This window comes from Crassostrea angulata, chromosome 10 (assembly GCF_025612915.1).
Source record: "Crassostrea angulata isolate pt1a10 chromosome 10, ASM2561291v2, whole genome shotgun sequence".
Classification (NCBI taxonomy): domain Eukaryota; kingdom Metazoa; phylum Mollusca; class Bivalvia; order Ostreida; family Ostreidae; genus Magallana; species Magallana angulata.
In genome coordinates, this window is record NC_069120.1 from 12,971,737 (window position 1) to 13,035,182 (window position 63,446).

Genomic DNA, 63,446 nt, shown 5'->3' on the forward strand with positions numbered 1-63,446 from the left:
GAATGCAACAGGTCGTTAAATGTATTTAATATGTTTTCTTTATCAATAAATGTCTATTATTATTGAATTTTACGATCATAAAATTATGATAATTTCCCTAGCTATAAGGTGAAAGTATTGAATTTTTCATGTTAAATCTGATTATTAAAATAGTACATGTCATTATGTTCATTCTGCCAGTCATTCGAAAATACCCCCCCCCCCCCTCCCCCACCAGCAAGGTTACATAATCATTTCTTATTGATGATATATGACAAGCCCTCGATTAAATGATCGGGTTGTTAATTCTCTGTGTCCCATAAGCTGTGTTTAAGCCACTAAAAACAGTCAATTAAACACAGAATCCACAAAATATATCCATGCTTGTTTTTTTTGTACACATGTCCAAATATCAAGACTGCCCGCTTGACTACACAGGTACATTTTGAAGATAGCGTGGGAGTTTCTAGCTCATTTGTTAATTGATTTCTTTTGATTAAAATATTTAAATATACATTGCAAATGTCGGGTTTTAATTTTACAAAATAACACCTACTGCAGAATACATTATAAATGTTAAACATCAGTGACATATTAAGCGGTAATTAACTGTATCATTATAATTTCAGCAAGAAATAAAAGGAAGGATTTAAATCAAGGAAGGTTGTAACATCTTGTAATATGCGTAGCTGAGTGTATAGTTTTCGTAATATATGATTTACTTTTAAATGTTTAAGAAATGAGATATATAAAATGCCCTACGCTACACACTTTTTTGTATAATGAGAGAGAGAGAGAGAGAGAGAGAGAGAGAGAGAGAGAGAGAGAGAGAGAGAGAGAGATTACAGGTATATCACTTTCTGACAATATTGTATTGGTGTCATTTGCAAGCGTAGAAAAGTTCACAATAAAATCTATGTTGGAAGTGGCGGTTGTGATGCCGTAAGGGGATTTTAACGTGCTTATACCTTTCTGACTCGGGCCTCAAGTTTTAGCACTAGAAAATTCATGAGAGAGAGAGAGAGAGAGAGAGAGAGAGAGAGAGAGATCCATTTATCAGAAATTGATTAGAATAATAAGAAATTGATTGTCTATTAATCTGCTTCTTTTACATATCGATTATTTTTCTTTATGTTTTACGTTTATTGTTGCCAACCAACTCCGTGGTTTTAGAAAAATATCTGCAAACTTTAAGTCGAAAAATGAAATGATATTATATCGATAATATCACCCCCCCCCCCCCCCCTTTTTCTTCCCGAATCCACTTGATACCCCTTGCAGTACTGTGTTATGTCGAAACGATTCATGTTAAGCAATCGGTTATAAAAATTAATGCATTTTTTAAAATTTTGACCTCGATGTGTGATCACTATAAAATAGAAATAATAAATCCCACTTGTGTGCAAACATTACATGAAACTAGTCCTACATGTAAGTAAATTATAATAATCTTTTAAGACAGATTTTAAATGATTATGATCCCAATGCACCCGGCAACCATAATGATTTGTTTTAATCAAAAGTGAAAATTCAGATTTTTTTGTTTTTAACAGTGTATTTCCCCGACGTTTACATCCATATTCCTAGGCCCCAACACATATACACAGGTGGTCAGTTTTCACACCTTGACACAGTCACCCGGCCGTGTGTATAGTCTGAGCCTTTCTGTTAGTTCCGGGTTTTTCGTTGTTCCCAGACAGACAAAAGATTTTTTTCTGTAGACATACACAAAGAAGGAGACAGTACTCTGTCGATATAAAATATTACTTTTTAGCGTTGACTTTCAATCATTAATAATTTTTAAGACAATCATTGAATAACGAACTTCAAACCATTTGAATCCATGGACATTATCCCGAAAGTAAAGATAAATACAAACTTTAATTTTTTTAATGCCAATATGTAGATTTAGCCGCTGTCAACATTACTACATGATACCGGTAGTACTTTATTTAAATACTAAAATATTCGTACGTTAGCAGAGAGAGAGAGAGAGAGAGAGAGAGAGAGAGAGAGAGAGAGAGATTATGATTATATAGAAAATTTGAAATGTTTGCTATGATACAATATACTGGTTTCAGTAAATGAAGAAAAAAACAGAAGAAAAAAAGAAATATCGTTTTAAAGGCCGAATTGTTTAGGGGGTAAATCTCCGGTGAGGGCGGGGCTTAATTTCTAGAGGTGTGAAAGCCTCCGGGGCTGGAAGTCTACCTGCGATCGTGAACGCTGCTAATCACTATACACAGGAAGCAAATATTACACAAGATATAAATAATTAGTCAGAATTCGTCATAGTTTGAATATCTTTTTGTTTTAATGACCATACGAAGCGATTTTATAAGGAAATGTCGTCCGAGCACGTGTGTACAGCACAATCTAAAAAATTCAGTAAACTAATTCTGCTTTAAAGATTTAACTCAATTCATTGTGTTTAGCACTTGACATTGTTTAAGACGTTAATTTTAACAAATATAATTGTATAAGAAAACCATACGATCAGTAAAAATATTCACTTGAATGTAAAGGCAGCCATTATACGATGACAACTAATGGAGTTCGTTTTCCATGGAGTGACGTTTTCGTGCAACAAGTTCCAATTGAGTGTATAATCAGTAAATGCAGCTTTAATAGCTCATAAGTTTGTTTTAAAAAAGAAAATTGTGTATGCATGTTTTTGGCTGCATGCTCATTCATCGTCGTGAAATTTATTAGGTCATATACACTCAACATGATTCAAAAATAAATTGCGTATTTTCAATTACTGAATAATAAAACTGTTTTTCTCATTTATCCGACCGTTACACAATTCACTTATTACGGAAAGAGAAAATAAACATGTTTGCCTATTAATTAAGGTGTCGCTTATAATTAAAGAGATGCTAAAATTAAATTGTGATGCAGCAAAAATATTGCGCGGGGGGGGGGGGGGGGGGGGGGGGGCTTATGTATGCCTTCCTGACTTTGGAGGAGAATAGTTACAACATGAGAGAGAGAGAGAGAGAGAGAGAGAGAGAGAGAGAGAGAGAGAGAGGAGGGAAGGAGGGGATATTTTTTTTTTATTAAAACTGTTACTACATGTATATCATGGCAACATTCTTAGCTGTGCAAGAGAAGATACATGTATATGTATTACATGTGTTGATAATGAACAGTGTTCAAATTCAAAAGTATATAATTAAAAGTACCGTAATAGGGTGAAATATTATTTGAACACTGTTCGCTATCACCATATTCCATTTTTAATTTAACACAATACTTATTTTGATATCAGCGACTGGTGCGGGGGGGGGGGGGGTTGAGGATTTATAAATGTTTAACAAATTTAATATCCGACTTGATTTAAATAATAAAAAAACGCATCTAAAATGATTAATATAAAGAGTATTTCGTTTATTCATACATGGTATGTTTTTAAAAAAAATATATTTCAAATGGATTTAATAATCTAAAGACCACAAATACCCTTATAAGGGAATTACATAATATCTTGAACAAGGTGTCAGACTGACAATTTACAAGGTTGAATATTGGGACATTCACACCTTTTGATCTACTGAAAGTATGTATACTATACACAGATACTGACTCGCTGATCTTCCTGTGAAGTAAAACTTCAAAGACATTTTAAAGTCCATACCAGTTATCTTCCCTCTTTTGAAAAAAAACTCAGTATGTTGAGCAATATGGTGGAATTTTTTTTATCGTTTAAAAAGTTGTCCCTCCTCCACATATATGTTACATTAACGTTTTATGATTCAGATAATTTAAAACTATCTATAAATTGTAATTCATAGTTTTAAATTCTCTTAATTTTAAAACTTTAATGTAACATATATACTAATATTTATTTGACAATATTGATTAAATGAAATTCATCGAAAAAAAAATCAAATAGATATTTAGTTACTAAAACATTGATTTTGAAATATATAAAAATATTTTCCCCTTTTTATTGAATAAGTTGCTTTATTTTGTATGATAATTGGATTCCGAGTTTTTAGATAAATACATGCGTGGATCGGAGGATGAGGGGGGGGGGGGGTTTCAGAAGATAATTTAATTTTTTTAAACTTACATAGTACAACTATCCAAAATATGTCTAAGCTCCCCCAGAAAACAAGTATCCCTGCCCTTTCCCTGGAAAGAACTCTGACCGCGCATGTAATTATATATGAACTTAAAGAAATAGAAGCCCATTTTCTCTCTTGTAAGCAATAGGAAAGAATCAAAACAAATCCAGATTTTGGTCTCAAATAAAGTAAATATTCAATTCATTGTTTAAACATAATAACTTATAAAAAAAAACTAGGTACAGTGGGTTACAGTGGTGTACAGTATTTGTCAGTACCCTGTACAGTGGTGTACAGTGGGGTACAGTGCTGGTCAGTGCCCCGTACAGTGGTGTACAGTGGGGTACAGTGCTGGTCAGTGCCCCGTACAGTGGTGTACAGTGAGGTACAGTGCTGGTCAGTGGGTAGGTACTGTGCTGTCCAGTGAAGTACAGTGGAGTACAGTGGCTCTGTACAGAGGGGTACAGTGGGATACAGTGTGGTACAGTAGCTCTGTACAGTGGGTGTACAGTGGATTTACAGTAGGGTACAGTGGTTATACAGTAGATGTCAGACAATATCAGTCAATTTTTGGGAATATCAGTGGATTTTGAATTCAGTAGTGTATCTAGCCAAGATTAATAAGTGACAAAAAAATTATCTTGTTCAAGCATGCGCTGTATGTTTCCCATTCGTAAAAAGATAAGAAAAATGTCAATTTTTGCCTGATTTTGATTGAATTCTAAAAATAGCGTCACTTCTGACGTCATATACTGCCAGTGAGAGCAAAAAAATCAAATAAATATATGAAAAATATATTTTATATCAACTCTTCTAAAAAAGAAGTAAAATATCAACTCTTCTAAAAAAGAAGTTAACTTTTTATTGTACCCGAAACACTTAAAAAATGGCGAATTATGGGGGCCAAATTTAACTCATATCATATATAGTTCTTTATTGAATTAAGATCCGTAAAATTTGTTGGTTTTAAGGTTGCATCTTACTGGAATTGCTTTCTTTAAAGCGGTTCTGAAATCAACAACATATAAAAACGCGTATCAATGTTAACAGATTATATATGATGAACAGATGTAATTTAATAAAAATGTACTGTATAATACATATATCTTTAGACAAGTGTACCTAAAACATTGTCAATCTTGTCCATTTGATTAATTGAGTAACAGAATGGTATACACCAGCGTTTAATCCAGAGCAATGTGTACATTGTGTATGTAAACCAAAATAGATGGTGTGACGGTAAAATTTGTATTAATTTATTTGGTTTTCAATACAAAAGAGTTCTACATGTTTACATCATGTCAGCCCTAATTTCAGAGGTGCTTTAAAGTTTCCTTATTTAGTTATCTTTAAAACAGTATGATCAACTATTATTATTTAAAACACTTACCTTCCCCTATAACGCTTATACAAAAATAAGTCCCGATTGGGATTATTAAGCTTGGTACAACGTTTATGATATCTTGTACCATTGACAGTTTTCAGCCGATTTACCGGTATTAAAGCACAAAACATTGAGTCAATAAAGTAGAAGTATAGTCCATACAGTAGAAGTATAGTCATAGTATTATATAATAGGGGAGAATAATTAAGTAATTCTTGTATAACATGAAGCAAGAAGAAGACTTCTAAACGGTTTTTGTTTCATGATGATTATTTTCACCGTACTAAATATTTGCAAAGAAATCACGAAGAAACTAAAAATAATGTGTTATCGTCTGAGTGTGACAGACCTTTAATTAGACTATCGTAACAAGCTTCTTATCAGATTCTTTCTTTGAACGCGTGGGCTAGACAAAATAATCGGTATTGCTATTCTGTGATAAAAGACGGACCCTAGCGTCTGGAATGATTCGATTACAACTTACTACTTTTGGGTTAATAGGATTTAAGGGGTGATTTCTTCAAACTCACATAATGAATGATTTTCTTTTGCGTGTACGTTTTATCAGTAAATTAAGACATTATCCATTGTTGATAGTTCAAAGGATTATTTCATCGGCCTCGATAAAGTACATAAGACTGCTTTTAAAATTTATACTAAATTTGATTACCAGCATCTTTACTTCGCGATTTACGAGTGGTGAATATATTGAAAAATGCTTTCGCGGTAAAAAAAAAATACCTAATTATTGTTCAGGCAAAAGATTGTTTGCAATATTAAGATATTAAGAGAATAATTTTTTTTTCACCAAAGTCTTTACTTTATAAAATAAATAAGCATTCCGAGAGTAAGACGCAAGAAAGCTAAAGTCCTCTCCGGTGAAACCGTTAAGGAACTAATAAAAACTCCATCAGGCCGAGACCGACCCAAATTAATGTGATCAATAATTCGTGTAAGAATTTTTCATAGTAACATGTATCAAAAAATTCCAACTATGATGTTTACCTTTGTAGTGCATAATTATCTTAACATTGAACTACAAAAAGAGTTAATTGGACAAATAATGAACCTGTGTTTAAAATCTGGTATATTTTTATCTTGAAGACTGTAGGCGGAGTCATACAGAAAAATGAGGAACTCTATTTTTTCATGTTTTATCAATAATTATAATAGATGTAATATATATATATATATATATATATATATATATATATATATATATATATATATATATATATATATATATATATATAAATTAATCTGCAAAATAAAAATTATCTTTAAATTGTAATGGAAGTTATCCGTGACAAAGGGGACGTAACCTATCAGCAACTTATGCCCAAAAAATTTTGCGCAGCAATTATCTAAATACTATAGGAGTAATTCAGTTAAAAGCGGTACTCATTTGGCAGGTCATTTTTACCAAATCAATTACCGGGATTTTTCATACGGAAAATCCGGTTTAAAATGGCGTTGTTCAACAGCTTGTATTTTTTATCTAAATTTAAAAAAAACACGTACTAGTATCTGCAAAAAAAACCCCAAAAAATGTCTAGTATCTTCAAAACTGTAAACATATTTATCTTGACCATAGGGGTACCATATATATGCAATTTATGCCCCCCCCCCCCCCCCTCTATAAAAAGACCAAGTTCAACAAATAGTGATATTTTGCATGATTTATCATGCACATCCCTGGTGTCATGCAATTGATCTGCCAAACAAAAACTTTTCATCTTGAATACTGTAGGAGGAGTCATCAGGAGAAAAGGGATGCTATTTAGGCAGCCGTCCGCCGCCATTTTCACCATGAAGTATGTTTAAAATATGCGTATAGTTAAAAGTCATAATGAAAGAACTACATTCGGGGCATTTGTGTTCATGCAACACACCATGTTAAAATTCAAACCGAACCTTAAAAATAAAACTGATAACAATAAATCATTCAAAACTCTATACTGACTCTCCTTGCCAGGTATAATAATTTTAGTATGAGTTAATAAAGAACCTTATCAAGTTATTGTTCGACACTAACACAAGAGATTTCAAGAAAACTCTATATCAATCGAAGAATTGTGTATCTATATTTTGCGTTTAATTTGAATCAGATCTAAATATCTATCTTAAATACGCATGTCAACTGAAAAATACAAATTTCATGTAAACTATATTTCAATCAAAGAACTTAATTGCTGACTGTCTCATATGTAACACGCTCCATGTATTTAAATGTTCAACGTTTGTTTTTTTCGATTTGAAGCATCTTTTCGTGTTGACATCAATTGTCCATATTTTACTGCATGTAATAGTCCCTTAGAGATTATTTTGCAAAGTGCTTGAAGCAGTAAACATTAGCTAAAGAGTTTACGAATCAATAAAAATTAGGTATTCCGTGAAAATCACTAGTGGTGTTCTTCACAGTAGAAAGAGAGGAGATAAATGGATTTAAAAGTTAGACAATTGAATAACGTAACAAGAAAATAGTTTATAATACAACACATGCACGCTACATATATGTCCACACCACGTTTCTCCCACGATTACTAAGAATATATATTCTGGCATGCCTAAACAAATACTGTTTTGAAATATCAAGCATCTGTGATAAAGGTTTGTATATATAGTCAAGATTTTAAATTCTAAAAACTGTAACCCCGGACAAAAAGTGGGGCCCCGGGCGGGGTAACATATAACTATAGAAAATATTTAACAATTTTTTTCTCAAGAACTACAATGCAACAGTTTGGGATAATACTATGCATATATCATTAAATAATGTAGATTCTAATTTGTTATAATCCTGACTCCTGGACTAATACCGAGGCACCAAGAGGGGTTCAAATTTTAAAAATCATTTTTAAATGTATAGGAAACGTTTTAAAAATGTTCTTCTCGAGAACCGCAATGTTACAGTTTCTGGAATCACTATGCAAGCATCTGTGGCTTATGAAGATCCTATTTGGTAAAACAGTGACCCCCGGACTAATACTGGGGCCTAATTGCAAGAGGGGTCAAAGTTTAATATAGAAAAATATATGTACTATAGGTATAACATGTTTAAAAAAAAACCTTCTCAAGAACTACAATGCTACAATTTGTGAGATTACTATGCATTCAACCGTGGATAATGTAGATTCGACAGTTTTAAAATAATGACTCCTGGACTAATATTGGGACCCAAGATCGGTTAAAAGTTTAATGTAGAAAATGTTTTAAAATCTTCTTCTCGAGAACTGCAATTATTCAATTTGTCAGATAACTACGTAAGCATCCTCAAATATTATAGATTCCAAATTATTAAAGTCGTGACCCTCGATCTAATACTGGGGCCCCAAGAGGGGTTCAAATTCAACAAAGAAATATAAAGGGAAAATTTTTAAAAACATCCTCAAATAGTGTAAATTCTAAATTGTTAAAGCCAACCATAAACCTTGGACCAATACTGGGGCCCCAGAAAGGGGATCAAAGTTTAAATTATAAATAGTATATGCTACGAAATACAATGTTACAAGTAACTGCTGTTCAGGTGAACGATGTGGCCCATTGGCCTTTTCTTGGCCATGTTTTGAAAATTGTAGTGTACAAACTGTCTTTTGTAAAATTTAATGCAAGTGTTTATGACATATTTTGTAGACGTGTATATAACCAGGAAAATCTGATTCCATTTTTTCTGCAATTTTGCAAATTGCCCCTTTAAAACAGAAGTTTGATCTTCACGACAAAAGCATGTTTGAATGACGTTTTAATGTAATAATTTTTGGAAGAATGGTGTCCTCTATTGAATTAGGGTATTTTATGCACATTCTGCCATTCATTATGTGTAGCATTGTCAAGTAATGATGGAGCGTGGGATGAGCATGTTCGCTCTCTCTCTCTCTCTTTCATCTTATTCATGCTTTCAGAGTTTAGCACGAAACACGAGTTCTTAATTAGCATGTATTTTAAATCATGTAAAGTCATTTCTAAAGAGAAAAAAAATGATTAAGTAATTTGATTTTATATCTTTTTCGCCAGGATACCATTCATAAGTACATATCTTATATCAGAATGTTGGGTTGTCTCCAATGCGCTTTTAATGCCCACGTAATAAGCGGATAAAAAGAACATATATAGCTATTAGACATAATGCGAAGTATACTTAACGTAGCATCTCTTTTAGGATTTAATTTGATACGCTCAGACGACAATCGTTACGACACTCCAAGCATGATTAAACCTCGTTTATGATTTCCGGTAAATTGTTGCATCATTCATTCTATCGTCGTTTAGGAGCAAGTTTATAGACTGACTTGCACATTTTTTATTAATTAAAAAAGTGAAATGAATATGGATTATTATGTTGTACCGTAAAAAAAATAGCAATACCACGGCTTACTATTAACAGATTTATTAATCCTAGTCATTAGCTTGAAAAGCAACTGGCGATACTATATAAATGCACTGTTTTCATAGATCCTTCAGAACCTTCTCAAGCATCAGAAACGTATGGCTCTAATTCAGCGTCCACACTTTTGGAATGCATCCGAATCACAAGATGCATCACTTATTCAAATTTGATAAAGATTGAACCAATAATAACTAAGCAATTGTCTAGCAAATGACACATTATCTAAAAACGTTAACCAGCTCAAAAACTTTAACATCATTTAGCATCCAAAACCTATAGCTCAGATTCAGCATTCAAGCTTGTCACGTGCATAAGTGTTATAAGACGCATTATCCATGCAAGTTTGATAAAGTTTGGCCAAGTAACAACTAGAATATAATCTTCAGAGGGCACCTGACCCAAACACTTCAAACGGTTCCAAAATCATTAACCTTCTCAAGCATCCGAAACCTATGGCTGTGAATTAGAATTCAAGCCTGTCAGCTTTAAGTATTACAACACGCATCATCCATGCAAGTTTGGGGAAATTAGGACCAGTAGCGAGATAGAAATGGCCATCAAAGTGCACTTGCTCCTTAAACTTCAACCTGCTTCAAAAACCGAAACTTCCTACAGTATCTAAAACTCATGGCCCAGCATCCAAGTCTTTCAAGTCCATAAGTAGGTCCAAATGCATCATCCATGCAAGTTTGGTGAAGACAGGACAAGTAATAACTTAGATACAGGACCTGCACCGAAAACTTTAACCAGGTCCGGACGCCGACGACGTTGTATCTGTGAGCTAAAAAATGAAGTGAAGAACAATTAATACATGTTTAAATATTCATGCATATACATCTAACTGAAATAAGACTAGTATAATAACGAAACGACAGACAGCCAAAGACATATTATGTGCATCTACGCTGCACTTAAATGCTTATAAAGGGGTGAATCTACATTGTATCTACCAGGACATTTTGTTTCTATATCCTTCTCATGTTAGTTTCACTTGTCCGTGCATTATTTAGTTACTTGACATTTGTTCCTGTATACCTAAGTATGTTCATGTATTGAAGCAAAAAAGATAATTCACTATTGAATTTGAGGCCTGATGATGAAAACTTCTGCCTCACTTCTTTCAGAGTTGGTGTTGCATTATATCTACACCCAACCCAAAAATAGGTGTATGTTAATTTGACTTTTCAATTATCATAACCTTGTAATGGTCTTGTAACCTACACATTACAACTTTAAAAGATGACACGACACCAAAAAGCTATATATTGTTAATATTTAAAATCTTGATTATTCGACTGCTCATACCAATCTTCATTTAAGTTCTCCCACGCACTATATTGAATCTTAATTTACTAAATTAGCAGGCTTTCTTGTCCTCTCATCTCTTGTCTCTCCCTCCCACCTCCCTGTCTCTGTATAGCCTAATGCTTTTCAGTCTCATTGACTATTTATAAAACATGATCTTACTAAAGATGCGATGTAAAATAGAATTGCTGACGTCAGATCTCAATGCAAATGAGATTAAATTCATACTGTTTATTGATGAATAAAGCTCGGCTTCAGCTTTATTGTTGAGACGTTAACGTTGTTATTTATTTGCAATGAAATGATGCCTCATGGATCTGTCACCAAAATGCAGCTAAGCAACTCCTCGTCTATTGGCAGATGAAGCTCATATCTTGCTTAGTCGCCCCATCCTCGCCGGAACTAATTGCATGTTGAGTAATGCGAGCTTATCGTTATATTTCTCTCCCAGCAAACACATCAATCATAATGTTTTGAATGAAATTAAATAGAGATTTGACACCTACCCTTAATTGGAGTTAATAAAACTGGTGGATAAGGACTATAAGAATGAGATATTGAGACACATTTTGTCATCGATCTAGTTTGAAATAAAGTTTGGTCTATTTTTTTTTAATAAAAGTCAATTATAATGAAATTCTACAATACTGCGCTGCCCCATTTGGTTTTCTGCAAAATCATGTTAAATCATAATATCCTTTTGTTTTCGTTAATTCACTTGAAGCATGTGCTTAATCATTTTTGAAAGTTTTTATTTTAGTGTTTACAATCGCTTAACGTGTGTCACTAAATTAAGGATTCCAATTGAAAACGGACATGTTCAATATTATCGAGTATACTAGGATATACATGTATATGATTGGCCTGGACAGTGATATGCTTACGTCTTTTTAAGGAATATTCATTGAGACATAACCAGTTCTAGTCAAAACGTTAAAAATTATTAAAAATTGGCACTTTGCGTTAAAGATTAATGAAAAATGGAATAACATATGAACGGCATACAAAACAATCTTTAAACATAGGAACAAGTTCAGCCAATTTGTTAATTTCTTGAAACGTATTACAGTGTAGGCGAATTGATTGAAATCAGCTTTACTTTCATGGTGAATGTGTTTGCTATAAACGTTTGTGTTTAAAAAAAATATTACGGCAGTGCAAACGACTTCGGGCTTTGATTTTTATGATTTGAGTGCGTAGAAAAAGTTGATTTAAAACTTCGTTTGGTAGTAATCTGTATTTTAGAAAATACTCTGTATATACGAACTGCTTATCAGGCTTTCAAACTTGGATCCTATTGCTCCCTCGACGAAGTGATTCTACAGGAAACGTTAACACTACACAATCGATAAAAGCGAGAGAAGCTTGTATGGTGATTGGAAGACAAATATTCTGTGATATTTTGAATTGACCCACCTGATGATACGGTTAAAACGAAATCTCAGGTCAAAATTAATGATGACATTATATATATCATTTGCCCGGGGTATATCTTTTCTTTCTTTGCCCAATCTGGCTCACATCACCCATTAACCTACAGTGACATTAAAACAAGTTTTTAGATCTAAGGTTGAAGGGACTTGGACACGATTTTAGATTTTTTTTAAGTATAAAATGGTTTATTTGCTCATTTTGAATGATTGACCGAAATTTGAATGTTAAAAGTCAAGTTATAAGAGAGATACAGAGGAAAGAAATCATTGTTATGTAAACAAAGCTCGAAACAGTGCGACATTTAACTCCGGGCGGACATGACAAAGTCCGGGCTTTTAGCTACCATTTCTGTTGGACATAGCTTACTTTTGTTTATTTATCTTGGTGGGACATTTTACTTTGATCCTATCATGTCAGCATGAATGTACACATTGCTCTAGTTTTCTTGTAATTGTCTCTCAAATATCAAAATCCCATGGGATTTTGGTGGGATTTTTCATCCCATCTCAAACCCCACCAAAATCCCATGGGAGAAAAAGTATTGTGGGATAAATTGTCCCATGTGGGAGAAAAAATCCCATCATTCATAAAAGATGGGATTAATTCTCCCATATAGGACAAAAAATCCCACATAATAAAGAAAATAGGATATATCCCATGATTTTTCACATAGGATAAATTTTCCCATATATCACAGATATCTTTCTCATGATTTCTCATAATAAATTATTTTCTTTTGTTATTTCACCTTAATTTGCACATAACATTAAACTCTGTCTCATGGCAATTGATTGGATTGATCAACAACTGTACAGACATTTCATATTTTCATCTGATATTAATCTTTTAAAGACATGTGAGATTGTATTGTGTTGATTTTTCAAAATACTGTAGTTGCATGTTTGCTATAAAATGCAGATTCTAATCCTAAATAAATAGTTATTTGGTTCTTCATTTTTAATCCATCTAATTAGACTTTCTTGTTATCTATTTCTTAGGAACTAATAATTTCTTTACATATTATATAGCTCTTTCTGGTACGTAATTACCATAGGCGCTTCCCACCTAAAATCAGTGTATTAAAAATCCATCCGAAAAGAGATGAAGATTTCGCACAATGATGTATAGATAGTGAGCGTCTAACAGGTGCAGTTCTTTACCTGTTTACCTCAGCAGATAAAAATGACCATTGTAAATGTTGCTGTGCAGTACTAATGCAACGCTAAAAAAATACCTTATGCAGATTGTAAACAACGAAATGTTTACCCAATGATGACGTTTTTTTCATATCTAATGCTCATAAACTTCTCATATTTCTCATGTACTCATTTCTCAAGTCAATGTTCCCAGTTTCCATCTTGGAGTGTAATAATTATGTTGAATTGCGAACCCGATTGTTAAATACACCCCCCCCCCCCCCTTTTAAAAGAATTCGGAATACTAGGACAATCTCATATCATGTTTCATGGATTCAGGTGCACAGAACAAGAACCACATCGTCAATAACGGCGATTGTCTACGCCGCATTGTTACCCATTGTACGGATTTTTTTTTAATAAAAGAGAGTAAAATATAACCTTTGAAAAAAAATGTTTTATATTGAGTTCAAAATCATGCTTAAATAACTGTATCAAGTTTTGTAGTTTGATTAAGTCATTATAGTGAGACTGTTTGGGGTTTTTTTCAATGTGATTGTTGTTGTTTTGATACATGTAAGAAGGTAACAAGACTTCAAATTGTCGCTAAGTTTAATAAATTTCATAAACGCTATTTCTATTGGTTGGTTGCACCGAGCTCAGCTTGAGCGAGTTTCTGTACTTGTGTACATTACCTGCATACGTGTAAGTAACAGTATATCAAATAAGTGTATTTTAAAAATACATGCACATACATAGTACAGAAGATCAAAGGTGGCAATGTTGCATACATCAACCCGTTAATTGCCAGACTGTCACCTTGATTAAAATTCTTATCCCTCGGTGGTTCGTTTTATATATACATGTAATTATATCCCCGACCGTTTAAGACTTGTTACCTGTAATTAAATCCGAGATGTACGGTTCTAGGATAACACAAAAGTGAAATTTTTGTTTAAAATTCAATTAACGGGTTACAATATTATTTCCCTATAAAAGAAATTATATATGAATTAACCATTAACCATTTACCAAATGTTTCATTTTATTTTTTGAAATCTCTCTCTCTCTCTCTCTCTCTCTCTCTCTCTCTCTCTCTCTCTCTCTCTCTCTCTCTCTCTCTCTCTCTCTCTCCTCATTATTTGCTTGCTTAAGTACTGCTTTAAAGTACACCAGGGACAAACGGTATCTAGACTACCTACATGTAAAGTGCGGTCAATTTTTGATATGATGGAGATCTATATGTGAAATCCTGAAAATTTAACTGCGGTCGCATGAGTACTTTTCGAGATATTTGGGGGAAACCCGATTTCACACCTTCAGAACGATTTTTAATCAAGCCGATTTGGCGCGGGATGAACTGTGGCGTCACTGGGTCAACTACTATAATATGAGAAACAAGAATATCGTATGAAAACTGTTTGTTTTCTTTTTAAACCCATATTTTATTGAACAAAAATGCCGAATTTGGAAACTTGTTAACTTTTGCTTCATGAATTTAGTCAAATGTGTGACACATTTTGCATCACATGTGTATCCTATGTAGCAAATTGACAATCAATCAAGGCACTGTTGTTATAAGAAATATTTTTTGAAATATTTTTTTGTAAAAGGTAACGTGGGGGGTCTATTCCTCGTATGAGACATAAAATTCAGGCACGTAGCATCGGGGGGGGGGGGGGGAGGAGCTTGCATTTACCATGTTTACATATAAAAAATTGAATTATCATGGAGCCTCCCCCCCCCCCCCACTTTTTGGGGGAGTATGTAAGTATTAATTAAGGAAATTAAGAGTGAAATCGAAGTTACAGAAATATATCACGCCAGCTCCCGCCCCCCGCCCCCCCCCCCCCCCCCTCACGAATAAGGATATTTAAGATTTCAATTTCCCCTTTATTTTTTATTTTTTTGCTTGCTTGTCAAGATTTTTTGGATGAGTCTGATATGTAATTTCAGGCAGGTAGCATCCTTTTTGAATTGTGGGGGGGGGGGGGGGGGGGCAATCAAAAACGATGCTACCTGCCCGATATTACATCAATATTGCCCGATTATTCATTTTAATATTGATTTCGGACTATTAACAATCAAAATAGCATGCACATTTTAACAAACAATCGAGGGATTATTAATGAATCAAGGCGAAATTTAAGTCCAAGATGGCCGCATGATGAAGTTTGTCTCGTAACTTCTTTGAAAATACGATAATGGAATTTTATTTTACACTTATTTACATTCTTTGTCAAGATATTTTAAAGTTTCTTTCAGTTTTAATAATGATTCGGTGTTAGTATAACAATTTAATTTAAGCTATTTGGAGTTAAATTGCTGACTATAGCGCTCGAAAGAAAGGTGTTCTTTATTGGACAAGAAATTAAGACCAGGGACGTAATTACTTCCGAAATTATTACTTCATTATTACTTGATTGCATTTTTTAAACAAGGTTTAAATTGCGGAATTGTGAGTTTTCTCATTTTTTAATTGATAAGATAAGTAACAATTAAGGCATATTTTGAACATTAGTTTCTGTTTGATAGTCTCATGCATGATTCTTTAACCACTGATTGACGGACTATACCTGTGTATTAGCTAATGAATGCTTATTTTACACAGTCTAATTTAATTTATGTTTTAGCTGATAATAATTGAGTAGCTAATTATACACAAATCAATTTACCAGTCTAGAGGTGTGAAACCTCCTCTTTGTTCTCCAGACTCGTGTACCATGTGTATACATACCCCAGACACACACGTGTCTGGAGCAGTAGCTTCGTTAGTTTACCGGTGACATCGTCTCGGGTCATTCGTGTGTGAAGGGAGATTATGTAATCAGCAACTGAATAATGAACATCGATATCGTAATCATCGGTAAAAAAGGCGACGAGAATAGCCAAAATCCCTAAAAAGAAACTTGATTGTGCCAAAATAATTACGGATACAAATTTCTAAATCTACAATACTTAAAATAACTAGATACGTCAAAACATCAGAGCTCTATCAATTTTTTGTAATTTTTTTATGGTATTTATTTTGTAAAGCTTTTTAAGGGTATTCCCTTTCTGTTGATCTCGTAACTTCTTTTCCACATGTTGAATAAGCAAATTAATCAAATAATGTTAAATATGTCGCCTTAACTATAATTATATTATGTAAGTAGAACAAATAATTTTCAATAATATCAAACTGATAGCATTCATGCCGTAAATACTCCATTTCATAGATCTTTTTATTTGTGATGCTTAATTATTAAATATATTATTCACAAATTCCTATATATTTTCTTTGTATATCTGTTTGTATTTTTTGTATTCATGTCGTTTTGTATGTACATGTATATCGAGAAGGTCATTGTGTACACATCACAGGTCAATCACAAGTCAGTGGATTTTGTCTAGATTTTTGTTTTCTCTCAACTTGAAAGCAAAACCAGGCACGTTGGTGTCTCAATGGCAAAACAACTACCATTTACTTAAAATGATATATGTCGCATTGATCCACGTAAATATCTTATGCCAAAAGCTATCTGATTAATTAATTAAATAATTCATTAATATTGCTAGTAACGATTAAAGTTAACAAAATTGGTTAATAATGTTTACATTCACGTAATAAAAACTGTGTTTGTTTCGTGGAGACGGAAGACCTTAATGATAAGACAGTGTTCGGTGAAAACTTTCTCGCTTCTGAACTTCCAGTAAAAAAAAAAAATAAGAACCTTAAAAATGGATGAAAAATACTCCAAAATTAATCTAAAGATTCACAATTCACTCCTTGTATGTGTCAAATTTCCATTTTATCATGCAACTTGATAAACTGGTTCACAGTTTCCAAAACTCGGAAGTGGAGTGAAGAAAAACGAGGGGAATAATTTTGTTATCATGAGCAGTAAGTACATGTTTGTTCTTATTTATTTTCTTCACCCAATTTTAGCCCCAAGCGAGTTCACCTGTGTCACGTGTTTATGTTCAATCTGGTTTCTGCTCGCACGTGTCTTACACGTGTATATCTCCATTCTTTGTAGAACAATAGGGTGCTAATTAATATACACAGACTGACACCTGTAGATACTGCCATGTAAATTGGTAGATGCTTTAGGACAATAGGATAGTTATTAGGTATACACAGAATGTGTCTCCTTGGTCAGTTGACTTATCTATAAGGAATTCATAATGAACACAACAAAGACTTTTGATGCTACATGTAAAGCTTATTTGTAATTGACATCAACACAATATTTAAAAGTTATTAAAAAGATATTATAAATGAAATGAATGCGCAAGTAATAAAATGTTGAAAAAGTATATTATCATATATAGTCAATGTAATACAAATCATTGCATTCCTAAAACTATATGCATTGATCTAAATTGATAACGTTTAAATACAGTTTTGTTACTTTACTTGTATTGTTTTTATTTTAAGGAAATATTTATAAGTAATATGAACAGAACCATATTTTAATTTTGTCATTAGTACAATTGGCAACATTTTAAAAAACATTATATAGTCTGGCATCATGTCTATTATAGCTATTATAGACTGTGCACTGTTGTATTCTCTCATGGGGGGGGGGGGGGGGGGGGGAGTGAAGACTTTTGTTAGGAACCGTTTCTATTGTTATAGTCAAATTATTTTACTACTCCTATTACAAAGTAAACTCATATATCAACTTAGGAGTGAAGACTTTTGTCAGGAACCGTTTCTATTGTTATAGTCAAATTATTTTACTACTCCTATTACAAAGTAAACTCATATATCAACTTATATTCTTCGAATAATATTAATTATACATGTGTATAAAATTATCGATTATTAATGTCTTTATGCAAAGCATATTTTTACCAAAAATTATTAATTTGATGTAATATATCATATACCATATGATGATTGTAAAACCTTGAATAACTTAATTGAATGAGCTGGACATCTAAGATAGTCTTACCAAACTAATTCAAATTTATATAAGTCCGTTGAATAATTTAAGTTATATGTAAGTAAGTAAATAATTTATTATTGTGACATGTGTATCTTTTACAACTGAGTAGTAAACAATTACATAAATCAAACACCTGCCCATTGGACTTATGATAAGTCACTGTTAACACTAAGTTATGATTTTATGCATGGGCAAGAACTTAATTAATATGTCTTAATTAAAATGCAGAATGAATAAAATTTGCAGCTAATGTCTTGGAAAATAACAAATGAGAGTTTGGATTTAGAAACTAGAGAAATTAGAGAGATTATTTGGAAAAATAACACTTTGATAAAGTTTTCTTCTGAGACTGTAATCTAAGTTCATTTCAGAAGAAATTGGAATGTGTCCTCTACATGTATTTCATCTACAGAGTTTTCATGTGCACTCAGTCTAGACAAGTTCACCCTGAAATGGTGCAGTCTCTATTTTCAGGGGTAGTACCCCACATCGAAACTGTGCTATTGTTGATCTAGCTAACAATATGTTTAGGAATGTTCATTGAGATGTATAATTTTCTAGGCAAGAATTTTCCTTTGATAGTTTTTATGTTCTTAATTTAGGAGTATTTAATGTGGATATCCATTTGCCATCTTAGTTCATGTTCTAACTGCTGTTTACTGATATGAGTTAATATATACATGAAGTACATGGGGGCATATTTCCATAGGCTGCCAGTATATCTACATCATCTAGAATAGACATTGTGGTTTTATGAATAGTCCTTGTTACACTACTACATGTACATTTTAATAAGTGTATTGTCAAACAACAATATTCATGTACATGATATACCATATGACTGCCCAGAAAGACAACAACTTCAGTAAATAATGAGTAACATAAATACAAGGCTTTTAGTTACTAAAACATCTTGTCAATGAATAGAAGAAGTCGATCAGAAATAATTAAGTACTACATGTAGGTAACTGCAAGTTAAAAATCAGAATTAATCCTTTAAAACCTATGGCCAAAAATTTTCAGAGAATCAAGAGAAAGAAAACAAACCCGGTATATATAATCATGTTCATATTAATAAACTTTGAAACAAACCGAAATCATTCATTAGGGGAGAGAGAGAGAGTTGTTGAACATTAGGGTTCACTGGTTAAAAATACATGTATGTATTCAGAGCTTTATTTATTTATGAGTATTAGGACCAATATTCTATGTCTGTCTGTCGGTATGAATGAATGAGGTGATGGGTTTATAAATGTAGGAATGAATGTGTTCATGTATAAGCTAAACAACAAGTTAATTTATCATCATATGACAAAAGTCAAGCTTATTATTTATTATCCAATTATCCTTTGTTTTGTATACAAATATATCAATAACATATCAATCTGTAAACTGGTAAATTATACTACATCATACTATATACTACATTCTATGATTATTTTATAACACCACTTCTTGACTTTGTATTTTGGAGAGGGTTTATATAGGCTTTGCCTGTTGCCTAATCCATTTGATTACTCAATAAAATATGCTTAAATTAGAGTATTAGGAAAAATTTAATATGAAACATAACTATTGAATAAACATTTAAGTGTTTATAGTATAACCTCACAATATCCATAAAAGTACCACTGAGACCAACATAATACAACTGCATAATAAATAAATGTTATTCAAGAAATTAATGGGTTCCAGCTTCTGATCCGCCATTCAGTAGATATTTTAAAACAATCTTGACTAATAAATGTCAGTCATATAATAATGATTCCAATATAAGTCGATCAGATGAGCAAATCTAATGTTTTGAGGCTGTATGATCGAGCTATAATTTTTGAGAACCTTAAATTTATCACTATTATGGGACCCAGTTCATTTAACAGGCATGGGACAATTACTTTTTCATAAAGGAAAAGCATGGTACAAAAACTTCCTTAGGTACCCGTGGGATGAACACTTCTTTAAAAATGAGTTACAATTCTCAACTCAAGAGGAACAATTAATATCTTTAAACATATTTTATTTTTAAAAAAATAATCATTTAGGAGGGAGTTACTCTCATTATTATCCAAAACTGTGTGACTTGCTCTCTTTAACTTACACTAAAATTCTATGAAAAGATGAAATTAGAAAGCTTATGCAATTCTGAGAAAAAATATGCATCATATTGCCAATTCCATTGAGGTCTAAGAAAAATATAGCCATTTAAGTGAACCTACCATTTCCCCACTCCTCTATTTAACACAGATTCATGGGGCTCTCCTTTAGTAAAACATATTAACTTAATCTTTTAGACATCAATTGTTGTTCAACCTCCTTGAATAAGAAACCTTATTCAGTACTACATACATCTACATAATATTACCATGATAAAAGCATCAAATCACTTAGAAATACTCTTACATGTATTACACTCCCCCTATTTTGATTGTCATAAAAAGCATTTATAGTTTGAAATATTTACCTAATATTATGAAATTTGTGGCAATTTTCTAGGGTCATATTTCTTACACATATTTTGAAATAATCATCACTGATGCTCAGAAATTGCTCTTTTTTTGGTAAATTGGATGATTTGTAGCATTTTTATTCGAAACTAGACATGCCATCCTGCATGTGTTTTTTTTTCATGAAAATAGAAGTTTAACAATCATATTTAGTGAATATCTTATCTATTCGGGTTTCTAGTCTCCTTTTGATAAACCATATGCATGCTAAAACAGTAGGACCTGCAAGTATGATATGCCTACCTTTAATTTAAATAAAATTCAAACACACCAGGGTAGCTGGAGATGGATAAGAATTTCATGAAAAATGTTCAATTTTTACATGTATTTCTACATTTTTGACGCATATATACAATAAAAGGGTAAACATATGTTGATTCTTGTTCGATTCATTAGAAGTACCATAAATATAGTAGCTAGATGTTATTTGAAGGTCAAGTGTACCTTTACATATCATACATGTATATGCGTAATAAAAGAAGAGAGATGATTTTTTAACTAATGTAAAAACATCTTAAATATCACTTTTGCACAGGATACATACACTTGGGTTTTTAAGGTTGATACTATGATAACTACATTTGTTTACATGTAATTACTACATTTGAAAGAGACATATTCTTATAAAAAAAAAATGGGTATTTATAATTAGTCAGGTTTCTTAATGTTATTTCATAAAACCAGGGAGCAACTTCACTGCAGATTTATAAATTTAATGATTAAATTGATAAAAACTGTTTTTATCGCTTATCTCAGTAATTAACTTAAGCCTATAAATTGTCATCAGGATAGGAAATTCCAACTTTCTGGGTAGGCCAAATTTTACTCAAGTGGTGGCCATTCTACACATGTAACCGAAGAGGGAGTATAATTTATAAACTCTCCTTCTGTATGCATATAAAAATAATTGTTTACATTGTACCTTTTGTAATTAAGTCTCCCAAAAGAAGTTTGGAGACATTGTTTTTGAAAGCGGTTTCTTCTTTTTCTTCTTTCTTGCCTTTGAACTTGTCCATCGGGTTTCTCAGAGATGGTTGAACAGAGTTGTACACAACTCAAGGATATGATAGGCCTGCATACCCTGTTTTAAATTTTGAATTTATTGTTTTTAAATTGGGGTTGGGCAACCATAGTTTTGGGGGGTCAAATAGGGGTGGGGTCTAACATTGAATCCTTAGGGAAAAATTATACACTATATTGTAAATGGTTATAACTTGAAAACCGTTAAAGATATTGACATGGATTTTTCAAATGCTAAATATATTGAGTGTTAATTATGGTCAATACATGGTACATTATAGATATGATCTCTGGGGACTATATATATTCCCCAACCCCCAGGTTAATGGGAAATTACTTAATATTTGAAAAACCGTGACTCCTCACCCTTAAACCATAAATATTCTTGTTCCTTTTGTAATGGGGCATCATATGGTATATAGGTTATGGCCATATGGGGGTGGTTCCGTCTACCCCTGACACAGGAAGTGCCCTAATTTAAATATCTCATTAAATTCCTATGAGATCCCCAACCCCAGACTACTTACATTCTTGTCATTTGTGTTAAGGGGCATCAAATGGTATGTAGGTTATGGGCCCTGGGGGTTTTCCTGACCCCCATTGAACAGGAAGTGCCCAAATATCTCAAAAATGGTTGAGATCCCCACCACTAAACTAAATATATTCTTGTTCCTTGTGTCAAGGAGCATCAAATAGTATATAGGTCATGGGCCCCAAGGGTGGTCATGACCCCCCTCCCCCCCCCCCCCCCCCCCCCCCTTTGAACAGGAAGTGCCCAAATATCTTGAAAATAGTCGAGATCCCCGCCCATTAATCATATATTTTCTTGTTCCTTGGGTCATGCCGGTTCACCTGATGTACAGTATCAAATCAAATCATATCAATCAATCAATCAAAATTTTAAACAAAAATGAGTCTCCTTGCAGCAGTGAAAAGTAAGAGTTTATGGGTTTACATAAACAGAAATATTTTAATTCATTAATATTCAATAGAATTGGTAATTCTTGGTATTTATTTTCTCAGATTTTGTGAAATCTTATTGTTATAAGCTCTATTAAGTCATTTCAAGAAGAATATGTTATTGATAGTACATATAATTTAGCACTTGTAATTCATTAGATGGATATAATGACATTATCTAATAAATTAATACATTGGTTTTTTGAATACTAGTATTGCTTTTACTAGACTATATGATCAGACAATTGAATCATAAGAGTTTGTGGGTTTACATAAACAGAAATACTTTTATTAATATTCAATAGAATTGGTAATTCTTGGTATTTATTTTCTCAGAATTTGTTAGATCTTATTGTTATAAGCTCTATTAAGTCATTTCAAGAAGAATATGTTATGATGGTATATATAATTTAGCACGTGTAATTCATTAGATGGATATAATGACATTATCTAATAAATTAATACATTGGTTGTTTGAATATTGCTTTTACTAGACTATATGATCAGACAATTGAATCATAAGAGTTTGTGGGTTTACATAAACAGAAATACTTTTATTAATATTCAATAGAATTGGTAATTCTTGGTATTTATTTTCTCAGAATTTGTTAGATCTTATTGTTATAAGCTCTATTAAGTCATTTCAAGAAGAATATGTTATGATGGTATATATAATTTAGCACGTGTAATTCATTAGATGGATATAATGACATTATCTAATAAATTAATACATTGGTTGTTTGAATATTGCTTTTACTAGACTATATGATCAGACAATTGAATCATAAGTGTTTAGTTAACCCCAACATACAATCAATCAAGATGATATATTTAGAGGACTTTTTATCCTCTGGGATAAAATATCCCAACATGGTGATTCATAGGATTTTAAATCCTATAAAAGCCTTTTAGAGGATTATTTATCCTATAAACACCAATGATGGGAGAAAAAATCCCACGGGAGTTTATATCCCACAAAGATTTTTTTCTCCCATGGGATTTTAGTGGGGTTTGAGATGGGATGAAGAATCCCACCAAAATCCCATGGGATTTTGATATTTGAGAGACAATTACAAGAAAGCTAGAGCAATGTGTACATTCATGCTGACATGATAGGATCAAAGGAAAATGTCCCACCAAGATATATAAACAAAAGTAAGCTATGTCCAATGGAAATGGTAGCTAAAAGCCCGGACTTTGTCATGTCCGGACTTAAATGTCGCACTGTTTCGAGTGTATTTGTTAACAAATAATGTAAAGTATGGAATTACCATTTGTTTAGCGAATGACTCGTGGCAAGCAAGGTAAACTGATTCAACGTGTTCATAGATAATATGATAAACAGAAAACCATTACAAAGCTCGGGCTATGTTTAGAAAACAAAAATTTTCAAGCGCTGTATCTTGCTTATAACTCAATGTTTGACTTTCAAATTTTGACAAAGCATTAAAACTACCCATATTAACAATTCAAAACATTAAAATTGGAAAAATAAAGTTAAATATGTACTGCTAAAAAACAATGAAAGTGAAATGAACCAAATCCACATGACTGACAACATTTAAGAAGCCGGTCACTTTGCACCTTAAATTTTTTAAAAAAATTATCTCTTCTTTTTGAAAAAAAGAAAATTTTAATTTCGTCAGAATATCTGCGGTGAATGATTCATTTTAATTCATATTTTAATAAAGAGAAAGTTTATGCATGTATTAACCAAGAGGGGTTTACAAATTTTAAGTTACTTTTTACAATATCGCATTAAAACATACGTTGCCCATAGACTTCAATACAAAATTCAAGGTGTAATTAGTTAGATTCAAGGTGTAATTAGTTAGACCATAAATAATATTTTGAAAATTCCTTTGGTGGAGTATTTTCATTTGATAACACCTTCAAAATGATACCATGATTAGGAATATCGGACCATTCATTTCTTAGGTACAAAATGTGGTTTAAGGTTATAGCAAATTATTTTTAAATAAAAAAATCTTGTCCGGAATACATACATTTATTATCTCCCCATTGTCAAATCTGGCTCAAACTTCACCAAAACAGTGCCTCTGGTCAAAGGGTGTGCGTTGACCTTTCTAAGTCAAGGTTCAAGGTCATAGACCACGCAAAACAAATTTCAGAGCATATTGTATATCCCTTAACCCTCTCAGTCTCATACTTCACATATAAAGAGCTTTTTGTGTAAAGGGTGTGAAGCTACCCTAAGCCAAGTGGGTATATTCTACAATACATTCTCTATAGACGATAATGTTAACATTATGTCTCACAGCATTCTTCCTTATTTTCATTTAGCTACGAGTGACCCTTCAAACTGAAGCAGTACAAGTTGTCATTCTTCGGTCCGAGTTTCGAGGTTTCATTTCAGATTCGTTTTCCCGCAAAATCCGTCTTTTACATCAAACCATGAAAAAGAAAGTGAAAGTAAACTCCTGGCTATCAGTTAGGCATAAGATATCACAAATTCAGGTAAAATCACATTTTGCTTGATATACTTCCAGGAAAAATGCTCCTCACTGGAGCGTTCTATTGACATTTTTCAGTGTCTTCGCCTGTGATAACACTACGTATCGATTTTGTACTATACAGTCCAATAACTTCAAATAACGTATAATTAGGGTGCCAGCGGGGTCTGCATATTTATATTTTAATATATAAATATAAGTAATAAGGAATCATTCTTTTAATATTATGAGGTGATAACTTCGGTCGGGGCGTGATTAAATCTATCATAAAGCCCTTCAGGCTTTATTGGATTTGATCACGCCCCGACCGATATTATCACCTCATAATACTCAAAGAATGATTCCTTATTCCTTAAATAATTAAAACAAGACTTATTGAACTCGTTACAACGAAATAATCAACTCGTTCGTTTTAACAACTGATTCTTTTGCAACATACATTCCTATCTCACAGCAAACTAAAATTAATCATTGATACCGCACAACACAACGTTGTCACCCTCGGATCTTGAGGCTCTGAGCAAAGCAACACTTCTAACTATAACGAATTTAATACCATTAATATTTCATATCAGATTCTTTTTAAACAAATATATTGGACTGATTATTACTCATAATTTGAATAAAATTTTAATGTGCTTTTGAAACAACTGTTTTAACATGTTTTCATATGTTTATGTATCCTGATGATATCTAAGTTTCTGAGCCTAGAAACACCTCCATATACTAATTACAAAGATGAAAGGTCCATTATTACGTGAGAAATAATGAGGCATTGCATGAAGTGGAATCATTAGAATTGATGGTGGCTCAATTTTTCATGGATTCCGTACGTACCCTTCACCCACAAATAGACGTCCCTGACAAATTTAAAAATAAATAATTCATTAATTAAGAGATCATTAAAGTTTCCAAAAAGTACTTCCCGCGAACTGTACAAGAATGAGAATTAACAAAACTTGGCTACGTTTTGTTCAGTTCAAAACTTGGCTAAGTCACTTCAAAGTAGCTGTAAAGTAGAATTACTAGGTTGAATCGCAATTATAGTGAAGATGGTGATATATTAATATTTTGATTAGCTAATTTGCATGTTTCTTATCTTACAGAATCACTAAATAATGTGTTTGCGAAAAGTGGCAATCAAAAAAAGATGTCAAGATATGGATTCTGTTGATCCATTTGGTGCTAAATCTAGGTTAGGAAAACAGCCGACCTTTTATTAAATAAGTAATGAGAGTTCCTTTCGATAGAAGTTCGATTTTTTCCTTTCCTATACTTTGTACTCTAAGACTTGATGTCATGTAACGCCTTCTTACGAATGAAAAATGGCCAATGCCCGTTAAACTGAGCCCACCCATCATATGTTATTCTATACTTAGTCGACTTGAATATCGAGCTCTACGACATCAATGTTAGGTACCAAATCAAGTAGTCAAATACTATTATAATCCAGAAAACAAGTTGCAAGGCAGGGTCGTAGCTAGTACGCCATAGAAAGTCTGTGTAAAAACCTGCACTGAAGACCCCCTGATAGGTCCAGAATCTAAGCACTGTGATGACGCATGGGGCATGGCATTCATGCGATTTCTGAAGAAAAATCTACGCTTAAATTACGTGCAATTTTGTGAATTTGTAAACTGTAAAATTTATGCTATTTCTTGGAGATTGGACAAAGGCATTTAACATAAAACAACATTATCAAATTCACATAAAATGTTTAAAATTTTCTAAATTCCACTCTTTGATATTTATAATACTGTTATGTTTCTATCAATTGAATTGAACATATTGTATTGACTATAAATATGTCCAAAAAAATTGCACACACGTTCTAATACATGCAACGTAGAACGCCTCTCCTTAAAACACACATTATATATTAGACTGCTATGCAATTAACTGGCAATGTATAAGAAGTATCAATTTTAAAAGAACTAGAAAATAACCAAACAAAACAGTAAGCATAAAAATTTGGAAAAAAAGAATGCCATCAACACATGCAGTTTTCATGTTGTATTGTTAAAAAAGCGTCGAAACTGGGCATTAGATTTGTTTGAAACATGGCTAATTTTTTCTTTTATAGTTATACAACTTTTTTTCAAGCAAACGATGTTCAAGCCAATAAGCAGCAACGCCCCTGCAAGCAATACAATGTTAAGAAAATATCAAAGCCTTATTAGTAAATGTTCAAACATCTGACTGTCATCTGTGAATCTGAAATAACACATATTAAAATAATTTCTCCTGATGCAAAGTTTATGATTGCATCAATTATGCATTACGAAGGACAGGGCTGTACTCTGGATAGAAGTTTTATATATGCTTGTGGGTGTGATTTTGAGAGGTGAGTCAATTGGAAATTAACGTTTATCTTTCAAAGATATGTAAGCTTAATAAGAATGAAAATTTCAAATTATGGCTTAAGGTCAACTCAGTCCTGCTCTTTATCCAAATATTATTTATATAAGGTGTATTCTTTGAGATGGTCATCATCTCAATGATATCTAGCTGTACAGGTTGTTTACTAGTTTCGCTTGTTTTGATAAAAATGATATCTAGAATATATAAGCAAGCTTACTTGAATGCTTATCTTACCAAAATGACTGACCCCTTTTTATTCAAAACGTATATATTTTAAACGAATGAACACGCACTGTCTAAATGCATGAATTCTATATTAATTTCTTTTTAATTGTTTTTAATTAAACATAAAACATTTAAACAAAAACGTAACAGAGAACAACTATATACTTTAAAAATCACAGTTTCTCTCCACATCTGTTCCAACTTGTGAATTTTTCATCCAACATACCGTATGTGTACACCATTTAGTATTAATACCAAAGTCATTTTACATCTATTGTTTGTCAGTGATTTTTGTTAGCCAATTAATATTTTCTATTAATAAGTCTATTTATTTATATCAATAAATAAAAATACTTGCGTAGTTTTTTTTACCATACAACTTTTTAACTACTCTAAATTTAATTATTCATTACTCCATTATGAAGAAGCAAGGGAAGATAAATCCATTACGAAGAATCAAGGGAAGATAACTCAATTAACTTTCTCAATATCTTAACTTTGATACAGAGTTTCATTCTTTCTCTTTTCTAAATACCAGGTATGTGAATAACCAGGGTATCGCATTTCTTTCATTGAAGTTCCTGAGCAGAATAAAATAACAAGACAAATATACCCCCCATTTTCCCAGCCATAACACTTGTCTAACATGTAGGTGGCATGAAATATTATAAAAGATGACGTCTTAATGGGTTTTTTTTCTAAATATGCAGTCAGTTTTTATTCCGTGTCAGTAGACCTTTTTTAAACATTCTCTATACATTAACACTAAATGACCATGCTTTTAGCCACACCTTGCATTTAGAATCCCAACCCTATACAAGTGTTTTGGCCCCGCCCTAGATTCAGAACCCCTAGCTTGGGGGACTTGAAATTTAAAAAAAATTGGTAGAGGACTTCCTGGTCTACAAAATAATGTTTTCCCTAAAGGTGTGTGGAAGTAGAAAAATAATTTTCAAACATGGCAGTAGATTATTTTAAATATGATGTGCATTAACACTTTACATCCATTTTTATCCCGCCCTAGAGTCAACACCCATTGCCTTGGGGACATAAAATTTACAATTTTAATAGAGAACTTCCTGGTTAACATAATTAAGAAGTCAATCTTCCTTACAGATGTATGAGAGAAGAGAATATTTTTAAACATTATATGCATTAACACTTTATGGGCATATTGCCCCCCCCCCCCCCCAACAGCCTGAACCCCTGACCTAGGGGCCATGAATTTCACAATTTGGGTAGAGGAGTTTGTGGCCATCATAACCAGGCATTCAGTTTTATTTCCACATGTGTGGGAGTAAAGAAGATTTTCTAAGATTTAATACATTTTCACCGTATGGCTGCACTGACCCTGCCCTAGGGCCTAGACTCCTGTCCCAGGGGTAATGAATTTTACAATTTAGGTAGAAGACTTCATCGACACCATAACCATGCATTTAGTTTTTAACAAATATATATAGGAGTAGAGAAGAAGATTTTCTAGGATCTATTACAATTTTACTATATGGCCATATTGGCCCCACCCTTGACTCTGAACCACTGACCCATGGGGCCATGAATTTCACAATTTTGGTAGAGAACTTCATGGACATCATAACCATGCATTCAGTTTTGTCCTCACACGTGTGGGAAAATTTGGCTGTTTTTAACATTTGGCCCGCCCTTTGCCCCCTGGGAGTGGTAGAGCCCTGGGAGTGGTAGAGCCATGAATTTCACAATTTAGATTCTTCTTACTATAGAAATGTTTCACACAAAATATGGTAACAATTGGCCTTGTAGTTTTCAAGAAAAAGTTAAAAATGTAAAATTGTTAACGCACAACGCACGACGACGGACGAAGACCAATTGCATTAGGTCACCTAAGTCACTCAGGTGACCTAAAAAAAACCGCCAAATATACCTTTAATGTAGATAAAGTTTCGTTTCTCAAACTAATGTGAAAAACGTAACAATAAACTAGATTTTTAGCTCACCAGAGTCACTCAGGTGAACCATTGCAATTGGTCTTTGCCCATCGTCGTTCGTTAACAATTTTACATTTTAACCTTCTTGAAATTTACATGGCCAGTAACTACAATTTTTGATGTGAAGCATCTCTATGGTAAGAGAAATCTAAATAGTGAAATTCATGGCTCTACAACCTCGAGGGTGCCATAGGTGGGGTTCTAAATTTTAAAAGTTGTGACCTCCGGACTTATAATGCAGTCCCAATTAGGTTTAACGTTTAACATTATTCAAAACTCTTCTACTCAAAAACTACAATGCTACAAATTGTGAGATTACTGTGCGAGCATTATCAAATAATGTAGATTCAATATTTTTAAACGCGTTACTCCCAAACCAATGTTGGGGCCTAAAGAGGTGTTCAAGGTTTAACAGAGATAAATAAAGGGAAAATGTTTTTGAAACCTTGTATAAAGCGATACGGGGAAATGTTGCTCAGGTGAGCAATGTGGCCAATGGGAGGTAAAGTTGTTCAAACTAAGGGATATGGAACTTAGGTGGCCGTCAAGGCTTGAGGGAGACTGTTTAAACTATTTTATTTCATCTTTTCACTTTGTGGTTATAACGTATACGTACTACAGTAGTAACGATAGTCAGGTTTTTGGAATTTCAACAGACCTTTTAAAGCATAAATCGAAGACTGGTACTCGTGTGTTAAATGAATGTCACTCCGACATGAGTGTTCCGCAGGGATTTTCTGCGAGTTTGTATGTTTCCTGGAAAATGTCAAAACCATGTGGTGTGATTTCCTCTTGCCGTACCAATGGCGAGATCCGGTGTGTGCAAAGCACTCGGAATAAGAACTCCATATTTGATAACGTCATGACCTCGTTCCTCTGTTCACGAGTTTCTTCTGGAAAATCAAGAGAGTTTGTCCCTACAGGGGCTACATATCCGTTTGTTGTGTTCACCAAGAACCAGCAAAGCCTAATAAATAAATCTCACCATGAAACATGGGCGTGAAATTGGTTTACTAGATTGCACAATTTCCGCTTTGTTTATTGCGATTGTTTGATATGCAAGAATATTAAAAACCACTTAAACCTATTGTATTTTATAATGTAAAAATGGAATGGTAAGAATGGTGAATATCAAAAAAAATGATTTGATGTTTCATGGGGTTTTTTTATATTGAATTACATGCTGATATAATAATAGGAATTAGTTTCTGGATCTAAAAGCTTGAACAATAAAATTAACGACAGAGAAAATCACAGCGGAGAGAATTGCGTTAGCTTCATTGAGTTATCCACCCCTGCTCGCACTGGTCACGGAAACCACGCAGAAGTTTTTCATAATTCAATAACAATCCTTTATTATTTAGCCGAAAAAAATTTAAAATAGCTGATCGTCTTTCATATTGGGATCAATTAATGTTTAATGCAAAGAAAATTGTTCAAGATGACATTTGATTATATGTTTTCATGTATTAACAATCATATTCATATACACATATTTACATCCACTAAATATGATTTCTTTTGTTTCCTACGGAAACTGATTCTAATTCACAGCTCCATAAAAAAAATCTACACGATGCAGTTTTAACGTGATTATCGGTCGGTCGAAACCTTCAGCAGCTTAAGAAAAATCACTGACTGCACGAATAATCATGATGATATCAGACTCAAATTCCCATACCAGACGATATATGGCTATTTCTTTTATCTAACGTACTGATATACATTGACAATAATTTAGTTACTTTTAGTACGATCAAATCATAAATTTGTTAAAAGAAAGATGTAATCATAAACATAAAATGTTTTCTTGTATAATTCATGCGGGATATGAAGGCAGCGATCTATACATATTTTCTACAATGTCGCTATCTTCATATCCCACATGTATCACCAAAGAAAGATTTTTATTGTTTAAAACATGGATTGGTTTTTCAAAAAGACACGTTCAGTTTGCATCATTGGATTTTCAAAAAAGCTAAACAAAAGAAAAACTGCCGTAACGGTAATCGGCTTATGTCTTTCTGTTTGGGTTAGATTATCACATTCAACTTTTAGATCAAATAATTGATTTTTTTGAAAACTCTAATTAAATTTATGAGAGTTTTAATCATCTCAACAACATTCTATTTTGAATTCATTCATTGAAACTAACAAGAAAACTTGAGACAAGTCAAAAGAGCTAAAACAATGTAGTGGATGCATAATACATTAATATTCCATGACATATACTCGGTTTTGGGGTTCTTAATACACCTTGAAATAGATACCCCTCTTATCGGTAATAATGATAATTAGTACAAAGCAATTTACGAAGATCTAGAGCCACTTTACAAGTATTTTCCTTTCTATTTGTTGAAATACAGTTTTTATTAAATGATAAGCGAGCACAGAATCCGGCGTAATTACAAATGATAAGAGTTTTGAAAAAATCACATAGGAATAGAAAACACAACACATTATTTCTTTGCAAATGATATAAATAAAATGAACAGAGTGCATTATAAGCGAGTCTACCAAAATGATTGGTAGATGGGTTTCTGTGGGAGCGATCCTGAAGCTCTTATAGCTGTATAATTATTGCATTAAATTGTTTTCCGATAAGTTATCGGTGCATATCCAGGAGAGGGCCCCGGCAAGAAACAAGATGACTACGTCGGTCGATGTAGGCGACAACCCTGGCTACCTGTTCCAGCAAATCGTCATCCAGCATCCAACCTCATCGACGAATGTTGTTCCCAATCTCGTGCTGACGTAGATGACATTTAATTAAAGAGGTACTCAAGAACGAAAACACGCTGTATATGTTTCTCATTTCTACTAAGTGTACACACTTCCGTCTGTTGGTATGTCAAACTTTTTGGGCTCTCTAGCGTCAGAGTTTGGTGAATTTAATTTCACGGAATATAACATCACAAATGAAATTGAGGGGAATGCCTCGGAACAGAACACCTCTTATTTCCTTAACCACAATTCGGACTATGATGGATCCTTTTTCTATTTTGATTATGATCTTGCGCAAATTCCTTACCCCAAAGAAAAGAAAGCGGTGCCTTTTGTGGAGGCTTTGATAAAAATTGTAGCATGCACGGTCACTAGTGTTGTATCGCTGGTGGGGAATTTTCTGGTGATTTTGGTGGTGGCCTATAACAAGAGGCTGCGGACCACCACCAATTTTTACATCGTCAATCTGGCGGTGGCCGATTTATTAGTGACGCTCTCTTGTTACTGGGTGGGTACAGTGGCAGACCTGACCGACGGGTGGATACTCGGAGCATTTTTCTGTAAATTCAATGCTTTTGCGCAAGGTGAGTTCAATTTAATGCTTTAATTATCTGTTTAGAATTTATTGTAGTATAATATATAGTAAACTATATGCTTTATGTATATCGTTTATGCTAAAACATACATTTTGTTTGAAATCTAAACATTTCATTTGGTTGTAATACTTTTGGTTTAGATTTAAACATAAAACTACAAATTTGCCAATCTAGAATCTTTTCTCGAATATATTACATATTATATATATGTGCCCTATTTTTCTTTCCTTCATCAATACATCAAAGCATCAACGAGTAGCTAATATATACCCAAATGTTATACAAACTAGGCATATAATGTATTATTCAGGTGTACAATGGTTGATTCATGGATTTTACTCATTAGACAGGTGATAATATCATAATGGGCACTAACAATGCCCATTAACGGCAGGTTTCAGTCTGCATATTATCACGGTCTAACGTGATAAAGGACCAGCTTGTTAACGATGTAAATAATCCAGTATTGATTCTACATATACAATATGTGGGAAATAACAATTTACAATCTTTTTCATGCCACAGATATTCGAGATATCGTGTATAGATGACATTGGCTATCAAACCAGTATGCTAAGAAACACTTACTATTAATTAGATATTCTTTTTACTAATTTGAAATCATCTGGGCTATATAGCATAGAAAATATTTTTCTAAACACTTTTACGGTATTTATTTCAATTTACATTTACGGTAATCCGAAAACTGGGTAGTTCGTGAAAAATTCATTTTTTCTGCAACACATGTATACGTCCGGATAGAGTCGGGTAATTGCTATTGCCAATTGTACAATGTATACTAATCCACTTTTTGAACACTCCTGCAAGTGAAAAGGCGTATGTTGTAAACCTAGCGATAAGCTCTGCACTTGCTTACTGTGAAGGGAATCTCGGTCGTAATTTGTGGCGATCCCGGTGGAGGTACCATCCCGTGATACACAAGGGACCAGGTGCTTGTTATTTTCTTACAACATTCTGAGTGGGATATCTTTTGATAAACTATTAGTTTGCATATTGAAACTATGTACGTGAATTGTCTCATTAATAATAATGGAAAACCGTTACATATATATACGTGCAACACCAGGAGTAAAAAACCTAACATAATAAAACAACAATTGAAAATGTGTTTGCTATTGCATTAGATCTGAGAAGGTTTCATAGAAGACAGATTATTTTTCTTAACCTCTGGCTGCTACCATAGTAAAAAAAATAATTTACAGTTTAACTTTTACCTATGCCGTTGTGCTCTCCGCTACATACACCATGTTACGTTGTGAAATCTGTTCATGTTTAATCGCACGTATTTCATTCACCCAATCGAACATGTTTTTATTAAAACTGTTTGTTTTTTTAGAAACGCGTTTTCAAGAAAAATTGACAACCATTACACATGTATGGAAAGTACATAAAAGGTTTAAACTCTCAAGAAAACCAACTTTTATACATACAAATTTCAATGAATAAAATATAATATTATCAGAATGTAAGCTTTTGTGTTGTACTGTCATGTTCAAAACATTTCGTAGTAAATTAAACAGCGACCGCATGAACTTTAGAAAACGGCGTATATCTAGTAGAATTTGGAGAAAATTGATGATAAGAATGACAATCATCCGTTGTTCTTAGGGTCTATTATCGCCTATTTGCAATAAAGTGCCATGATCTACAATATAGACACCGGTAACATCACGTGTTCGATGGGCACGTGCGGTAGGAGAATTCAAACACAATTGTCAATTGTAAAAACAAAAAGTTAATAAAATCTTTTTCTTTTAATTTTTATTGATTTTTTTTTGGGAAGGTTTTTAATTTCTTTATCGAGTAAAATTACACCCAAATAACATTAAAAGAAACGATCGAAAATAATATGTCGACCGAATTCTTTTGTGAATTAATGTCAGCTTTCAAATAGGGGAACTGAAAGATCAATGGTGATGGAAGTACTACATAAAACATGATTAAATAATAACGTCGTTTTAATGTTTCCAAAAGGATGGAAGAACTGATTTCGAACGCATCATCTAAAGACCATCACTTTACACTCAGACTGATTGAACAACTAAACAATTAAGATTTTGGACGTAAAAAAGCTTTCATAAAATATATCGATATAATTTATGTCACAAATTTAAGAGGTTTCGTACCTCCTATTAGTGTCAGAAATGTACTCTATTTATTTCAGTATCAATGTGTTATGTAAATAGAGACAGTATGTGTTTTGCTTTTTAGTAATTTTTTTTGGGGGGGGGGGGGGTGTTTTGGTTTGTTTGGTTGGTTTTTTGTTTTTGTTTGGGGGTTGGGGGGGGGGGGGTCCGCTATTCTCGCGAATTGCGTGGTAGAAAAACAGTAAACATCGGATATGCAGGATGAAATTATCGATTCTAACTGCATCTTTTTATATTAAAACATTCAAAATTCAGAATACACCATTTAGGTATCTTTTCTCGGTTCATTATAGAGTTGTCCACTACATTTTTATCAATCATTTTTAATAATTTTTTTGCCAAAAGATATACACTAGAAACCCTTGTCTAGCAAACAAACCATATGCATGACACTTTTTAAAAATACTTGTACATGTAGACGCTTATCATATTTACTGTATTTTCAACGACAATCGTCGAATTCCCACGTCTTTCATGATATGGTTTATTGGTATCCTTTCTTTATCCCCTTCAGTCGTTCACTTATTATTCTTCTCATGTTTAACACTCAAGGTTTAAATAAAATCAAACTATATTCTGAAATATGCATTTCTTTTTACTTTTGGAAACGGTTTTGAAGTATTCATTCTTTGAAGTAAATTCTCTTTTACTACTTCATAGCTATGTTAGCAAAGTTATATTCATTATTCTTGGTATGAAAATTATCACTGTTTCATGTTGTGATCATGACAAAGATATCCTGTGAGAACAGTGAAAATTTATCAAAACATTCAAAAGCAATTTGAAAAGCATGTTGCTTACTTTAAAACTAAAATATTCTTAATATTTCTTTTCTATCACTAAACAGAAAGACTGTAACAGTTGTTTGCCTTCATTTATCTGTAATCATGTGATTTATCTGAAAGTCTCTTAAATGTTCTCACAAAAGACACGAAACTCTTATCAATCAGCCAAGTGAGAAAAACGCACTTCCTGTTTCAGATATTTTATTCATTAGAAAAAATCGTTTTTTGAAATTGAAATGCTGTGTACAGTACCGATGATGGAGTTCGTATTTGTTAGCTAATGCTTCTTCCTTAACGTACACCCAAAAAAAATGAAATAATAGGTCCATTTTCTGGTTTTGTATTCTACTGAAATCTAATCGCTTAATTAACTTTATCGACAACCCTTTATAGGCATTTGATAATCAACATTACAATCCATTTATCAATTACAAACAAAGCATGATGAACTAATACGTGGGATGAGAACAATCAAATCGAACGAAGCCTTCTGTCTTGACATTCACACTATTAGCCCAATCAAAGGATTCATCAGGGCCAGATGGCATGTTTACTTGTTCGCCATGTATCCGAGATACTTATCAATTTATAGGGGAAATCGATATAAAAGAATCAGAGAACCTTAATAGTAATTGGAAAGGGTAAGGATATTCAGCTGCTACCGATAGCCTTAATTCTTTTTTACAACCACCCACTTAGAACTCAATATTGTTATCAGTTGTCTTTTGTTGCGGAGCCGTTGAAATTCGTAGTGGCCCTTCTTAATAGACTTAGTGGATATCTCTCGGGGTAAAAAATTTATATCCTTAACTAGTTGTGAAACATTTTTGTTTCACCGTCTTAGCGAATGTGTGGAAAAGATAGACAGATCACAAAACAAAATTACAACTTAAGATGATTTCACAATATGGAAAAGGCTTGGTTTTCTCCTTAACGCCAAATTCTATCATTTTTTTCCTTTCATCCATTTCTCCGTTTTGTCCCAAGTCTATTTTTTCTTGTTACATAAAGATTGTAAGTTGAGATATTAACAACTGTAAAGTATCGTTGCAATTTTAATATAGAGTCAGGTGAACGGTAAAAATGGAAAACTGCTTCGTTTTGCAAGATTTTTTTAAAATTAAGCAAATTTTAAAGTTCCTAAACTAGAACATTCTTTACAATTTATTATTGTCAAAATGAATGTTTAATTGATTTGTTTCGTTATTAAACACAGTCTGAAATGGTCGAAATTCAAAATAATATTTTCTTTTTCAATCTGTATTTTAGTGACTTCTTTGGTGGCAAGTATTATGTCGCTGATGCTTATAGCCTGTGATCGGTTTTTCGGAATAGTGTACGCCATGAAGGCTCACGTGATAGAACGCAAGGCATGTCACAGTATCATCGTCATATGGGTTTTCTCCATCGCCGCGGGGACCCCTATGTTGGTGAAAAAGAAACTGATGAGTCGACAGTGGCTGGACTATACCGAGATGTGGTGTGACGACGCATGGGAATTGAAAACGTTCGGAGGGGGTACCGAAAAGTTCCGGCCGGGCAGGATGGCCTACTATACAATAATATCATTCATTCTATACTTCATTCCGTTAGTTGTGATGGCTGTTGCCTATGTTTGTGTTATTCGGACATTATGGACGTCAAAAGCACCAGGTGAAAGGACGACTAAAGACGTTAATATCCAAACAAAAGTGAAAAGAAAGGTACATGTCCAGATTCCCTCATTACAAAACAATGCAGAAATGTACTTTCGTTTAAGATTTATTTTACTTTACTTTTTATTTTAGATTTGGTAATATTCCTATGTTTGCATTCAACAAATTTTCCTCAACAAGTAAAAGATAAATTTCCGCTATCAGTAAGGCCTAAAAAAAAATGCCCCGATCCTACCATTTTTAGATGTCTGTTTTTATCCGATTGTGAATTTCATATTATTTCTATTTAAAAAATCTGTTTTTAAATATGACACAAGCAAACATTCTTAGGATTCAAGCAGAAAAATAATATGATAAAATTAAAAGAAATCCCTACCTACCTAACCTAATTTTTTCATCAGTGTTACCCTAAACACACAATTTTTTTTATAGGCCTACGAAGGCGTCCCATTAATATCTTGACTCAAAAACTATAGGCATTGATGCCAATCAACTTTCAGAGGGTGCGTTATTGACGAAAGAAGGAATCAGACAACGTTTTCGTGAATCCCTGAGCATGCTCTTTTTTTTTAAGTTCACCCACGGCATTATACTATTGAAATGATGTTCTGAACACTATCTGACTACTACACTTCTTTAATGAATCGCCCGGCTTATTTTAAGCACATTTCTACAAAGTAAATTCATAAAGAATGAAAACTTCGTATAACTATACGGAAGCAATCCCCCACGACCAAACAGATGAGGGCTAACATTTACTAATCAAGTATTCTTTTCGTATCACTGATTTTCAATGAATAATTAGTAACATACAATAATAACGTACATGTACCTAAAACGTGAATAGCAAGACATCTGGAAATAAAATATCTGCGTCGCTTATTTAGCAGACCAGGTATATTGCATTGTATGCCTGAACTGGGTCCTTCTTTAGTTGATTTCTAAGAAGAGATGATTACATTTCCTGTAAGCATTATAAAGGAAAAACTGCTCTATTTAAGAAAATCGATAGCGATAAACATTTATATCTTGCATATTTATGCAGTGACATGCATAGATCCATCTTCGAGATGGTTAGCATGTTTGTTCAGTAAACATAATTCAATTGGAATTAAGAATAATTTCGCTTATAAATATGCAATATAAAAAAATCAATAGAAACTGTTTTGTTATTCGTTATCTTTTACTATCAACACGTTACTATCCAGTATGAAGTGGACTTTTCTAGTCGATGTCTGTTTCCAATTTTTACGGTTTCCTTTTATGGTAATACATTATTTAAATTAAAAAGTATCTGTTGAGCTCTTTTCTGTAACACATACAAAACCTTATTTCCCAGTCGACATCATTTTTGATCTCCAGATCTCAAATCAAAACTTATTTTTCATTGAATCATTAAAACAGACCCATGAAAAAGTTATTGAGTATCAGAATTGCAATTAAGAATGCATGACACTGCAGGTACTCTTGATTTTGCTTTTATTACTGTTCTCCCAGGACCTCCTTGTAACAGAGTGAAAACGCAAAAATTGTGCTGTTAAATGAAAAGTCACATATATTTTGTTGTGACAAATGTATTAATAACATTCAACTTTAAAATAGTAATTAACCATATATATTGTTCTAAATGGCAAAATAACAGCTTCATGTACATGCATTACCATAACACAGTACATAAAAGATTACTTGTGTTGGCAATGTCCGTTTTCCTATCATTTTTCATGTCCTTTATAGAATAACTCTTTTTTTTAATTGAATAGCGTCTAGTTAACGATATGAATCTGTTGAATTCAAATTAAATCTTTCAAATTAATTTTGCCTGATAACGAATTTGCAAAGTTTAGTAATAACATCGTTTAAACTAATTCTGTAGCGCTTCAATCTACAGATTACATAATTTGTGCTTTCACATCAAATGTTTAATGAAATGAATTGTTAATAGTGCAAAATTTGAATAGCTCAAATATGCCATTGTTGAAAGCTGAACTCCCTTGGGGCCATTTTACCCGAAGCGTGTCAGAATTTCGTATATTTAGGGAGCATAATGGTATCTAATTTGAAATTTTCACTCATTACAATGTTACATGATCCTAGATGTTAGTAGAGGATCTCGTTGGGGTGTACCGAGGTATTTTATACTCCTCACTGTTGCAGCTTACTATTGCTGTCAAAATCTTTTATGAGGTGTTATTAATGAATAATTAACGCTGATGCGTAACTTCCCAGTGGGAGACGAGCTCCCTTGGATTAAATCTGTAAATCAGTGAAGTTTGATGACATGTTGATGACTTCCACAGTTCCCGTAATTTATAATGGCAAACTTTTCGTATCATCGTAGATTTATTTGCGATAGGGTGCCAGAAGTTCATTGGTTCTCCACTATTTAAATCGTTTTTGCAGCAAAAATGTTCTTAATCTTTATATTTTACAATTAAGATACGAGTGCTGTATTGACAATCAAATCAAAATCTAATTACATTGAATTATGTTGCTTCATTCGACGTTTTTAAAATATATTTATTAAAACTAATTTGGTTTTTTTTTCAGGTGGTAATTATGCTGGTCTTCATTTTGGCCGTATTTGGACTGTGCTGGATGCCCCTGCAGGTAGCGATGTTGTACTCAGAATACAAACCGTTGACAGACACGGTAAGAAGATTTAAATCTATTCATAGCTATTGGTGATATTGTATAAACTAATAATTACCGAGCAATTCATCCTTCTCCCCTTTTGATTTTCAGCTGTGGGAAGGCTACGAAGATTTCTATTACATAGCCCAGGTTCTGGCATTCTCGAACAGCGCCATAAACCCTCTCCTTTATGCAGGGTTTAACGACAATTTCAGGAAAGGTACGATACTGAGTATATTACAGATAACGGAATGACTCTGGTAAACCATCTTTGAATGAGAGCAGCTGCGATTACATTTAAGAGGCTTTTCGGTGACGATATTCCATTATCCTTGCAAAATGATTCTACAAAATTCTCACAACTTGCTTGTCGTTGACCTTGTAGCTTGAAATTGGAAGATTGTGGTTAGGAACTTGTATGAAATTCATTTCGGGACCTTGTGTATACTCAAATAATATGTTTTGGAAATGTAGATGAATAGATTCTGCATCAAACTTTAGACTGCCTCATGGTATGCGCCTTAGGTCTGGATTTATAGAGTGTACGAATCGATTAGAGACTAGTATTACGAATTTTGGTTATCAGTACTTTAAAATGTAATAGAGTTAGTTTACAAATTTAATTTTACTTCAATTCATATCAAGGAAGAATTAAGAACATTTGTTATTTGATTTAAATTATAAAAAATCACCCTTCAAACAGTGTGCGCATGGATGTAATTTGTTATCAATTCATGCACGTTGAACTTAAGATTAAACCCAGAAATGCGTAAATTTTCCCCATTTCCTGGATTAAAATTTCACGTTTCTATGATGAAATATAGGTACACGTAAAAATATCAAAAAACACATCTTTGTGCGATATAATTTTCTTAAATTAGAAAAAAAAACATTTTAATTAGTATTTAGAGAGCCCTTAATCATGCTCGATATTACAGATATTTGTAATACAATAATATCATCGTACTATTCTCATATATACATATCTTCAATGACAGAACATTGGGTTTTTTTCTTTTGATGAACAACAACAAGTCATGAAAAATTAACGAACTTCTTCCCGTATCGACCAACTAGTTTCACGAGTTCCTCGTTATTCACTTTATACCAAAGATTGCTTTCTAACACGTAGAACCGATCTGTTATTACAAATTACGTATGTTTTGCAGGCTTTAAGCAGATGTTTGGATGCTACAAGAAGAAGCGTTACACCACATTATCTAAAGTGGATGGCGAGGACACATATCATAGTTCCACTACAATGACTCCAGTTACAAAAATGTAGATCGACAAGCCCTCCTACTCGTGTGAAAGTTGATCAAGCGAGTGAAATGTTCAGCGTAAACGCTCCTCTATTGTATCATGGGAATCATCGATGCCAGGAAAATGGTACAATGGCAAATGTCAGAACACAAATATCACGTTTAAACGTTCTTTTTGTAAATTAGGTAATTTTTCACAATTATGCCATGTTTTCAACGTTTAGATAAATTTGTTCTGTAAATTTTGATTGAAAAAATACAGGGAACACTCAATAATTCATTGATGTTACTCTTTTGATTTAAAATTAAATTGTTTTCTAAATATGCGCTTTGAATTTTCAATATCTCATTCTAATTTGTTTCCATGTTGAAAGTGTGTGTTCAATTTGGCCAATTTTATATGTTAGGCGTCCACCAAAAGAAAAAAACCTTCTCTTTCTATCCAAGAAGAAGAACACAAATCAATGGAAAAAACATACATTCGTATTTAGTATATAACATGAATACATATAAAGATATAGCATTATTTGAGTTTTTTGTTCATACACTACCAAAAGTGAACACATATATAAGAATCCCAGTTTTTGCAATTGGCACTAATGGTAAAAGGAAACAAATTTAAAAACCTAGTTTATTTATATCAAAGCATCAAGAGTAAACATGCATGTACATTTTCGGGGTTTGGTTTTTTTTTTAAATGTTCATGCTTCTAAACCAATCCGTCTTCGAACGCTTAAAGGGGCATGGTCACGATTTTGGTCAAAAATCATTTTTCCGATTTCAATGTGTACGATGCTTTAGTAAGGCATTTTCAATAGGCAACCAAAATTTGACTGTCATTTGTTGAGATATAAGCGAGTTACAGAGCTTTTGTTTACATTTTGAATGTTGAAGTGAAAATTCCCGTTTAGATCTACAGTGAATGTGTTAATCGTTAGGAACTGTTTATTTATGCTTAAAATGAATAAGAAAATAGACAAATCAGCTTGAAAAAGAATTTTTACTGGTATATGAAACATATGTAAACAAAACAGGGCACGAGCCTTGTTTTGTTTACCTGACGAAGAATTGTGAGCCCTGTATCTTGCTTAAAATCTCATCGACTGGCACCAAAATTTCATTTGATCATTAGAAGAGCATTTCTATAACATTGTAAAAAATAAAAACAGAAAAATAAAATTTGACCAAAATCGTGACCATGCCCCTTTAACATAAAACATCTTGGAATGACCTCATTCAGTGATACATGTATTTGAAAAAGTATGATCCCGAACCCGATCCGATATATATGAACTAGATCTACCGAACTTTGATATAAGTTTAAATCTGACCAAACTTTACAGTCACTATTGCAATAATCTTTAAAATCAAACCCCAAAAATATTATCATTTTGTTTTTAAAATTTAAATTTCTGTTGGTTGTTCGAGCATTTAGAGATCATCTTATTGCATCATGAAATATTTTACTTGGGGATCCCAATGCTGGTAATCATTGAAAATGACATCTTCCGAAGTCAAGGGTTTCTGATCCGCACCGCTTCTCACAAACGCTTGTGAATAGCGGTGCGGATAAGAAACCCTTGACTTGGGAAGGTGTGAAAATGAATGCCTTTTGAGATTAAGTTAAAAGATGTTAAAAGAGCATTAGCATTAGCATTAATTATTGGATCGCACTGGGGCTTTATTTCCAACTACAATGAAATATATGTATAGGTTTCTGACTTACTGAAAAGACAAGTCATGATACTGCATGCAACAATAATATCTGTGCATCTTGAAAATTATGAAACAATTGTCTGGTGAATTATTTTATTTAATGTTTTAACTGCATCCCTGTCAAAAATAATTGACATTTTTAAATTGGATTAACTGCGAATGATTGTCGCTTTATAATATACATAATACACATTGTATAAAATCACCTTACAACTATATATCTTCAGAGATATTCATTTGTCATTATTTCCTACAAGTGTGTGTCGTTTTACTTTAAGATATTTTATTGGATTAGCTTTTTAGGGGGTATCTTTAAGAACATAATCATGAAACTAGTTTTATAATCATTCTTCGAATTATTTTGAAGGAGCACATTGCAAAGCGGTCGTAGGTACCCCTGCAAATTGAAATGCCGCTGGTTCAAATCCTCCTATGTAAACAAGACACTTGTATTGAATTATCCTAATTCGTCTTACTTAAAACGGGAATCGGCTTATGTCCGTTTGTCCGTCCGAGGGGGGGGGGGGGGGGGTCATGATTCTCATCCAGTATGCCCCACGGAAGTTCGTGCTTTATGATACCCATGGCGTGGGATAAATTAAGTTGTCGTAACTATGCATATTGATGGTTATATTATAATTCCAGATATAAATATCATTTTATGACGATTTTTTGGGGGGAAAAAAACAAAGAAGATTGATCTAATGATCCCTTGATTATGACCTCCAGAAGTCCGTTACCCTTGTGTAGCCATCTTATTGAGTGGATACTCATAAGAGCAGTTCCAAGTGGATCATTCTCTCGCGACAGGGATATTTTTTACGAAAGTTTTGCAATAACAAGCACGTAAAGTTTACTCACCTTTTACCAGAATCATACTATGGAATTCAATCTTGCCTTGAACAACGTCAATTTATACAGTACATGATGTTACAGTTAACGTGTATTGTGTTGTATTTCATTAATATTAGATGTAGGTATCTCAGACTCAATAAATAAATTACCATTTACTGGATATGAATACTGTTTGACTTTTCAAAATACTTACGAAATGTTCAACGTTTAACGATTCTACGTACGAAGGTTTGCTTTCAATTTTGCTCATAAACATTTATACAACACACCCATATACATGTACTATTTGCACAGTTAGCGATGCTATTATCAATCCGCAACTAGTTGCGCGAGGGGATAATTAAATTGATAAAACTTCATGCCTATGATATGCAGATGTCATATTACTGTTTGAAATTGTTTCTAAAGATGTTAAAGCTATAGCTGTGTTGTTTTGTTTAGCTACATGTCTACATGTAGATAAGAGAAACAGTTTATTCGTTGCTCCAAGCCCAAATCTTTTAACTGCTCCGGTATCCATTCTAGACAAGAAAAGAAATTGCATTAAAAGAATAAATGCTACCCATTGTTATACAAATCAAGTGTGAATCAAAATATTTTTTTTCCGGGGGAGTGGTGTGCTAGAGATATATTTGTTTACCGGGGGAATGGGGTTTCCGAGGCCCATTTTCGATAGTTTTACTATGTGAATTTTACAGTTATAAATTTCCTGCCCCCCTTCCCCTCATCTCTAGACCCGTGCGTAGCCAATGGTTTAGAAGACTGAAAATCCGACGTTTCTGCTGTTCTGATTAATTTCTATTATTGGATTTCAGCAGTTACATTTTAAGTTTCTGCAAATAAGAAACCTAGATGAAAAATACGTGACTCCCTTGGTAGAGGAAAGGGCTCTCGTGAAGCTGAGCTAACAGAAGGATTTATAGTAAAAGTGCAATTAACTCCGTAATATTGAGTTAATGTGGTTTTATACCCGTGAGCATCATTAAATAATAATTTGTGTTTGCTATCGCAGTACGATTCTTCACCAAGACTGCGAAATTCCGTAGGGTAGTATGAAAAATAAATCTAAACGCATGATACCTCAGAGACAAATTGTGTGAATAACCGTGAAAGGTAGTATAACATTCAGCAGAATTTATAGCCCCTGGTTAAGAGCTTAGCTCCGGGTTAAACTACGAAAACGTGTACATTATTAAATAAAATTTGTGTGCACTGTTTAGATCACAATACCTTGTTTATGATATTTGTCTTGGTTAATTTATATTTGCAGGTCTGTAGCTATCGATCTGATAAAAAAAATGGGATGTCCATCCAAATTCTTTTAAACCGGGAGCGACAGACCTGCAGCTAATTGATTTAGTGCATTGTTACTTCAGTGATATCATTCAAATCACCACTCATCAAATACACTGTGTCCAAAACTGTCGGTCATCTTAAAGTTGTTCAGTTCCCCATCCTTTACACAATCATACTCAGTAATGCATCTTGTCAACAATCATGAATGATACCAATATTATACATAATGTACAAGAAGTACTAGTTGTGTTGCTATCAAAATTTTTACAACCTTGTTGAATGCTTCCAGTCGAGACTATACTGGGTACACGGTGTTTACAAAGACTGATTCTCTGTGATAGAATGTGGACTGACGTTGGTGTTAGAACAATGGGGCCGAAGTCATCCGGATACTTGTGTAGTCAAAGCAATGAACGAAGCTGAATATTGTCCATAACTAGTACAAGTATCGCCTCTTCCCAGACTTCATTAAAGATCAACAACCCTTTTCCAATGAATCAGTGATAAGTATCTCCTTTAATCTCTTGGATTAAATTATGAAATCCGGAAAGTTATCTTTACAATACGCCCTCATTTTACGCACTTTTGTTTGAACCGAGCGTTCCTATTGGCTGTGGTTTAATGTTTTCCTGGTAGAAGTTGTATAATTGAATGACTGGAAAATACTACTGAAATGTTTATTGTGATGGGAAGGGTTATGGTAGTAATTAACATTCTCTGTCTGGCTCTGTGTGACTACCATGGAACAAAAAATCGTTCCTCATGTTAAAAAATGAGTTATATTTAGAAAACAAAACAAAACAATTGGCATTTTGATGAATTTGATGGTTTCATTTTTTAAATACTTCTGTACAATATCAGAGAATATTAGTAATAGACATCCTTAAAAAAAACCCTAAACCCAAAAATTTTAACAAATGATATCTCTTTGTCAACACGACATAGGATGTATACTAGTTATCTTGAACTATACTGTTTGAGTCGATAAACAGGTAAACAGTGTCTATATATGAAGATTTGGATTTATTTGCAACAATTCGTCATATAGGTAAATATAGTGGAGATCAGAATTTAATACATTTAGCATATAAATTCGAGTTACGGGGCTTTGTTCCAATACAAACATTTTAAGAGGTTTTTCTCTTCTTTATTACTACTTTTCAAACACAAAGAATGTCATGTATACCGAACATTTACAATCATGTACATTGTATTATAGTAACTCAACATTTAACAAATATTCAACAACTAATCAGTTCTGTGAGTATATACATGTAATGTCACAGCGCGCCCTCCGCCTGTACTGTGTGGAATGTTAAAGTTGTAGTGCTTCGCCTCGTCTCTCTACATGGAATGTAGCGCTTTTGATGCTGGACGCTCAATGCTTTCTTTAAAAAAATAATGGCGGTTAATTCTGGAAAAAAGAGATAAAAACCCAATTAACATTTTCAAATTATGGGGAAAAACGGGTCAAAGGTCTAATCGAAATTTCTGACCTACTTATAATTATCCTTAATAAACTACCGCATCGTTGCCTCTTTTTTCTCATGATAAAAAGACTCATCTTAACTACCTGCAGAAACAAATTGCATTGGTATAAAACCAGTTTGTCTACAAGTCGAACGTCGTTAAGTTGGTATCAAACGGTGCGAGCGGTTACCCTAGCTTTGATTTTGATTGGCCTAAATAAGACCGTGGTGCCGTTCTACACAATGAAACAAACATCAAGATGATGAGGCTGATCAAATTATGCCATTAACTTTGATTATAACATCTTTTTCATCTCACGCTTCATGCATAGATTTATCCGTTGCTAATCTTCGTAAAACCCATCAAACAATTCATGAAGACCGCAGTGACACTAATATCGTTAGAGAATTCCTAATAGGACTTTGAAAGTTTTTGCCTAGTTTCGTATCTCAAAGTTCTCGCTATCGAAAAAGCATCGAAGATTTGAATAAAACCACCCACTTTGTTCTTTCAAAACCGTTATCTTTTTCCTCTGATTGGTTACAGAAGTATGCAGAAAACATGGAACAGCAATTTTTATCACAGAGGATATATGCATCGAGAGAATCCATGTCACGGAAGTAAATTAGAATATATAAGCACAAGAGGAAAAAACAAAAGAATTTTATCACTGGCAATTTTTGTCAGCAAATTGGTTGATGGATTACCACGAAACGTTCAGTAGGCCGGCGACTTTTTTTTTTTTGGTGGAACAAAGATATTTACAGTACTGAATAAGATAATTGTCAAGAACCGCTGCCAAAAGCAATAGAGAAAAAGATGGCATTGTTATATGTAAACTCTTCAGTTGGCGGGTATTGCTTAAAGGGTCGTTAGTTTACCCCCATTTTATCGAAACCAACAGTACTTTTTGCTAGTTGAAAAAACTTGTGTTGCAATGAGATAAGGACAGATAAATAGAAATAGTGAAAGCACGTTGTTGACGGCGGGAGATAAGATGAATGAAGTTACGCACGCTTTTTTTTATTTTCGAGTTTCATTTTATCTCGACATCGCAGAACGCAGTTTGAAATTCATGATAAAGTCTTGCGTAATCAAGAATTGGCAAAAGATAGAGGAGCGCAAATTAAGGGCGCAATCAAGCATAGATGTTCATCTGGACGTCATAATCTGGGGTTTTTACTCGGCTTAATTAGCAGTGAGGCAAGAAGTCGGACATTTAATGTTTTGACGCTCTTGTCGAATATCATTCAAAATTCTTTAAATGCACATTTTGTCTTGTTCCAAGAATATCTTATTGTGAGCTTTCCTAAGAAAGATATAATTGCCTAAAGGAAGCATGTTTATATTGATTCAGATTGTCTGCGAATTATTTCCAAAGCTTCTCTTTGAATTCACAATCAAAAAGGGGCTTAAACCGATTATGGTTCCTTTCTGTTTCTACAAAGCAGGAATTTGTTTATATTTACTTTATACACAACAATTTCTCAGCTAAAGGTTTGTTGAAAACAAAACATATGCAAAAGAAAAAGACAGATGCATTTGTGCAAGGGGAATATTTGTTTTTATTGCAAGGCTGTGCAATTCATTCTGAAATCATTATGGTAATTGGAGTACAATGTTTACTGCTGCTGGTGGTACAATTTATTTTGCTGCTGAAAATTTAAATCAATTTTCACAAAATTTAAACCTTACTATGAATTTGGAAACTTTAATGACATTGTAAATTTTGAAATTACACAAACCTAGTTAATTCAAAATTCACACGACTTTGGGACGCTTTCACAAAATTCCACCTGCGGAATAGGTCTGCAGTAATGCACAGAATCCAATTTCGCCCTCCAATCATTTGGGTGGATATGCATGTTTAATATAGCAATGTTTTTACTCTGGCTTTTGTTAATATTGTTAATTATTATTATATGTTTATTGACGAAAACAAATTCTAAAGCCAAATAATGTTATCATTAGCAATTTTTTAAATGAAAAACTTTTTACAATTTAATCCGTCCTTTAATCGAAACGAAGCTTTGAAAGTGGTGAAATCAATCGTAATACTCTTTACTCTCGGGAAATTTTGGTTTTTTTTAATCCATTATCTTGTCAATCAGTTTATACGTAGAATAACTGCCCATACTGCTCAGATGACTGTGGCATTAAAGTATCGCTATACATGTTAACGTATTTTAACAGTTGTTAAATAATAATATTTACAATATCCCATAGATATGCATGTACTCTAGCATTGGATCAAGCAATTTAAAATTGTACGTATCTAATAACATGAATGTTAAGATGTTTTCTGGGTTTTTTTCTCTTAGTCAAGTATTGAGTGAATTTATTTTATTTTTTTTAATTTTATAAGACATGCAATTGAACGAACAACATCATCAATGCAGCCTTACTCCACAGAAACAACAAAGCGTATTTGAGCTGGAAATGGCATCAACTACCCGATGTTCAATCTTCACATAGACAAAATCTATATGGTAATTAAAAGTCTCGAGTCAGTTGATTTATTATCAAATCCATTTTTAAGAAATGGGCGCTTTTTTAAGCATGCTTTAAAAATAGGAAATAGAGGGTGCAATTAAAATGAACTTACTAAGCATGCAACTTCAAGAAAGGGCTTACGGCATGCACAGGTGGTACGTGTAGACTTACAAATCTAGCTGTTCTGACTTTGTGGAATTGAGAGTGGTACTTCTAAATGAATCCATGCGATTTACGGGCGTCCAGCGAATCTTTTTGTAACAACCCAAAAGATTGAGCAAACCTGTCAAAATAACGTGGATTACTATAATACAGAATACTTAGCCTGTTACGTTTAGTCATTGCTACTATTTGGAGGTCTGGCACACTTTTTTCTTTTACTATATTCAATATGGTGTTTTGTACAAATCCAGCAAACAGTGCAGTCTATCTCCAAATCCCAATCCCAGTCCGCTGAATTAGATATCATAGAGATAAAATAAGAACAATGATCACGTCCAGTATATAGTTTATCCTAATTTGCAACCAGCTTATCGCATTGTACCGAAAAAACAAGATTATAAATAGGAAAAGTCAAACAGATATTAAGGTGTCGTGCCCATGTCCGGTATGGTTGAATTTAGAAACGTGATTTGATTTCGCTGTGTCGTGATGGAATCAATCGTCGACGAGTTGTTTGTATCATGCCCCCTGAAAACATCAGTGGTTTTTCATCCCTGAAAATCCCCGAGGTCTTGGCCATTAATATGAATATTTATTGTTATTTTCGAAAGACGAGACAAATTTCGGTAGAGAATGGTCATTGTGGATCCCTATTGCCGTATTATGAATCTGGCAAATAGTTACAAACGTTTCGTTTGATTACCTTAGGTTATGTACCGAGTTTCCTTAATTTTTTGTGCACTTCGTATATGAAAGCCAATTATGAAGACCAACATTTATATTTGTTGTCATTATAGTATGCTTTTGTTATCACATGCAATCAATCGTTGTCTGATTGAAAGGACTCTTGCTGTCTATGAATAATAACGTATAATATCATACACTCCTAAAACTATTTTTCCTTGTAATTAAACAATGTAAGATTCACAGTACGATACAAGAGCACATCAAAGAACTTTATCAATTAAACAAATTCGAGCACTCATTCATAACGTGGTCTACTGCGGCGTATGAATGAAATACGCGTGAGGTGGATTGATCTCCTTCGAGAGAATGAAGTACCATGTTCCTAAAAGAGTGCAAGTCATTAGAGGATCGCAGTTTCTTCCACGCCTTATCTCTTGCTGATAATGACTGCAACATGCACATGCGTATTGTTGTAAAAAAAAAATCTACACCCTCGTGACTACATCTACATGTCTAAAGGACAAGGGGTGACATATAATTAAGCATGCACTCTGACGACGAAATAATGTGGCTTATACCTACCTTTTCTAAAGTTCTCGTTGAAACCCGCGTATATAAGAGGATTAAAGGCGCTGTTTGAAAAAGCTAGCAACATTGCAGTAAACTTGAAATGGATGTACCATTCTTTAAGCTGCAAATATAGAGGAATATAAATTTCTATGTGCCCCTGTCAATAGTTGAGTGAATCATACTCTAATGCAAATTGATAGTAATTCATATTGGTTAATAGTTCCCAGAAAGGTAATTTTAGCAAATCAACCGAGATTAAATGAAAAGTTAGCTTTGTTCATCGAATTCTGTGGTAGGGGCGACATTTGAAAATGTTAATTTGGTTCCTTTTACAAATCTGATTAATCCTAGAAATCGGGCGGGGTTTATTTCTAGAAATTGCTGATAATGTGCTTGACTATTTAGTGATATTAAAATAAAGCATGGGCCAGTCATTTTTGGCATGTCTGTAAAATAGAATTACAAGGAAGCGTTTGCAGCTATTTTCGTAAATAATCGAAATCTTTGATAACGTAAGTTATTAAAGTAGAAGATAAATTGTTAATGAATAGTCAAAAATAGGAACTCCTGTGGAATTATTTTGGCAAAAAAGTTACTTTTTAACGACACTCTGATATAAATCCAATGTCGTAAAATTACGGTATACTTTTATGAAATGAACTTTTAAAACAACGCAATTTCAAAATGTTAGTATGCAACAACAGGAAGTCAATATGTTTACAAATGTTTCACGCTTGTTTGCCAGTGTTTGCCTCAAGTAAAAAAAAATCTGAGGAGATGGTACTCGCATAATATTTTTGTTCTATTCAAGTAACTCGTACCAGAAATTATTTTGTTGAACTAAAATGTATTTCCCTTATAATGAACAGAAATAGTAGTCTGGTATAATTTGCTTTGTTAAACTTACCGGTTCTGTATGATTTCCTCTATATTCCGAATATAAAATAGTGATCTGTAATGGACACCAACAGAGGGCAAACACCGCCAAAATGGCTATCAGCATCACTATAACCTACATATATACAGTTATATGTAAATCAAAGAGTTAACACTGTAGAACATACCTAAATACTTGCGTGAATGTCACATCATACTTAGTACTTTTTATTTTATCTATGGTATATTGTATCAAAGGACAATTAAATATGTTCCCTTGTATCACCTTATGAATTTGATACAATATGTAGTTTTTATCAATAATGTTATTGTAAAAGAGGAGTTTAATTACAATAGTCTATTATGTACCTTTCTCTTCATTTTATTCTGTACCAAATTTTCCTTATAAACTCGTTCTCCTGGTATTTTTGTGGACCAGAGTGTCTTGATTATACCACAGTAGGCCCCGATCATTGCTATGATGGGTATAAAGAAGAGGATAACCGAAACAAAGGTCCAGTAAGCCACACGTGACGGTTTGTGAAAATGAGATTCCCCATCCCCCGAGTCTATACTCCAATCGGAGTCGTCACACCATCTTTCCACGTGGTTCTTCCAGTGTCGTTCGTGTACTCTCCTGTATACGAGCAAAGGGGACGCGACAGCGACCGAGATGACCCAAACGGCTATGATTACCGGCTTGGCTTTTCTTTCTATGATGTGCGCTTTCATAGCGAACACTATTCCGAAGAATCGGTCACACGCCACCAGAGTCAGGGACAGAATACTGGACACTAGTGATGTCACTGAAAGCAAAGAATTTAGCAGATTATGAATTTGAGTATTCATAACGTTATTACAAATTACCAGTTCACATTGCAATATTGAGTAGCTGTAATTCTTTGTGTTTAATCAATTACACAAAGTATATTTGCGACTTGTATAATTAGCATGTATTTTAACGAGAGATTCGATTAAGTTTCAATTGCTGTCCATGTCAAAGATGTCACGAAATAATTGTGATACTTTGTATTTTATCATTTCTTAACAGTGAATGTGTAAAACCGAATGTAAATCATCTACAAAGCTGTTGTTTTGTATTCCTCATTGTAGAATATTACTGCAGACCGCTTTGAAGGCGGGAAACTCATTTAAATTGTAGTGTTGTCAATCAATTAACCTGATTCCGTTCAATCGGAAGCTTGTAGTGCAAGTACATATCTCTTGGTAATTAAGGGATTTGGGACAGTTCGGGTTAATTGAATTTCACTGTATGCTGTCATTTTACTATGTGAGAATTTCCCGTGGAGATCAAGATGAACAAACGATTTGTGAACTCATCCTTTCTTCCACCAAGAAGCTGCTCATTTTCAGGGTTCATTCTCATATCATCTCTTGACCCCAAGCGATTCATAAACGATCAAAATAAACAAAAAGGCTCTTGAACACATACCTTCCATGACAGGAAAGAATCTCAAGATGCTATGAACAGAAGAATGGTTTTTACACTGCGCAGTTTCATACAATAGAGATATATTATTCCGGAAGGGGGTTTGGGAAATAATTAATTAATTGAAGATAGGGCAGCCATTCAGTAAACATTGAAAATCTTTACGAGAACGAATAAAAGAACTCTTATAAAATACGCCATGATTTTCTATCTAAAAAGACTTATTTTCAGGCCATTTAAACCTTCTGGAAACGAAGAGCGGTATAAAAAATATAAGAAACTTTTTAAATCAAATTAATTTTTAGAGCTCAGTCATTTTGGGGCCTATCAGAAATAAATCAATCAAAATATAGTTTATGGCTAGCAAAAAGCACATAAGCGTAATCTTGACCTTGTGGGTAATTTGTTGACAAACACACCTTCGTTAGCGTTGTTTAACTTTTAGATCTTTAATAATATTTGATTATGATTCTTTTCAAGGTCCCTTTCAATTAAAAAAAATCGAGAGTTAGCGAATTCAATATACCCATATAAACTGAATTCGGACAGTTTACGCATGATACCCTGGTTAGCGATTTAAAGACAATGACAAACAAACTTTGAGAAACACTAACCAGACCTTAAAATAACTTTCGGTTCTGGTGAGCTAAAATCTTTTCAAACTTAACTTATTAATGATCATTGGTTGGTGAGTGTATCTTCATTTCAATTAAACCAAATTCCTGAAAACCTGGAATTGCAACAACCTTAAGATTAGTAAAAGACAGCAATCTTTTGGAAATTCCTTTAGTAAAAAAAAACCATGTAAAATATGCATTTTAACGGTAAATTATCATGGTTGGGTTTGTTAAGGCAATCGAAAAAAGAAGGGCGATTATCTCGAAAACGAGAAGTTGGGCACCTGCTATACATCCTTGTCAAAGAATAGGACAGCCTTCCATCTTATTCATTAGATATAGTGAAACCGTCGGAAATAATCTATTACAGAATAAAATACAAGACACGAATCGCTCTGCTCGACAGCGGATCTGAATCAATATTCATTTCAAGTTCGCTGCGGCTATTTCTGATAACTAAATGAATTACCTGTAGAATAAGACACAGTTGTTTGTTAATTCAAGCAGCTAATAACACAGAAATGTATTTTACAAAAAGTATTACTCTATATCAACGGCCCTGTATATTACACTTGTTTAAATGTTAAATGGGCCTGTTATCTTTTTCTTGGAAAATTTCAATATGACAGATATATAAACTGAATACTGTTGAAGAGATGAATGAGAGGGGGTGATAAATAATAAATTTCATATTAATTCACAATATTGTGGATACAAAACAACAAAGGCTGTAGGCACAAAAAACGTTTACTTTATACAATGCAGTGGCCAAAGGCTTTAAGTCAATTATTTTGTATAGAAATACCTATCTATGTTGACGTATTTTCTTGTTACAATGAGAAAAGATCAATGCACGTTGTGTGACAAAGCTCTATTGTGTTCCTGTTTTGTTTTGGGAAAATAAATGTAAGGCCAGCTCAAAATTAGTCTGAGAGAAACTCTGACATTTTTATTACTTCAAACAAAGAAGAGTGATGTTTTTGTTTAGTGACATAATTTCCACCCAAAAGTTAATGGATTTTTTAACACAATTTTCAAACAAAAAATTAGTCTGTTTTCGACACTTTTTTTATTTTCAAAATTTAAAGTTGCACTTCAACTATACAAATTCTAAAGATATTAAATATTTAAAATAATACTGATTACTGATTGTACACACTATGAAAAGGTGATTATCAAGGGCCTGCTTAGAAACAAAACGGTTCTACAATACTATGTCCCTTATCATCATATGAAGCCGAAAAAACTTGTGCTTCTTACACCTATATAATCATGCATATTCTTCTGTCCCTACACCTAGCCTTAGCACACCACTTATAGTCCACAGCGTATGTCATAAGCTGTTGCAGTAAGAACCGATGTCATTTAGAGATCTAAAACTAGCGGTTAACCCATTTACGAAGTCATGCGGTATTAGAAATGCAATATCATATAATTTTTTTCTTCTATCAAAACTAATGGTACATTGTATATTCAAATAATACAATTATGGTTTTCATTTTATGCCTTTTTTAAATCTTTATGAAGGTTCATTACCAAGATGAAGAAGAGACTTTTTGTTAGGGAATAGTGCGCAAACTTCGTTAGTCGAGATAAAAGTAACACTATCCCGTAATGATAAATGGGTAATAAAAATACGTTCGGAACAATTACAATGTAACCTGATCAAAATATCGCTAATTAATTGAAACAGTATTAAGATTTGTATGGTCATATTACAAAAGTTTTGTACGGAAAACTGCCAAGACGCCTTCGCAGATATCAAATTCAAGGAAATGCCAAATGTGGTATCCAATCGTATTGGAAACCATTTCATTTACAAAACAATGATTTTGACGACACTCATGGTTAGCTGCGTTCTGATGCAAAGTGAATTAAGGCGATGTACCGTTAACGGCACAAAGTCAACTACTTGCAATTGATGGTTATTATGACAGAACACGCAATGGAGCCGGACCAATATCGTCCAAAGGATAACTGTCAGTTCAAACAGCCATTAAAGTAATGCGTCCTTGAAAACAGAATATTTAACAAAGTTTCCGTAAAACTTGGTTTATGATGCAATCAAGAGTAAATAATTTGATTTTTTTTAAATGTTTATTTGTTTTTAAAGTTTCATTAGCATAAAGTTTACTTAAACCGGGTAAAAGATTCAAAATATTAATATTGATATCATCAAAAGAATTGATGAACGAAAAAGGTTCAAATCAGTGTATGTATATACGAGTGAACTCCATCCATTTATTGAATTTTTAAATGAAAAAAATTGATATCATAAAATCTTGTTGATGACTTGTACTTAGTCTAATGTGCGCCAAGAATAGGAAAAAACCCAAAATTCCTAGCATGCGTGGAAAACACTAAATACAAAACCTTTTCTACAAATTACGTATTATGAACAGTTTAGTTAAGTTTGATCAAAACTGAAACATTCACGAACGAAAAGTTAGAACAGTTCATCACGTGAGTTAATATGTTTAGATCATGTGATGAACAACTAGTATTTCCGGTCATTTTTACCCGATTTAGGTGTAAGGGTAGTAGTTGATTTGGAAGTAAAACAGTTATGACATGCTGACTAGGGAAGCAGTCCAACTGTTGTCCTACATTAGTGGAGAACCCATGAGATACTGTTGTTCTCTGACTACGATCACGAAAGTTTTCCGGATCTCTAACCCTACGTAAGGACAACGGTTTTGTCTCTTTCCCAATTAGGAATGAAATTATTGTAAACTTATCATTTTTTTTTTCTAATTCACAGCTATAATTTTTGTCGAGCACCATTAAGTAGGGAAGCAAAATATGGAAAATCATTACGATAACCTTAAAGTCAATACGGAAGAGAATCTACTTTGGTTTGCAGGATCTGAACTCATTTGTTGAACAGAAACCTTGAGAATGGTATTTAGGATAGAACGAGGTCGGTTAGTGGGTGGGGGTAAACGTCTAGATCAAAGCAAATGCAACTCAAAGCATGTTCAGATGATGAAGATTCAGGTGTATTTATAATATGCCTTTTTTCTCTCAGAGTGAAGTAAATGGAGCTTAATTAATATCAATTTATAATTTCAAACGCGTTTCCATTAATAAGAGTGCATACTATTATTTTTTATTTGACGTTTGAGAGTATTAATCTACAGTGAAGTTACATAACATGGAAACCGGACAACTTGGCTGAATCATAAACATCGAGAACCTTGAGGTTTTCCTTTTACCTACTTATCGCCATTAACAAAACTTGATGAAATACCAATATATCCATCATGATCGGTTCTAAGGTATTTTTTTCCTGTTTTAATTAATTAATATCTAATCAGGCCATCAATTCCAAGGAGAAACCTTCCTAGTTTTTCACATTACGTCAAAGAAACACTTTTGGACGAAAGATTGAAGATAACTGCATGTGTGTGATAAGTATAACATTCTCCGATCTGTTGAACGTGCACTTTTTCATAAATCCATACTAGAATCTGATTCCTTCTAAGTGTGGATCTGATGTGGGTAATTTCTGAACGGAGATAAAATCTGGTTTTAATTTGTTAATCGGTACGACATTTTGTAATCAGCATGCACATCGTTTTGCACTGAAATAACATGGTACATGTAGCATCTTCAAAACGAGGATTGAAATATGTAAAACGGTGTTTATATTGTCATAAATTAATGGTTAAACTCGATGATTTAGTTTTCTATCATTTTTTTATCAATCGATGTACTATTGCACAAGAACCAGAATGCTTCATTTGATTTGCATTCATTTCTGTTTGAAAAAGTCATGAATTCTCCAAATTATCTATATATTCAATTAAATCATAATAAAATTTCTATTCACATTTATTGAAACACAAGCCGTATATTTATTTACATTATCCAGGCATCTTTCATTCCCGCAAACATACCATGCATGAAACTTCTTTAATGAATATTTACACTGATGAAGTGCAAATAGTTTTTCATGTATAAATTAGTTTAACCTCCAGTGTGGTTAATCAAACCCGGGGGTGGAATACTTCAGGATTTCCAACGAACCCAAAAGATTCCCCTTGAAAGTTGATAATTTATAATCAAAATGATTTTAACGATTCTAGTGCAGCAAAGTCAATTTGAATACTGTTCTCGTATAAAGTCAATTAACATTCCATAACAGAATTAAAAAAAAAGATTACCTACGATAAACAACATCTGAGACAACAACAGTAAATAATGGTTGGTTTATGAAACAGAAGGACGAGAAGTGATCAGCTTAAGGTTACACAACTCCCCGGATTAGTTCACGAATCTAACAGAACGGTATCTAAAACTGTGACTGTTGGGGTGTCTGGAAACCTGTCCGTGAGTCTGTACGTGTGATGGCGTATTTAGCGTACCGTGATGGCTATGCTGCAGTCTGTACACCAAATCATAGGTCTAATATATTACTCCAATCTTAAAAGATGTACATTTCTAAACCAATTCTTCTTACGTTTACATTTTTAATATATTAGTAGCCTTAAATAAGCTTCACGTGTATGAACTGAGAGACAGCTCCTTAAGTGACAGATATCATTTCACCGAGGCCTTTCACCTATGGTCATTCCTTACACCCCCCCGTCCACACAGACTGTTACCGGTAAATTTAGGTTCGGGGTCACCAATTTATAAATTCTAATTTTGTTTTAAATGATAGGGAACAATTCAGTTAAATGGATGCATTTCTTTTACATGCTTAGCAGCGTTTAAGTAAAAGAGGACAGCTTAAGTAAACTGAAGATGGGAGAAAAATTCACCATAAAGTAAACTAAAAGATGGTTTTGTGATGTATATAACGATTCATGCATTTGAATCGCCTTCATATCTCCCCCAAAACTCTGCAAAATTTAAACATTTTAACAATCGGGTTATCATAGATAAGTCTTAGAACTCTATTAGGAGACATTAGTGAATAACCATAATTGTCAATCAAACTCATTTAAAACAACAAGCATAAACGGCAAACGGACGTCAAAACTACATTGATTAATGTCTACTTCCTATTATCCTATTAAATCATTCAATAGAGTATTCAAAACAGTTATAAATCAAACTCAGTTATGTGTTATGTCGAGTAAACAGAATTGTGAACCAAGAATTGGAAGATGAAATAACGCACATATATATTGTTCAATACATGTATTTTCAAATTTAGTGATTTTAAAGCTCAAATAAATGTCTTGAAAAATGTTTGATTTCAAAAGATGTTAAAAAAAAAATCTTCGTAGCCGTAAACGTTTTTCCTTGGTTACATGAATTTGAACATTTTAATGAGCACATCGACTAAAATTTCACTATGTTAATAGATCAGAATTGGTAGCTTTTTAATATGAATTCTTCATGGAAATTTACTCTAACCAAAAAAAGAGAAAATGATTGAAAGTATCCAGAATTGTAAACTTCTTTTTTGGTTTAAATTGACTTTAAAACTTACCTTGAGCAAACGAATTAAATGGGCAAAAGAAGGCCCCAAGGACCCAACCCTCGGTTAGGTCCTCAACCAGATTGACCCAGGAACAGGAAAGGGACACTACCAAATCAGACACTGCCAAATTCACCAAAAAGTAGTTCGTTGTCGTCTGCATTCTTTTGTTTTTTAACACCACTAAGACAATGAGAGTATTTCCAATCAACGAAATCAGAATCAGTAAAGTGTACACCGTGATTTTGACGGCCGCTTCACCCACGGGGACTGAGGTAATATTCATGGGGTAGTCCATTTGCCGGGTGTCAAAGTCGGGAAAACTAAACGTCTCATTTTCATCCATCATTTCAATATTTGTAAGGACAGCGCCAAAAACAGTTAAATCTTCATCAAAACGTTTACCAAAAAAACACCCAAATAACTCGAGACCCTAAAGAGATTGGTACACGAACACAGAATGCGCCTTCAGGTAATTAGCAGAATAAACGGAGCATTCTCCGCACCAATATCAGTCTCTGGCGAGCGTCGTGTGTACGCCGTATTCTTATACATTGAAGCATATCGACTCAATCCGATCAGAGATGTAAAGATTACCCATTTCCTCATATGGAGTTTCCTATACACAGGTTTGGTCAATTTTGAGTCAAACACGGACAGAAGGGAGTAAACAGGAAACCAAAACGTGAAAGCATCGATGAAACGTTATCCCAATATAAATGGAAAAAGAAGTTTATCCTTTGCCAATTCAATTAAGTTTACCTGTGTTTTCAGTTTAATAATGAGGTCACTGTATTTTCTTCTCTATATCAAATATTCACGTTTTCAATCTGATGCATATACTTAACTTCGATTGGCAGACTTATCGCTTGTCTACAACACAACAGATGATTTGTATGCTATACTTCCGTGATAATGGGTGATCTTTTTCTGGTTCAATTGTCAACAGAATTTTACCTAAGACTGATGACCCAAAAAACTTAACAGACACCAAAAAAAAGCATAAAAAAAGGAATCAAGATGGTAGATAAATTTTGGAGGGGTAATTAACAATTGTCGGGGATATAACGAGATGAGATTACCTTTTGTCGTATAAAACGTTTGCCTTTCAATTTCAGGATAAATGTGCATTGTATCAAACATTAAGCACCCTAGTTAAAAGCATTTTGTGGTTCCAACATCAATATTGAATTATTTCGAAATGTCTTTAATTGGAAATTCATTAAACATGATAGGACGTTTCGTGTTTGATTATGAACGATAGTAAGAAGCATCACGAATGTTTCCCATGACAAAACTTGAACTTAATTAAAGCAAAAACTTTTAAATCTTTAATAGACACAATTACGTATGCTTCTACTTCCTCAAAGTGTTAAGATCTGAATTTCGCAATGCACACTTCGTCATGATATTCAATTAATCTTGAAAATGGGTAATAAAAATTTGTTTCCACGTAGGTGATTGTAAACATGGTATATCAGTGTATCACGAAGTATTTGCAACACCATAGGTCAAATAATTCTGTTTTAGCATTACATATCTCTTTGCAGTCAAGTCTTTGCACAAGTGACCATAATCCTGATTTTTAAGACGTATATTTATCTTTATAACAAATTTTCCATTATCGAACTTTAATAGAAGTTTGAATCGAACTCCATTGTGAACTTTATGGCCTTAGGGTGAGTAATTGAATCTCATTCAAGTGAGTAAAGGTCGCATCCAATGCTTTCATGACCTTGTTTTGACTATTGGTTAAAACAATGTTATATATCTCTCCTAGTTAAGATTCTTATAGGTTTATTTAATGTCATGCCTATTATCATATCATACTATTCAATGTACTTAGAAGGGTCTATAGAGAGCCACCAACTATGCTTACATCGAATAAGCCTGCAGTTGTACGTAGAAAGAGGATCGCTCCAACCGCTTTATCCCAGAGTGAGGAAATGGTCATTTGAGTGCAAAGTTTCATTTCTCCGTTCAACCCCCCCCCCCCACCCACCACACACACATCTGTATAAATTTAAAATAAAAATGAATTTTTGCAATGGTAAACTTGAAAAATTTTACGCAAATGTTTTTTAATATATAACAATTAAGCTTAAGGTTACATGTAGCTCTATCCCAAATTATATCCCACATGCCTCAGAAATTATTTTCTATATAATCGTACTTTTCTTGGTGTTACGTAGTTCTACGAGTTATGTTTCAAAAATTATTCAATTATTGAAAATCCATTGAAAGCATTATACGCTATTGTCGTTACCTGTGGATAGGTCCCAAAATTTCATATGCTTAACTGATCATGACTTGATACTGACTCAAGAAATTCTCTGATAATCGTGCCAAAAATGGAGAGATATTGGCTTAACATTGAAATTCATATTTTAAACTCTTGTTTTCAGAATTATATTGCTACAAAAAGCTCAATGAAAATTGCGGAAATACGATTTGAAAATGCTAAATGATGACTTAGCTTATGCTATTTTTTTTTTACACCGGAAATACATTTTAAAAAATACATGAAGAGGCGAGTCCTTTATAGTATTCTAAACGGTATCTCCAAGAATGAGACAAAGGATGAGATAATTACTTCCGGAATCTTCATGGCGGACCACTGTCTTCCATAAACTGTCTCTAATGTATAGCTGCACATTTCAGTTATTTGATTATCATGATAAAGATTAATTGCAGCTGTCTTAATTTGTTTTGCTTCTCATTAGTTATATTTCAGAAGTCATGCCAGAATTATAGAACCGTACTATTACCGTGCAAACTCAACCGTTACGACAGTTTTGATGGTTGATTTATTTTTAAAAAACATAATACTTTGTAAAAGAGAGAACTGTAATGCAATACGTGATGGATCTGTCCGTGGTTTTCTGTATTACAGTTATGTAATTCATGTTCTACTGTTTTTTTACCCACTTATAATATCAAAGGTAAACTAATTACGATGGTCACGGGGAAAACAATTCATATCTTTACCTAAAATACAAACAGTCCATATCTTTCTTATTGAGTAACATAAGAATCTATAACTTCACGCAAAGATTGTTTGTGATCTGAAGATGTGTCATGATGTTGACCCAAGGTCATTTGATCAAAATTAATGTAAGATCACTGAAAGGAAAATTGCATAAAATAATAATAAGTTTCTACTTCAGACAAAATATTGCTTATGGCCTAAGGGTATTTCAATTGTGCAGGTTCAGGGTCACTCTTAATCTCTTAGCGGGGGGATCAGCTGTGAGCTTGTTCACAGTAACTCTAGTTATGGAACGATTTTTGTAACCATGCAGGTAAGATAATACCGCTATAAATGCTTGATATTTTAGAACGCATAATGGCATTACAAGTAATGGAACATAAACATTCTAGTGTTGTAGCAACGACATTTATACAAAGAGTTGCTAGTAAACGTTTGTATGTCCATGGTAGTTTAGTCGGCTATTTTTTTTTTTTACTAAAGAATGATATTAAAACGATTCTGTAAATGCCGCGTATCTTATCTTTGTATTGACTATTAAGGCCCATCTATACAAAGATTTACATACGCAGTTAAAGCAAAAACTGAGGAAATTGCAGCATTTAAAGTAATGCAGCACAAAACAATACTTCCGTTCTGTCAGTAATTTTTAAGCAGTTTTTGCGACGTTGTGTTTAAGTATACTGTCTGTTAGGAAGCTATTACGTTACAAAACCAGTGTTACCTGAAAGTTTAACCACAAATGTGTACATGTCTTAAGCAAAAAACAGTCTTTTATCTATTAAAAGATCTTTATTCGTTGAACGTTTGATCAATTCGACCAAAATTGGACCAGCTATTCTTTAATTTGATTTGAAAGCTTAAAACATTCTGTGC

At 33.2% G+C, this 63,446-nt stretch overlaps 2 protein-coding genes across 4 annotated transcripts; one reads left to right on the forward strand and one right to left on the reverse strand.

Moving 5' to 3' along the window:
• The first annotated feature begins 32,684 nt into the window (after positions 1-32,684).
• LOC128166503 (QRFP-like peptide receptor) lies at positions 32,685-42,280 on the forward strand. The gene is made up of 5 exons (XM_052831710.1): positions 32,685-33,445; positions 37,680-38,113; positions 40,613-40,714; positions 40,808-40,916; positions 41,866-42,280. Exons 1-5 carry the CDS (start codon positions 32,986-32,988, stop codon positions 41,979-41,981), a joined length of 1,221 nt encoding a protein of 406 aa, XP_052687670.1. The 5' UTR covers positions 32,685-32,985; the 3' UTR covers positions 41,982-42,280.
• A 4,374-nt stretch (positions 42,281-46,654) lies between these two features.
• On the reverse strand, positions 46,655-60,312 carry LOC128168388 (QRFP-like peptide receptor). Of its 3 annotated transcripts, none has more exons than XR_008241333.1 (6): positions 59,594-60,311; positions 52,453-52,889; positions 52,115-52,219; positions 51,220-51,328; positions 49,901-50,071; positions 46,655-47,239 (listed from the first exon to the last, which is right to left on the reverse strand). XR_008241333.1 is itself a non-coding variant. In XM_052834656.1 (6 exons), the coding sequence occupies exons 1-6, from the start codon at positions 59,928-59,930 to the stop codon at positions 47,170-47,172; spliced, it is 1,170 nt and encodes a 389-aa protein (XP_052690616.1). In that variant the 5' UTR covers positions 59,931-60,310; the 3' UTR covers positions 46,655-47,169. The 3 variants fall into 3 exon arrangements, 2 of the variants coding, with proteins under 2 accessions (XP_052690616.1, XP_052690617.1); XM_052834656.1 differs by having other exon boundaries at positions 49,960-50,071; positions 59,594-60,310; XM_052834657.1 differs by lacking the exon at positions 49,901-50,071 and having other exon boundaries at positions 59,594-60,312.
• Positions 60,313-63,446: the final 3,134 nt, after the last annotated feature.

Coding starts and splice junctions, on each gene's coding strand:
- LOC128168388 (XM_052834656.1), bottom strand. CDS start 59,930: ATGATGGATGAAAATGAGACGTTTAGTTTTCCCGACTTTGACACCCGG. Junction 51,329..52,114: donor GAGGAAATCATACAGAACCG/GTAAGTTTAACA, acceptor CTATATTTGCAG/CTTAAAGAATGGTACATCCA. Junction 47,240..49,959: donor AAGTCAGAACAGCTAGATTT/GTAAGTCTACAC, acceptor TCTTTTTTCCAG/AATTAACCGCCATTATTTTT.
- LOC128166503 (XM_052831710.1), top strand. CDS start 32,986: ATGTCAAACTTTTTGGGCTCTCTAGCGTCAGAGTTTGGTGAATTTAAT. Junction 33,446..37,679: donor ATTCAATGCTTTTGCGCAAG/GTGAGTTCAATT, acceptor TCTGTATTTTAG/TGACTTCTTTGGTGGCAAGT. Junction 40,715..40,807: donor ACAAACCGTTGACAGACACG/GTAAGAAGATTT, acceptor TTTGATTTTCAG/CTGTGGGAAGGCTACGAAGA.